At 31.6% G+C, this 71,806-nt stretch overlaps 3 protein-coding genes across 3 annotated transcripts; 2 read left to right on the top strand and 1 right to left on the bottom strand.

Annotated features, from left to right (window-relative positions):
- Positions 1-14,740: 14,740 nt before the first annotated feature.
- Positions 14,741-27,620, top strand: LOC134721462 (uncharacterized). The gene is made up of 5 exons (XM_063584508.1): positions 14,741-14,854; positions 18,530-18,876; positions 21,843-22,192; positions 22,900-23,120; positions 24,282-27,620. Exons 2-5 carry the CDS (start codon positions 18,530-18,532, stop codon positions 24,729-24,731), a joined length of 1,368 nt encoding a protein of 455 aa, XP_063440578.1. The 5' UTR covers positions 14,741-14,854; the 3' UTR covers positions 24,732-27,620.
- A 4,891-nt stretch (positions 27,621-32,511) lies between these two features.
- On the bottom strand, positions 32,512-49,258 carry LOC134721461 (palmitoyltransferase ZDHHC3-like). The gene is made up of 8 exons (XM_063584507.1): positions 49,083-49,258; positions 45,200-45,359; positions 44,114-44,223; positions 41,638-41,699; positions 40,292-40,379; positions 39,656-39,728; positions 37,745-37,853; positions 32,512-36,901 (listed from the first exon to the last, which is right to left on the bottom strand). The coding sequence occupies exons 1-8, from the start codon at positions 49,199-49,201 to the stop codon at positions 36,825-36,827; spliced, it is 798 nt and encodes a 265-aa protein (XP_063440577.1). The 5' UTR covers positions 49,202-49,258; the 3' UTR covers positions 32,512-36,824.
- A 271-nt stretch (positions 49,259-49,529) lies between these two features.
- LOC134721460 (platelet-activating factor acetylhydrolase IB subunit alpha2-like) lies at positions 49,530-58,318 on the top strand. The gene is made up of 5 exons (XM_063584505.1): positions 49,530-49,689; positions 53,398-53,487; positions 54,589-54,705; positions 55,140-55,262; positions 56,324-58,318. The coding sequence occupies exons 1-5, from the start codon at positions 49,624-49,626 to the stop codon at positions 56,642-56,644; spliced, it is 717 nt and encodes a 238-aa protein (XP_063440575.1). The 5' UTR covers positions 49,530-49,623; the 3' UTR covers positions 56,645-58,318.
- The last annotated feature ends 13,488 nt before the right edge of the window (positions 58,319-71,806 follow it).

Below are 71,806 nucleotides of genomic sequence, written 5' to 3'. Positions count from 1 at the left end.
AATTTTAGTTTATCTCAACCAAACATTATGAAACTTTAACACAATGTTGATTACCACAGAACACTGATCTCTTTTAAATTTTCATGGCATCACTATTACTGTTCTAGAGTTATATCCCATTCAGTTCACTCACTGTAATTGCCTAAAAGAAATGTTATGAAACCTTTGTGCAATGGTAATTACCAAAAAACCTAGATCAAGTTTGAATTTTGGTGGACTCAATTTGATTGTTCTACCAAGGATTTGTATAGTTCTAACTATACAAATCCTTGGTTCTACTAATATGCCCCCTATACAAATGTCAACTTTTCGTTTTTGTTGAGCCTGCCACTTCTGTTACAGAAAGCTTGGTATAGGGATAGAGATCCTACTGTGGCGCCATTAGCTTGCCTCTCTATTTCTTGACCTCATTTTCATGGTTCAGTAACTATTTGAAAAATTGAAGATTTTGAATACTCTTCGTTCTATCTTATTATGACGAATTAAATATCTAAATGTGTATGTAACTTGCAAGGTCTTCATGCCTGTCAGACAGTTTTCACTTGACTTCGATCTCATTTCATTAATGAGTGAACAAGGTTGAGGTTTTGTGGTTAAGTCCATATCCTAGATACTATAAGCAATGGTCTACTATATCTAGTACATGGAATGATTGTAAGGTGTACATGTCCACCTGGCAGGTGTCATCTGACCTTGACCTTATTTTCAGGGTTCAGTGGTGTTTTTCTAATACTACGATTTAGAATGGAAATAGGGATCGCGTCAAAGAGACAACAACATAAACAATGATCAGATAACAGACGAAGTCCACCCATTCGTCTTCAATCTAGCGAGGAAATCCCGCATCCGGAGCCGTGCTCCAGCTGGCTCCTAAACAAAAATGTGTACAAGTTCAGTAATACTGTATGCAATAGGTGTAGATAATTAGTTGTATGGAATGATTGTAAGGTGTACATATCCATCCGGCAGGTGTCATCTGAACTTGACCATATTTTCATGTTTCGGGTGTTTTAAGTTGAATCTTTTTGTGTTGTTTTAGTACTGTATGCAATAGTTCAACTATATTTGGTTTGAAAATATTGTGTGATGTATATATCAGTCTGGCATGTTTTAAAAAAGGGACGAAAGATACCAGAGGGACAGTCAAACTCGAAAATAAACTGAGAACGCCTTCGCTAAAAATGGTAAAAAACCAAACAGACAAACAATAGTACACATGACACAACATAAACACTAAAGAATAAGCAACACGAACCCCACATTAACTGACATTGACCTCATTCTACGTTTCATAACTCAATATTAGATTTTTTTTTCTCGCCTTGACGGAGTCAAAAACAGAGACAGGTATGATGTTTGCGGCGGCGTCAACAATGTATGTGTTTTTGATTAGGTCTAATTTATGGTTAACTAAAAGTGGTAGGTCAATGATATTGTGTAAGCAGTTATAAAAGCATAGACACATCTCATTTCCATGGATATTATGTGGCCCTGTCTCTCTCAGTCATGGTATATTGACGTTGAAACATTCGCTTAGTTTATATGTTTAACTTTGTGATGAGATCAGTTGAAGATGAACTGATAATGTTAGCTTAATGATATTTGGTATGGAAATTTATTGGCATTTGCAAGTCTTATTTCCTTGCAGATTGTAAAAGCCTCACCCCTCATCATTGGTCATTGACTCTGACACTTTTACATAGTTTACAAGGTCTTGTGTTATGTTTAGGTTTGTTAACAGGGAACTACTTATGATAAGTCAAAGGTATTTGGTATATGCAGTTATATTAACATTAGCACATTTCCATGGAGATTGTTCAACCATGTATCTTCAGTCAGAGTTCATCGACTTTGAATATTTGCATTAATTACATGTTTAAGTATTGCTTTTTGAATTTCAACATTTGCATTATTCAACATTACAAAAAGGAGAGACAAATCTCTATGAAAACAGTTTATTATTTTTTGGTCTGTTTTTAAACGATCGCAAAAATTCTAAAATTTGTGGTCATATATTGATCATCACGTCGTCGTCGTTTTCGTCGTCGTCAGCGCCGTCAGCGTCGTCCAAAGACAGATGGTTTCTGTATTATAACTTAGTATATGTGAATAGAAATCATTAAAATTTTAACATAAGGTTTATGACCACTAAAAGAAGGTTGGGATTATTTTTTCCCCCAACAGTATAGGAATAAGGGACCCAAAAGTGAGTCAAAATAAGTATTTTTTTTAGTTTCGAGACAATAACTTGTAACATGATCTAAGTTTGTGGATCTTTAGGAAATTGTAACTCAAGGTTCCATTTAAAGAAATGAAGGTTTAGATTGATAAGGGGGGTTATGGCCAAAACTATTTAGGAATAAGGCTCCAAAAAAGGTAAAAAAAACAATACTTTTCTAATACTTTGTCATTTCTTGACCAATTTCAAATGGGGGTTTATTCTTGAATTCTGATTTCATCAAAAATTGAATTATTGAGGTGCTTTGATATGGCGAATCTAACCCTGTATTTAGATTTTTAATTTTTGGTCCCGTTTTCAACTTGGTCTACATTATGGTCCAAGTGGTTAAAAATAAAACTTATATAGTTTGATTAATTAAAAATCGAATTATTGGGGTTCATTGATTTGCTGAATCTTAACATGCAGTTATTTTTTTTTATGGGCCAAGTTTTCAAGTTGGTCCAAATTTGGGTACAAAATTTAACTTTGGATGATTTCAACAAAAATTGAATGTATGCTAAATCTACCCATGTATTTCGATTTTTGATTTTTGGGCCCTGCTATCAAATTGGTTCACATTGAGGTCATAAGGGTCTAAAAACTTTGTTTTGTTTCATAAAAAAATGAATTCTTGGGATTCTTTGATATGCTGAATCAATCCATGGCCATGTATTTAGATTTTGGATATTGGACAATAATTGATAGATCTAAATTGTTTGAGTTCATAAGACCACATTCATTCTGTGTCAGAAACCTATGCTGTGTCAACTATTTAATCACATTCCAAATTCAGAGCTGTATCAAGCTTGAATGTTGTTTCCATACTTGCCCGAACTGTTCAGAGGTGGACCTCTGCGGTCGTATAAAGCTGCGCCATGATGAGCATCTGGTTCTTATACTATTAGCAATAGGTCAACTATATGGTGTATAGAATGATTGTAATATCATGTATATGTCTGTCTGGAAATTATCATCTGACCATGACCTTATTTTCATGTTTCATTTGTTAATCATAAGTTACCCTGTTTTAGTTTGTTTCTTAGATACTATATGGGTCCGTGTAACACTTATCAATTCAAAGTTTTAAAAAGTTTTGAAATTTTAGATTTTTGGAATTTTGATCAAAGTTTTAAAATATCAAAATTTCAAATTGTGTTAAAGTTTTGAAATTTTGATATTTTAACCAAGTTATTAAAATATCAAAATTCTTAATATCGTTTATAAATTTGATAGTTTAGAAATTTGACCAAACTTTTAAAATACTAAACCTAACGCGCAATTTTGATTATTTCACTTTTTGAAAGTTTGATTTTTTAAATGTTTGCTTAAAATATCAAATAGAAAAGGGGCAATAAGAGGGATACCTGAAAAAGCGAAACGAAATAAAAGCGGAACGAAACGAAACAATATGAATTAAAAACATACTGATACTTAAAAGTTTATGTATGAACTGAAACGGACAGTTGAAAGCGGTGAAAAATTGGATGACAAAATTAATATTTCTTAAGAGAAGATAATTCATTTAAAAGCCAGACGTACGGCTCTGATATTGACCATTTTACCTGCTGGTTTTTCTAGCACGCATATTTTAGGAGAAACAGGAGTAACAGTAAAAACTGAACAACTCGCAGTAGGTCAAATAGTATGGTTATGTTGAGCATGTATATACATTTTCTACTTAACTTTAAGCCATAAAAAGGCCCAATACACGATGCATTATCTCTTTTGATTTCATTTTTTTTCCTGTTTTGCTTTACGACTTCTTACTTTCTGCAATCATGTTGGTTAAAGAATATATCAATACATGTACAGAATGAAAGATCATCTTAAAAGTTTTTATCTGTTCTTTGTAAGTTGTTTGCCTTAAATATTTAGCTTTAAGCGTTCCGTAAGGAGGTCGACCAGGAAAAGCGCTTCATGATACTGAATGCATGGTTTAAGGTTGTGCTAGTCCACAGTATGGGAGGTTTTTAATATAACCTTTTTTACGCTGAAATTAAGACGGCAATAGGATCCAATATCAGCAAATTGGAGCCAAGATACTGTTACAAGGTATCTACACAAACTCATCATAGATGGATACCGGAATATAAATTTTGCCGGTTTTTGCGCCAGACGCGCGTTTCGTTTACAAAAGACTTATCATTGACACTCGAACAAAATTAAGTTAAAAATGCAAATAAAGTCAAATAAAATTGAAAAGGTCAATAAAGTAAACTTTTAAATCCAACGTATAGCTCTGGTTTTGTAAAAGTTGAAACCTTTCATATCATATATAAACGTATACCATAAACATTATTTTCACGAGCATTCATATTTATGTAATAATAACCGCTGTACTTCATTAAGCACCCAACTTGCATTCATGTTTATGTAATAGTTGCCGCTGTACTACATTAAGCACCCATCTATCCAGTTGTAGGTGTCGGCATTTTGAAAGTTGAAAAGTGTGTTCAAAAGTTTTCATCAGCGATAAATGGTAATTGTCTGGGGAACCAATATTTAGATAGTCCCTGTGTTTTACTTGATACTACCACCAGGGGGTTCGATAATGGTACATTAAAATATTCTGATCCCTAATTTGATGATATAATATTCTGTGCCAGAAGAGGACAAAAGAAAAATTATCCATGCCTTTTAGTGTTAATTTTTGAACCAGACTAGTCGATTAATGGCGATGAAAAACTTAATAAAATTGTTAGCGCTTCGACAAAACAACCTCACCCCACTTTTAAAGTTACATGGTTGCTACCTTAAAGACAACGTTTGGACTGGTTATCATACACGTAGATCCATTATAGGTTCTAAATCATCCACTGTTTTATTATAGTAAACAAAAGGAATCGACTTTTTTGTATTAAAGGATATAACTGTCCCGTATTTGCATTTTGTTATTTGGGTATTTATATTTGAAATTATCGTACGACAATCGACTTTTAGCAAACTAAAAGTTCACATGTACACCCAGTCAGAATGGGGCGTGCAAAGAGAAGCCACACTGTCAGTTGCATGATGGATTTTTTTCCATTTTTGGCCGTACACCAATGTCACTCTCGAAAAACCAGTACAATGTTAAACGCAGAATTTGAAGTAAAGAATTCACATACGGAACGCTGAAACTGAAATTTGAAATTCAAGCAAAATAAGAACGAAACAATTAAAGAGGTGTTTGACCAAAGTGAAGTTAAAACATATTTAAATCCATCTATAAGGGCAACTTTGTCCTCGGAAGTTGAATCCTTCGTTTCTTCGTAATTTGTATGTAAACAACCTATTTTAAATTACAGATTTTTTGTTTTGCCAGTGACAAATATTTCATGAATGGTCTGGAACAAATTAGCAATAAATGCAACAGGGAGAGAGTGTGCATAATGAGGACATATAAAACCTTTCAATTAGTTTAATTGAGGTCTGGAGCTGGCGTATGACAGTAAATGCTAGCCTTATGTATAGTAGTCCTTTGTTATTTTATTATCATTGTCATGCATGTTAATTAGTTTCTTAGTTTGTTTCCTATTCTGACATAGGACTTGTATTTCCTATTGAAGTGCGTTTTACTGTTCGTATTACTGTGTGTTTTTCATTCTTAATTGGCTAGAGGTATAGGGGAGGGTTGTGATCTCACGAAACATGTCAAACCCCGCCGCATTTGTGCGCCTGTCCCAATCCAGGAGCCTCTGTCCTTCTAAGTCTTGTATGATTTTGATTTTAGTTCATTGTTATGTTTCGGAGTTTAGTATTACGTCTATTATTGCTGAACCAGTACACTTTTTTGTCTAGGGGCCAGCTGAAATACGCCTAGCACAACTTTTATTGCGACGCTATATTCCTTCCGTATCATTTCTTGGAACTGAAATACATCATAAAAGGCAATATATTATCATCATGCAATCGATAAACAAGAAAGGAAAACGTTTTAAGTTGTATGCCAGCCCACCGAGGCGCTTTTTCTGGATCTACCTTCATCAGGAACGTCAAAAAGGCGAATAATACTATATGGTTTACTGCGAGTTGGTCATTTTGCACTGATACTTCTAAATGTTGGGCACTGGGAACACAAAAAGCTTTGAATTATTTATCTCAAATGCTAACCTTATATAAGAGATTAAAATCAACGTGGTTGATTCCGGTTTAAATAGGTTTAATTATATTTTTTTTTAATAGATGCACAATCTTAAAATTTCAGGATACTGTTATCCCATGTGATGTCTAATATGTTTCATAAAAAAAATCCGACTTCTTCTTTTCATTATTTATTTTGTTATTAAGAATGATTTGATATATTTCATGCTATTTATTTATAACTAAGAATAGTTCTTATCAGAGCCGTGTTTACATCAGTGATTACAGCTACCCCTCTTTTCGCCCCTTTATATTTTTGATATTTTAAGCAAACATTTAAAAAATCAAACTTTCAAAAAGTGAAATAATCAAAATTGCGCGTTAGGTTTAGTATTTTAAAAGTTTGGTCAAATTTCTAAACTATCAAATTTATAAACGATATTTAGAATTTTGATATTTTAATAACTTGGTTAAAATATCAAAATTTCAAAACTTTAACACAATTTGAAATTTTGATATTTTAAAACTTTGATCAAAATTCCAAAAATCTAAAATTTCAAAATTTTTTAAAACTTTGAATTGATAAGTGTTACACGGACCTATATGCCAAAGTTCAGCTATATTTAAAGCATGTAATGATTGTAAGGTATACACGTCTGTTTGGTATGGTTCATCTGACATTAGCCTCATTGCAATGGTTCATTACTCAATGTTAACTTTCATGGTTAAGTTTTTTTCTTCGATGTGCAATATGTCCACTTTATTTTAAACATATTTGGTGCATGGAATTATTGTGAGGTGTACATGTATTTCCTGTTTGGTTTATCTGACCTTGGATCATGTTATATTGATGTGATAGTTGTAGCAAAGCTGTTTGTATAAATTAAGGACTATCAACGTAACATAAATGTTTAGTAAAGAAGGCGAGACATTTCAGCCTGTGCACTTTTGTTCTCCCTTACCTGAGTTTACCTTGAATGTATGTTATGAAAGTTATGTTATGAAAGTTATACACACTGCTTTTTACCATTAAACTTCGATCAATTATACATTTGGATAGTGTCATCTTTTCCTTTCTTCTGATCCTATTTATTTGCAACGCAATGCCGATTCTATTGTTATAAAAATTGCATTAAAAAAACAGGACTTTTCTTCTTATTTAGATGGTTAACAAAAAGAATGAACAAAAAAGAGCTCGGAGAAATCGACAAAATCAAAATCAAATAAAAATTGGAAAGTCCATTGATTAATGCTTTCAGCGTAATTAGCCTGTACCAATCAGTCTATCTGTATCAATCATTTGTTATACCTATACCAAACCAATTGCGACTAAAATTTTCAATTACAAACATGTTTTTCAGGATCTCAATATTGACGGCTTTAAATCTACAGAATCACACTGATTCAAACAAAAACATCTCTGAAACTGACATTTTCAAGATACTTGATTTCTTGATTGAAAACATATTTGTTACGTTTAGAGGACGTGGTTTTCAACAGACTGTATGAATTCCAAGGCTGACTTCATCATATTCATATAGGAACTTCTTAGGATGAAAAATAAGAAGTTAGCAATATCCTTTAACTTTATTTTCCGCTGTATAGATGATGTCACCGTACTGAATAATTCATAATTATTTGGTGACAATGTTGAACATCGAACTAGTGATAAAGAATACAACAGATACAGTTAAGTCTGCATTATATCTTGACTTACATCTAGAAATTGACAATGAGGGGCGTTTGAAAACAAAACTTTACGGCAAAAGAGATGCTTTCAAATTTCTTCCCAATTGTGAACTTTCCATTTCTATGTAGCAACATTGATAGTTTGATAGTTTATTAGAGAAAACTCAGCCGGAGAAGACTGCGTAACAGGAGCATATTCATATACACAATATTAATTACAACATAGTTTATAATATAAACAGAATACATTTTTAAATTATACATCTTCAGAAATAAGTTTTTACTTATTACAGTTTTAAATTAGACAAGCATCTTTTCTACCTTTTGAATAAAAATTGACAGCTTAAACAGCACATAACTATTACTATATTTAAGCATGCCAAGTACTTTTTTTTCATTTGGATATTTTTAATAATGTAATTGGAGGTATAAACTTCCCCCTTAAATCCTTAACTTCACAGTTGGTACATTTACATATATAGTGGTATACATCTCCAAGACCAGCTTTACAGAGTGGACAAATCCTCTCATTTCGTGGTACATTTCTCCATCTTCCTGTTTCGATGGGAAACTTTGTATTACATACCCTTAATTTACATATGTTTACTCTATGACCCCGTCTTAATTTTAACAGATATGGTTCCAAGCAAAACTCTTCTTCAAAGTGTAGATAAAATTCCCCTCTTGATGAACTGTTTCTATCTGATAACCATTTTTGAATAAACTGGTCCTGAAGACGCTGCCTTACATTAATTTTAATATAATTAAAATCAACTTGCTATGGAAAATAATATAGTTCACAAAAGCCACAATCATTAAACACAGTGAATGATACATAGTGAAACCACTTAAAATTACAACCTTCATGCTCATGCATGTACCAAAGTAACTTATAAAGTTTACCCGATAGTTTTTTTTATCATTTGTTGCTAGCTTGTGCCAAAAACATACCATTTTTAACTTGATCTGCAGTTCAAGTGGAAATCTTCCAAGTTCCCCATATACCATAAAATTTGTCGTAGATGATCGCACACCCAAACTGCGCTTACAAAACTGTAGATGTAACTTTTCAGTATTATTTTTATTTTCAAACCCCCATATTTCCGAGGAATAGGTCAAAAAAGGAACCACATACGCATCAAATAATTTTAGCTGTAGATCAATCGGAAGTGAGATATTTTGTATCTTCTTGTAAAGAGCATAAAGTGCTTTTTGAGCTTGGTCTACCAATTTTTTACGAGCTTGAAAGAAGTTTCCGTTGTCATTAAACAGCAGACCAAGATAAACATATGAATCTTTAATTTCAATAATTTCATTACATAGTTTAAAAATAACATTCTTATTATACTTTCTCTTTGAAAAAAAATACAATCTTTGGTTTTGTAACATTAACAGTGAGTTTCCACTCGATCAAAACAATATTGCTCAAAACATCAAGAGCCTTTTGTAACCCTTCTGCCGACTCCGCAAAATAATTGTGTCATCGGCGTACAGAAGAATAAATAACTTGATATACAAATCAAGATTATCTGTAAATTTTCCATTAATAAATTTTAGACCATCCACAGAGTTTTCATCCAGATATTCCTCCAAGTCATTAAGGTATAAGGCAAAGAGAAAAGGTGACATTTTTTCTCCCTGTCTTACACCTACCTCACACGGGAAAAAATCTGTTTTCAGTTCTCAATTTTTAACACAAGACTTATTATCTGTATACATGCTTAATATAACTTTACATTAAACATTTTCCCACCAATATTATATTTTAATAGTTTTTGCCATAGTCCCACCATCCACACTGTGTCAAACGCTTTTCTAAAATCTACAAAAGCGCAAAATAATTTCTTTCCCGAACTCAAATATAGTGAAATTAAAGCATGCATGATAAACATACTATCTTGACAGAATACCCCTTACGAAAACTAACCTGGGCATCAATTATAATCCCGATCTCGTCTTACAGAGCATTAAGTCTTGAATTAAATATAGAGGTGAACTCTTTTCCTAAATTCGATGTAAGACAAATAGCTCGGTAATTATCCAAATTATTTGGATCCCCCTTGATTTTAAATAACGGCTTAATGATACCAATAAGCCATGAATTTGGAACGATTCCAGAATCAAACACTAAATTGAATAACTTAGCGTAAATAGGCAAAAATTGATTCACCGTGCTTTTTATATATTCGTTGACAAAATCATCTTCCCCTGGGGCTTTCCCATTACATAACTTTTTAACAGCTGACAGTATTTCGTCCTCTGTAATTTCCTGATCTATAATTTCAATAAAACCCTGATTTTTTTATAAGTAGCTATTTAATTTATATATTGACGAGAATAGCAAATATAACATCAAAACCAAATACATGAATTTGGGATAGACAAGTACCGTGACACGTCTTATCGCAATGTGAATTTACAATTAAAAATAAGAGAAAACAAACGACGCCTCGTTAAAATGTAACACACATGTTACTTAAATAAGATGTAAAAAAAGTGTCATATTTCATGTATTTGTATATATATATATGTAATAACTGAGATAACAAGGAAATGGGTTTGATATTTGAAAAGTTTGGAGCATTATATTAAAGTATGTTAATACTTTACCACGCAAATACGCTTTTTACGCTTACCCCCTTACACCGCGTATACGCTTTTTACGCTTATCCCCTTCCCCCGCAACTACGCTTTCCTACGCTTTTCATGTTTTTTGTATTGAAAACGTTTTGTTTGGCTTGTATCTTAGTTAATATATATAGGCTACCAACGTTACAGGTGAATGTGTCAAAACATTTCAAAGAGACAACAAACCGACAAGAGAGCAGAAAACAAAACAATGCCTTCAAGAACAGCTACTTTGAACAGGCGCAGAATGTGACGTGGTTAAACATGTTTTGTGAGATCTCAACTCTCCCCATTACATTTACCTCTAGCCAATGTAGGAAAAACAAACACACAATAATATGCACAGTTAAACTCGTTTAACAGGAAGTCCGAGTCCTAGGTATAACAAAAACTAAGGAAAATGACAATGATAATAAATTATCAAAAAAATACGAGCAGTTTAATACTTAGATGTCGGCTCAAACCTCAATTAAACTAATTGAAAGAGTATGTTTTCATCTTATGAAAATCAAGCACAATTCCTCCCGTAAGAGTCTTAATATATTACCATCCTAAAATATTTGAAAAGAAAATAACCCGAATCATGCTGTCACAAATAGAAACTGGGACCGTGTATCTGGTGACTGGGCCTGGAACCACATACATTGAATAATCAGTACAAGTCTGCATCGACTCTGGGACTACATTTTGTTGCTCTTGCAACAAAAGACGACTCTGGTTAGCGATGTATAATTTAGTAAGTTCAGCATTGAATACAATTGTACAGAGTTGGAACTGCTCAGTGTAATACTAAATCCAATCTGACACATCAAAATAATTACACAGTTTTTATAACAAACAAAAATTTCTAGAATAGACTTTACAAATATTTCTCTAAATGGGTTAAAAAAAAGTCAATTAAGGGGATACAGAAAAAATAGCACATAGATAAATAATTAACAATAGAACATACAGACTTTTTAAGGAATTGAAGTCTGGGCTTGTCATATGATAGATCATTTGAAGTTAAATGTTGCTAATTGAAAAACAAATTAAAAAAATAGATTAGCTTAATCTTCCAAGCTTGACTTAAACCTTGCTCAACGAAAATAACAAAATCCCTTAGTGAAATATTGCAAATATAGTAAAAACAGTGATTTTACAAAATCTTTGACAGAATGTCCAAAAAGTCTCAAAATAGATTTTAGTCCATTTTCTCATTTTTTGACAATGAATCAATATTAATAATAATACCAGAATATGCCATCTTAATGACCTGACAACAGTATCTATCTACATTTGGATAATTATTTCAGTTTCTTCTGCAAGCTCACAGCGCACAGTTACGTTACTTTGCATGTGTTCACCGAAATCACGGCCACCGTCAAAATTATCATCTTCAATTTTTCCAAAAAAAAAAAGCAAATATAAAACTTCTTTGGTACGTTTGGATATAACCGTGTTCAAAATTGAATCTGTACACCGTTTTTAACCATCTTATCATCAACTTATTCGGATCTTAAAAAAATATGGGGGTATTCAACTGCATGTCTCCTAACTGAAACTTATATTATGAATCGACTAAACGCACATTTAGTGGTAGAAGAGAGTCATATTTATACAATTGCTATGGAACTTTAAAAGAAGATTTAGCACCATTTTATCTTTTTGTCAAGATCGGTAGAGAAAAGAAACAAATCTTCAAAATAAAGTCGTTATTGATCTTCGTTAATTGGCATTTCTTGATGAACTGCAAAAAGTTAGAGAAACAAGGCAGATATATCATGTACATAGCGTAATTGATCATTAATAATAATTTATTTTATTAAAGTGTCACATACTTGTCTACAGATTTTTATACATATTATATAATATAATACATTGCACAGAATAAAATAAGACAAATACCCAGCCTAGAAAGGCTTATGAGACACCATATTATCATTAACTGTTAAAACGCTTTTATTTCCTGGGTTTAAAAGTCGAAGCAATCTAGAAAAAAAGAAGAAAATGTATATTGATATGTGCTATAAGCTGCATTATCCAGAGAACTTGTGTTCTATAAAAAGCACGAGTCCCGTCATATTAACTGTAAATAAAACGAATACGTATACGTATACATGGAATTTACTTCTTTTATGTAACAATTATAAAAATCATTGTAATAAAATACTTTGCTCTTCATGGGCTCTTTAATTGGAATAAAAACATCTTATCTTACATTATCTTATTTTATGTATGAACTGTTTAGTTTATAGATCTGTATATATATACATGTGATACAGTAGAAGCATGCCAGACTGTTTTCCTTCTTAAAGTCTATTTATTTTTAGATTATATAGTATACTGAATCATTAATTAAAGGAATTTGGCAAGCCGTTCTCGCCAAAACTATGTTTAAACCCCTTTTTCAAAAAAAATCCACACTGAGATTTTAAAACCTAAAATACCACACTGAGAAATCGAAATGACACACTGAGAATTAAAAATTACACACTGATCGAGATTTTAAAAAGACACACTGAGAAGAAATAAATTGAAAAACACGTGCACTGATAATTGTTAATTACACACTGAGATTTCAAAAATACACACTGAGATTAATATGCAAACTAATAATGAATATTCATAAGATGAATAATTCAACAGATTAATATCTTGATCTCAAGAGCTCTTATCATTATAGATCCCCCCCACATTTCAATATTTTTGATGAACACAGATGCGGCCACTTTTGTGAAACCGTCTAAAATTAAACGAAAATGCTGGAATTGTGAAGATTTCGGTAATTTAGCATGACTTAGTGGTGCTAGTACCCAATATATGTGCATTGTATTGTCAAAAACAGCCCATATTTATGTAGCAGAACCATTCTACTAACCAATATAAATAAGTAAAAGTATACATTTTAACAATTTTTTAAAACTGCTATATTTTGGGGCCAAAAAGCGGTCTTACTGGACCTACTCCTTTCAAAACTTAACAGCGCTCATATTCAAAAGTGTGTTGCCTTTATAATTCAGATCATTACCAGTGTATCGGTATTTTTTTTAAATATTTTTTTTACTTTTCCACTGTTACCTGATTTCGCAAGATAAAATAAGATAATCTTTTATATTTTTGTTACGTTTATATAGCATAATTAAAATAATATAAAAGATTATCTTGCGAAATCAGGGTAACAGTGGAAAAGTTTTTGGTCTCTTGTGGATAGTAAATTAAGTTGTCTAATTAACAATCATACCACATCTTCTTTTATATACTTGAGTAAAAAAAAATTTTTTTGCAGATTGTTCCAATGTTTTCTTATAATTCTTTTAATTTCTTTTAATAAAGTTTTTCACCATCTAGTTATATTTTGAAATAAGCCTCGGAGTGAGTGAGTATTTTTCTTGTTCTTGCATTTCTAAAGGTTTTTTTTATGAATAATTTGGAACTGCAAAATTGAAGGACTAACGAGTGCTGTCCCCTAGTTGTTTTAAGCTTGTAGTGTAATTTTGAATTCTCAATGTGTAATTTCAAATTCTCAGTGCGTGTTTTCAGTTTATTTATTCTCAATGTGTCTTTTTGAAATCTCAGTGTGTAATTTTCAATTCCCAGTGTGTAATTTTCAATTCTCAGTGTGTGTTTTTCATTTTTGTAATCTCAGTGCGTCTTTATGAAATCTCAGTGACTGTGCAATTCTTAATACTCAGTGTGTGATTCTTAACTGAGATTCTTAATTATCAGTGTGTAATTTTTAATTCTCAGTGTGTAATTTCTAATTCTCAGTGTGTGTTTTGAAGTTTTTAAATCTCACTGTGTGTTTTGAAGTTTTTAAATCTCACTGTGCTTTGTTATAATTGTTATAATTCTTAATGTGTAAATTTTTCGAAAAATGGTTTAAACATAGTTTTGACGAGAACGGCTTTCCATAGAAACTTTTTAAATGTGTGACAAAAATAAAATTTTATAACTCCTCATTACAGAAATTATAGATTCCAGTGAGAGCGTGTTTCATAATTGAAAGTGTAAAAAAAATTAGAAGAAGACTATAACATGTATTATTCGCCGGGTTTCATGTCAGTGGGGCGAATTTATTGGGACAAAAGTAGGAAAACAAGTTGTATTGGGCCGAGACTAGATGCTCTCGAGTGTCCAATCAGAAATTGCCCTGTATTTGTTGACTGTGAAAACGAAAGTAAATACCGGAGAGCTGTCATCGAATTTTTTGTTTGGGAGTCATTTTCATTTAGAAAAAGGGAAAACAATAGGCTTAAAAGTTTGCTGTGAATAGTAAGTTTTATGGTTTACCTCTAAAAAGAGTTGTCAATTTTATGACATCCTCGAACTTCTTGAGTTGGTTATAAGGGGGCTCGCATTTTTTTTAATAAAGGATTTCTCTATTTTTTACTATAAATTAAATAAACTTTATTCTATACTTAATGGAAAAATAAAAATAAAAAAATGGGGTCACCGTTCAATTAAACTCACAATCTGCATTTAAAAATGACAGAAGCATGCATTTTTTTAAGGTTGTACCTTTTTTCTGTCGAATTAATAAATAGGAGAAAAAAGTAATAATCTTTATTTAGATCTAAGTAACAGAAATCCCTTAAATTCCTTATGTTTTAAAAACAGTGTTATCACAATTCACATCAGGCACTTTTCTATTCTATCATTTAAAGGTCTATACTTTCCATAAACTATGTAATGTTTTGTTTCTAAACAAAAATATATTGTACGCATGAACCCCAATTTGAGCAAACATATATAATCACTGGTATTATAGAGATAATAGTAACTGCAATTACGATTATCCAAATATGGCGACGGCAGATATAGGTAAAATCTTTACAATCAATTTACTTAAATGACAATAGCATGTTTTTGTCACTTGTTACTCAGCTGCAAGGTTTTTCTATACCATTACATCAAAATTGAATCGTAACGGTGCACTGGAATTGTCTAAGCGCTTTAAAAATTGCCGTTGAAAAATTCGGGATGATAATCGTAACTCTATGGAATTTTTCTTGTTTGATAATCGTAATTTCTTTATCGAATAATAGTAACTGAAAAATTAAATGTGTCTTTCAGCATTTCAATGGTATTGTGTGTATTAAAATGCAAATGTACAGTTAATGGATGACATTAATGGAAAATAAAAAAAAATGAAGAAACTTACAGGTTAATATTTAAGGCAAATTTACTTATATAATATCTCTCGATTTATTTGCGTTTTTTTTTACAAAACCGTGATTTTTTTGTCCCAGCCACTTTAAAAAAAATGTTTTTGATCTTTACAAGTAATTTTTTGTGCAGTCATTACATGGAATTAGATTTAACATTTTTTAAGCAAAGAAACATAATATAATTAGATGGACTAATAAGCTATGGATTCCTGGCATTTCCCTAGACGCCCTATTCAACATTCATGCTCAATGTTTACAAGAGATATAAACATAAGGGTCTTACAATAGAAATGATTTTTTAATAACGGCACTTTAATTGTTGACAAACATGAGCACATCACATAGACCAGAGTGATACCGTATGTTTGTTAATGTCCACTTCGAAACGGTTCAAATCTCCTTCAGTATCTGGGCTTAAAATTATGAAACAAAATCAGTGTACAGATTAATACGCGTTTTGATGAATTTAATCTTTCTTGTTACTAATAATTGCATTATAAACACTTATAAACATATAATTTGTACCTATTCTTTAAAAACACAGATCAGAAGTTTCACCTGGTAATCGATCTTAATCTGTATTGTATTATAAACCAATAAAAATTCGTACTATTCCAATCAACATGTAAATGTATTTTCCATAATTTAAGCTTGCAAAGAGACATTAAAAACACACAAAGGTGTCAATATTTACACACCCATCGATAAGTTGTCATAAATCACGCATGTGGACGCTGGCATTAATTAACGGCCAGTTTAAGAAGTCAAATCAAGCTGTGATTCATTTCCGCTCTAGATAAGAAGATTCAGTAGCAATAAAATTATGTTAGAAATTATTTTTTGGTGACCTGAACTGGGGGGGCACGTGCCCCCTGTGCCCCCCCCCCCCCCTTGGTCTTCTTCGTTTGAATACAGTTTTGTGTTTAAATGTATTTTTTCAGTTCCATTACATTAAACAAAATTTGAGGAAAAGTGTATTTTCAAGAAGAGTATGGTCTAACTCTTGATCTTTTTATGAACATGTTTTTTATGCACACTTTTAATGTTCTAGCTTTTTTCAGACATAGTTTATAATTTCTTTTTTAAAATTCAAATGAAAATTATTCTTTATATATAGAGAATAATGATGTTTAACATTGATTTTATGCAGCTGGTTAATCATGTTATTCTCTTATCTTAGACTGTCTGGAAAGAGGCGGAGCTTTGTCTATATTTAATTACTACATTATAGATGTTGGTCAAATCTGTGACGTCAAATTCCCGCCAAATGCCAAGTAAGGGTTGGACAGTTCACATGTCAATGCATGTAATGCAAAATTTACAGCATTACAGCATCAAAGACACAAAGTAGTTGGTTCTATTGATATATTTATTAATGGTATCAGAACACTCCTGGGGTGTTCCCAGTGGAATTCTTGTATTTATACTGACTTTATAGAGGTTCTAAGGAGGAAATTCAGTTTTAAGGTCATTTCTCAGAACAATTTTTCATGAGAAATGTAATGAAAAAATGAAAATAGAAACTTTATGTGTACCCCCTTTGGCTTCACATGATTAAAGGGTGTGTTTTCTACAATACCGTGTCCCAGTTTTTGGATAATATGCTTCTAAATGAATTTATAGGTCTCAATAGATGAAAGGTGAAATGAGGTTTGGAACCCAGCAGTTAAATCAATATATCTTCTTACTTGAGACATATATCAAAAATCTAAGACACGGTTTTGTTGATTTCATATGGTTGATTAAAGGGATGAAAACAAATTTTTACTACCATTTGACATGAATTTGCCATTTTGATCCAAGTTGGAAGACCACTTTTTTTGGCAATTAATGAGCTATATCTTGAGATCAATCAAACCAAAAATATTTTTTTTGATAGATTAAGATAGAGTTATATTTCAGCTTTAAAATTAGTTAAAGATTTTAAAAATCCATGGAGTAGTTTTAGAGAAATTATTCTTTAAAGACTGTTGATTGGAGTCAGAAAATTCTGACTGTAGTGCTACCTTAAAGTAAAACATTTTTGTTTTGTTTAATAAATATTTTTTAGAAGGTACATGTCTCCAGTCCGTCATGTAGGTTCATCTTCCTCTAAGCATATTATTGAGGTAAAGAAAATCAATTAATCTATACTCATAACCATTTCAGTAATGAATTTTCATACACTGATTTACACCAAATGGAACTAAACTGTAGGATATGTAGGTTATATGCCAATAGCTAAATAGGACAGCAATCAAAAGACAAAACCAAACTACAGACATCTAGATTACAACATATAATATAATACTTATAGTTTCAACCAGACAATATGGCATTGTCTTAATTGTTACAAATTGAAAATTAATTAGGCTTCCTTAATTTACATCACAATTCTCCAAATAATGTAACAGTTTCAGTATATTTCATTTAATATGCACAACTCAGGATGACCCTTTAACCTTAACTCCTACGTCGTTTGGGTTAATGAGTGTAAACTTGCTTGGTCAATAACTATATAACTTATTGGGAAAAAAATGAGTAGAACTAAGAAGTATGAGTTGGAAAAAGTAAAAATTACACATACTACTTTTAGGGCTCTTTTAAAGTTGACTACTAGTATATAACTTCATAAAATGATTAATTTTTAAGTAGCAGTATTTACATTTGCAGCACATACAAGCATTTCAAGCAGCAGGTATGAATATTAAATATAGAGCACAAGATAGTGACATTCAACATATAAATTTAAGGAACATTTAAAAGATTATCTGATTTTTTCGATTATGTATATTTATAGATGGCTGCACTCAGTAGGGATACGTATGAAGGTTCAAGAGGGCCAGTTTCAAAGACAGAAGATTCAGACAGTGATATAGATATAGGTAGCCTCCTTGAGATAGATAATACAAAGAAAAAAGGTTGGGATGACAAACAGAAGCTGATAAAAATTTGTCAAAAAGAGGTTGGTACGATATCCAGTGGAAAACATCCATTGAATATTGCAATTATTGGTTCACATGGATGTGGAAAATCATCTCTTCTTAATACTATATTTGCCAGCTTTAGTGACGAAAAATGGAATGAACTAGCAGCACATGGAAGCCATGGTGGATTGGGGAAACAGATTTCACAAAATTTGATCAGGTATACTAGTTACACGATGCAGTACAATGCAGTTTATAAATATAAACCCTCGCTGTTCAGAACAGATGGTCAACATGGGTTAAGGGTAAAACTTGATACCCCATCCACTACAACGAGGGTTTATATTTATAACTTCATACATACTTCAAAAAAATGGTTTTGCTTCTCTATCCTTAATTAGCCAAATGTAATGAAACTTATACACAATACTTATTACCACAAAGCACAGATCGAGTTTGAATTTTGGTGGCCTCACTTTTACTGTTCTAGAGTTATGCCTCTTGACAAATGGAAAATTTCTGAATTTTCGGTTTCTGTTCTTTTTCTTTGTTTGCCTCAAATAAATATTGTGAAACTTATTCAGAAGGTTAATTAAATTGTACCACAAATCACAGGTCATGTATGAATTTTGGTGGTATCTTTTTAGCTCACCTGGCCCGAAGGGCCAAGTGAGCTTTTCTCATCACTTGGCGTCCGGCGTCCGGCGTCCGGCGTCGTCCGTAGTCCTGCGTCCGTCGTCGTTAACTTTTACAAAAATCTTCTCCTCTGAAACTGCTGGGCCAAATTAATCCAAACTTGGCCATAATCATCATTGGGGTATCTAGTTTAATAATTGTGTGGCGTGACCCCGTCAACCAACCAAGATGGCCGCCACAGCTAAAAATAGAACATAGGGGTAAAATGCAGTTTTTGGCTTATAACTCAAAAACCAAAGCATTTAGAGCAAATCTGACATGGGGTAAAAATGTTCATCAGGTCAAGATCTATCTGCCCTGAAATTTTCAGATGAATCAGACAACCTGTTATTGGGTTGCTGCCCCTGAATTGGTAATTTTAGGGAAAATTTGCTGTTTTTGGTTATTATCTTGAATATTATTATAGATAGAGATAAAGTGTTACAACAATAATGTTCAGCAAAGTAAGATCTACAAATAAGTCAACATAATCAAAGTGGTCAGTTGACCCCTTTAGGAGTTATTGCCCTTTATAGTCAATTTTTAACCATTTTAGTAATCTTTTACAAAAATCTTCTTCTCTGAAACTACCAGGCCAAATTTAAACAAACTTGGCCGCAATCATCATTGGGGTATCTAGTTTTAAAAATGTGTGGCGTGACCTGGCCAACCAACCAAGATGGCCGCCATGGCTAAAAATAGAACATAGGGGTAAAATGCAGTTTTTGGCTTATAACTCAAAAACCAAAGCATTTAGAGCAAATCTAACAGGGAGTAAAATTGTTTATCAGGTCAAGATCTATCTGCCATGAAATTTTCAGATGGATCGGACAAACCGCTGTTTGGTTGATGCCCCTGAATTAGTCATTTTAAGGAAATTTCGCCGTTTTTTGTTATTATCTTGAATATTATTATAGATAGAGATAAACTGTAGAGAGCAACAATGTACAGCAAAGTAAGACTTAAAAATAAGTCAACATGACCTAAATGGTCAATTGACCCCATAAGGAGTTATTGCCCTTTAAAGTCAATTTTTAACAATTTTCATAAAATTTGTAAATTTTAATCAACATTTTCGACTGAAACTCTTAGGCCAAGTTCAATATAGATAGAATGTTTGTAAGCAGCAAGAATGTTCAGTAAAGTAAGATGTACAAACACATCACCATCACCAATACACAATTTTGTCATGAATTCAAATGCGTCCTTTGTTTAATATTCACATAGACCAAGGTGAGCGACACAGGCTCCAAACTCTAGTTTGCTTCTCTAGAAGTTAATTGCCCTTTTCAAAATGGAAATTTGCTGAATTATTATTTCTGTTCTTCAAACTCAATTTTCCTCAATCAAATGTCATGAACCTGATGCAAAATGCTAATAAGCAGAAACACAGATCAAGTTTCGAAATTTTAGTATTGTCACTTTTACAGTACTTGAGACGTCTCTTTTAACACAAGTTACAGTGGGTATCATCTTTGTTTCATGGACAAATTCCCTATTTATTTTATTTGAACATTGAAATTTTGCTGAATTTTTTGCTTCCAATGCCTCAATTTAGAAAATGTGGAGCAGGATCTGCTTACCCTTCCAGGGCAAATGAGATCAGCCCTAGTTTTTTGTGGGGTTCCTGTTGTTTATTCTTTAGTTTTCTATTTTGTGTCATGTGTACTATTGTTTGTCTGTTTGCATGTGTCCTTTTCATTTTTAGCCATGGCGTTGTCAGTTTATTTTCGATTTATGAGTGTGGCTGTCCCTCTGGAATCTTACGTCCCTCTTTTATATATGTTATGAAACAACTACTCAATGCTTAGTACCACAAAACTCGGATCAAGTACACTTTTAAGTGGCATCACACTTACAATTTTTGAGTTATGTCCCTTATATGGGCATCATCAGGCAAATTTCCTGTTTATTTCGTTTGAAATTGAAGTCAAGACTGCATCATTTAAAGATAATTTGAGATATAGTATTTATAATATTTGCAATGCATTTTATGTCCAACTAAATCAGTAGAGGGGCATTATGTTTTCTAGTCTAATATCATGTTCATGATGTTTGTGTGTTCTCTTGTCACAACCTGTACAAAATTATAAGGCATATTACGCGTAAACCAGGGTTAAAGTGGTAGTTACGTGTCTAGATCCAGGCATAAGGGAGCAGGAAAGGTAAATTTGTAGTACTTTTTAAAAAAAAACCATGTGTAGCAGCTCTAACATATATCAGCTGTGTCAGATAGAAATAAACCTTATACAAGTACACATACATAAGTTTTTGATTGTCTTTGATTATTCAAATACGAAGTAAGCGATGAATTTTGGTCTGTTTTGTAGGGTTCTAAATATATCAACTCAATTTTCAATCAGATAGAATTCACAGTCACAGTAGATATTTTATTCAACCTGAAATAAGTTAATAGAAGTTTTTTGATATTCATTTGCACAAGATAGATTTCTGCCTGATACAGCTCATAATGTTGAATCACTTAATGTTTGTATTATAATTTTGTTTCAGTTTTAAAAAAAAGAAATACTACTTCAGGGAGGGACCAAACAATCAAGAGGATGATGATGTCTTAATGCCAACATTTATTGATATGAAAGGCTTTGAAGACCAGAATGATGAGTTTACAAGAGAGCTACTCAAGATTATTTTTTATGGAAGGATGAAAGAATTTGAAAAATTATCTGATGTTTTAACCCATTACCAAAATTATGGCTTAAATGGTTTAAAGACAAGATTTAGTCAGGGCAAAGAATATTTAGTGATAGACCGAATTATATTTGTGTGTTCAGGAGATCCTTTGACTACCCTTCCAACACAGTTAATGGCATGTGTAAGTGATGTAGCACATGATTTAAGAGGTACGTATTATTGCTGATCTATAAGGTCAGCCCAATATATAATTAGTCAAACCTGCCTTAATGGTCAGCTCAGGTTTGAGCAATCACCTGACTCTAACAGCTTCTTTCAGACCAAAATATAAACGCCTTGATCATAATGAAATTTGTATATATATGTATTATGTTTGATAACAAGTTCAAATGAGAATTGAAATCTGTTTGCATTGAATCAAGAACCATAACTCATCCAATTGAAAATTCTGAAACAATTTGCAATGTCTGATCAGATTAAACCTAATTTAAAGTGTCACCTTTCTTGAATGGTCACTTTTGTTAATGCTCATGAGTGACTGCTTTATTCAAATTTAACTGTAGATATTCATTAAAATGTATAACATATTCGTTAAGTGCATTTAACATGTAATATATTAATAAAATATTTGTTTTCGAAGCTATACTTAGTGTCGCCAGTGGTGTCAACATTTAAGTTCTTTTGTTGATAACTGGGACTTAGATTTTTTTATGCATTTTGAATATTGAGATGCAAACTGAGTTTAATTTTTTTATACATCATATATTTCTGTCAAACCTATATCATGTTCATATAATAAAATTGAGAATGGAAATGTGGAATGTGTCATAGAACGTACAACAACAGAAGTACACTAATAGGTCTGCAATGCAGTGAGAAATTATTAACTACATTATAAAATTGCATATATATTCAGGTATTCCAATATTTGGTGTTATGACAAAATCTGACAAGTTCAATGGAAGAAACAATGTAGAAGTGGAGAAAAGAGAAACAGAATTCAGAAAACATCTTGGAATACCAAATAATCGCTTTGCAAGGATTAAGAATTATTGTGAAGATATAGATAAAGAGATGTCTTATATGTTTTCTGTCATACCACAGATTGATGTTCGTGTTCTTAAACTGATGACACAGGTCAGTGGCCCAAAAGGGCGTTACAAAGCTAGATATTCAGTCAAACTGTAGACCCAAAAAAAAGCAAGAGGAGGTCTGGGGGCCATTATAGACCCCAGCAGCTTCGCCCCCTGATGGAAAAAGGTTTTTAGCATTTAATATCTAAATTTTGCGTACAAACTATAAAATTTACTAGTTGATTTATCTACATTAAGTAATTTTTAGTTTAAAGAATTATGAACAATTTCAAAATTTCATCTGACCGGTAAAATAAATCAGACATTACAATCAGAAATATAAAAAAATATATGTGCAATATGCATTGCCCAATGTAGGTTAGCATTAAGCCCTTTAATCAAGCAATGCATTCTGTTTGTTTTTTTCCTATAGATCTTTTCTTTTCTGATTGGGGATAGTTAAAATATATGTTAATTGATAGTACTCATATTGATGATCATTCATTTAATAAAATAAGCACGTAAACATGATCCCTATATAATAATACTATCAATTTGGCTAGATTTCAAACATCAATAATGATGCATAATACAGAAGTTCTGTTCTATTCCTACTTTTATCGCCAAATTCAAGAATTTCTTTTTTTTATCATAATATTATCATTGACTGTAATAAGAGGCCTCGATGGCTGAGTGGATCTAAGAAGTTACTACTGTAATCCCTTACCAGTCAACACTGGGGTTAGAGTTTGAACTTCACTCATACGGGTGTACTGGACCCCAATCTTGACTAGGATTGTCAGCTTTCCTATCAAAAGCCAGTGGTTTTTTCCTGACACTCTGTCTTCCTTGACCCAAAAAAACTAAATGCGGTGCTTAAAAGTGATGGTAAAACACTAAAAAATTAAAACTTATTAAATAAAGTTGACTGTAAAATTCCTACCTGCTTAGAATTTGAATAATTTTGGCAGTTGCAAATGCATGCAGATTTGAGAGTACTTGAAATCACTGGAAGCTGTAAGTAATTAATTGATTGGTTGCTCAACATCCATTTGCAATATTTATGTATGTTCAGGACAGAAAATATTACAATAAACTGAACAGGTAATTTTTATTAAGGATTTAGAGATTAAAATGAAGAACTATACTAAATGCAGGAATTTCATAAAATGAAAAAGAAGTACTAGTATATGAATTATACATCAGCAATCATTTCATTTTATAGGTTTTCAGTAATGCATTAGAAGTAACAAACGCTGAAGCTCGTCCAGATTATCTCTCTCCAGAAACAGAAATACAAGGTGAAACTAAAGAAGGGGCAAAGCCAGTTCCACCACGAATAGGACCGCCATCAGGAAATGGACAACCAGCATCATCAGGACTTGGCTTTGCAAGCTTATTGCTTCTGATCACCATCCAAGTGCTGTTTATGGCCGTACTTCTGCATTTTTGCATGAAGCCAGTTATATCAGAAGAAAAACTCAACACGATCTGTGCAAACTACGACTTCATTAAGTCGAAACATGATGCTACCATTGATGGCCTTAATGAGTTATGTGACAATAAAGTGGACATTTTGAAACCTCCAATTTATCTATTGGGTGGGGGAATAGTGTTTGTTATAGTTGTTCTTCCAGTTATGCTTTATTCTTTGTTAGTAAAATCTAGAAATTAGTGAACTTTTATGATATTTTGAATATCTTCACATTGACTGTCTTTCTGGGACTTCTTAAATAGCTTATATCATGTATTCTTAAAACTAAAATTGAACTTTTATTTTTTTCAACAATGCCTTGAACATGTTGAACTGATCAGTAAATAAGTCCAGTGGCCCTGTATTGACTTCCTCCAACAACAAAAACATGAACACAAATGGAACACTATGACTAGTAGGAAATAGCTCAATAGTGTTAGAAGTGGCATTAAGCACCAACCAATCAATCAATGTATAAGTGTTGATGAACTAGACAAAATCAAAAGGAAATAAATATGTATTTTAAAAATAGGGTAGAGGTTAAATTGTGATATTAATTTTTTAATTTTCTAATTCCTTTATCTATATTTAATATATATGTGTTATTCAATTTTTATATATTTAATGATTTCATTTAAACAATTTGCTCTTATAGCCTAGAGTTTTCTTCCATTAAAATGCAGTTATCAAACTAAATTCGCTAGTAAAAGATAAATTCAGGGGTCACCAGGAGAAGTGAGTGACTATATTTACCTATAAAACTCAATACTTCACTCTAGAGAAGCTTCATGGAGAAGTTGAATTTATATTCAAAACCTAAATAGGTTAACAGATGTATTGATGTTGATTTGCATGAGGTCGATTTCTATCCGACGCAGCTCAAATGTCATGTTTGACTAGGCTAAAAGTCATAAGTCAATTTTTTCTGTCATGTATTTATAAATATAATGTAGCCATTCTTTATTATTTTTAAGCAGAATTTGATAACCAATTCCTCATTGTATATATCTTTGTTTTTGCATTGATTTTCAAAGTGAATTTGCTGTTTCCATGTTTGTGTGTATTTAACATTTTTATAAAGAAGTGAAAGAGGAATTTTAAATTACTGGTCAGCACAGATTCAGAATAAAATGTCAAGGTGCATTAACATTGTATTCCTGTGGATTCAGATACCATCAGCTGTTTACCATGGAAATTAACATATTTCAAGCTTGCTCAATATATCAATAAAGAAACTAGCAGGATTAATAATCATATGAAATGAATATATATTTCCTTCCTGAATATGCACTTAATTTGCAACTGGACATTAACCTGACAGTTATTTATTAGTTCATCAAGTTTTAATTTTTCATAATCTGAATTAATCATTTTAGTTAGTGATTTATTGTTGTTTACCTTACATAACAAAATAGATATTGCTTATCTTATCTTATAAAGTTATGTCTGTTTTAATAGGTTGTATTCAAGATACTGTGTTTAAATTTAAGTTTTCTCTCTCTCTGTTTAGAAAAAAATCATTGGTGTCACTTTTCTTGTGAAAAGTATTTGTTTTGAGTCTTTTTATCATTGTGAGTTTTTTTTGTAAATAACACAAAAACTTCTTAACATAGTAACCAACTTTTTACATAAAAGATCCCTTATTGTTTGTTAATTCTGTAAAGAAAATTGTTTTGTGCAAATCCCCAATTCTGCTAATGATACATGTGTACAAATGTGTAGAAACATTATTTGTTCAATCAAGTAATATCTCAGAGTTGGTAAAATTGTAGTCGCATTTAGATATTTTGATACAGCTGAAGAAGAAATCTCACAATTTAACCTGAAAGAAAGTAAAACAATTACTTTTATTGTTTTTTTAGGAAGTGAATTTGGTGTTGTTTATTATAATTCGAATGAGTTACTTGATGATAGTCAAATAATATGATATGAATTTACTTAAGGTGGTACCTAACACTACAGGGAGATAACTCTAGATCTGTAACGTCAGCTAAATGTTTTAATTACGTTGTGTTGTAACGGGAATATTAAACTCCTCAATGATCAAAATTGGTGTTTGTCAGACTGCTATATAACCAGTGTAATTTTTCTAACAAAATGGTTGGTTCAAAATTTTTGAAATATTTATATTTTTGTTAAAGGGTCAAAGTAAATACATAGTCAAAAGTTTTATGAAAATTAAACAAGCCAAATTAATTTTAGTGAAAGTGTTGGGTACCACCTTAAGTAATTAATTAAAAGATAAGATGTATGTGCCTTACAAATAAGGGAAATGTTGTGGTATATGCTTGTCAATAATCAAAATGCCAGGGCTTAGAATGTATAAAGGTCATTATTTGCTCCCTGAGATTTTAAAATTAGTTAAGCACTGAATGTCAGGAAAATTTATGATTGTTTTATTGCCTATTGAAGAAGATGATACATTATGTTGAGAATAGTCATCTCAATTTTATACACATGTCAAAATAGTCAGATTAAGGCAAAAATAGGAACTACAGCCTATAATACCAAAACAAGATATGTTGTTTTGCTGAGATAATTAAGTTGAGTAATGGTAGTAAAAGTAACATAAGTCAGTTAGCTGTTTTTTTTTAAAGAGTTTTTTGGAAGGTAAATAAAAAGTATCTTGTATTTCTAATCAGTGCAATAAGAAATTATGATGGTCTCCTTTTGAGCAAAATTTTCTTCAAGGCATTAAAAATCCATATTTTTGTGTGGATACTTTCATGATTAATAAAATATTTTGATTAACCATGTTGATCTCTTTAAAATCTTCACTGATCATTTTTACAACTTATATATAATAGACAGTCAACATTTAAGTTGAATAAAATTAAACATTGACATACCTGAGTAAGAAGGATGCCATGAAGAAAATTCTTTTGAAATGATGCTTTATGTATTAAAAAAAGGTTTAACTATTTTGTGTGTTTAAACAATTGTTTTGTAATTAAGTTTAATAATTTATTAAGATTTATTTCTATATTTACTCTGTCACAATATTCCTGTTGAGATATTTTGTATAATTTTATTAATGTTTTGTTTTTCTTAATTCTAACAGCATTAACTTAATAAATTTTATTGTTTGTATTTTTCCTCCTTTATTAGAAAATGGCTAGAATTAAAAGAAAGTCAAATTGTCCTTTGAAAGCTGTTCCTCCTTAAAGTAGTTGAATCTTTGCGAGAAAAAAATCCACTTCAAGGGGAAGTGTGCTACCTTCTATGTAAAAAAGCGACACCACAGTATCTCCATATACTTTTCTCTGTTGTTTTTTATCGGACCACAGATGAATTATTATGTTGTGATTGGTTAAACTCCGTCACGTGGTCACAATGAGACCGTATGGGGTTAGTAAGTTTCATATGGGGTTCATGACGTGTTAATGACAACGTCATCTATAACTGTTGTTGTGTTTCACTATTTATTTTTCAACAAAACGCTGCAAAAAAACTCCAGCATCTGATAAATTCGTTATACGGTTAACTACTGACCCCCTACGGAACCATAGAGGGTGAATTAAATTCATAGGGGACTCAGCCTCCGGCCTCACCCCCTATGGATTTTACTAACCCTCTATGGATCCCTACGGGGTCAGTAGCTAACCATATGACTTATAATAGGTAGATTCACTGAGCACTTTCTATTGACATATTTATGTACAAAAATTGGAACAAAAAACAAATATGTATATATAAACAAATGACAAACAATGAATTACAGGCTCCTGACTTAAGACATGCACATACATACAGAAAGTGGCAGGGTAAAACATGTTAGCGGGATTCCAATCCTCTCCCTAATATAGGACAGTGGTATAATAGTATGACATAAGAACAAGAATAATCATTGATATTATGTTGATAGTCTTAAGTATAAAGCTTTATTACAACTTTCACATAAACTTAACATCAACCAAGATAACTAAACAAATACCAATCAACCATGAAAATGAGGTCAAGGTCAAATGAACCATGCCACGCAGACATGTAAAGCTAACAGTGCTTCCACACAACAAATAAAGTTGACCTATCACTTATAGTTTAAGAAAAATAGACCAAAAAACAAAAACTTAACACTGAGCAATGAACCGTGAAAATGAGTTCAAGGTCAAATAAAATCTGTGCCACTGTCATATAGATCATAAAATATTTCCATACACCAAATATAGTTGACCTATGGCATATAGCATTAGATAAACAGACCAAAAGACAAAAACTTATAAACTATGACCACTGAACCATGAAAATGAGGTCAACATCAGATGACACCTGCCAGTTGGACATGTACACCTTACAGTCCTTCCACTAGCTCTATTGCTTATAGTATCTGAGATATGGACTTGACCACCAAAAGTTAACCTTGTTCACCGATCCATGAAATGAGGTTGAGGTCAAGTGAAAATTGTCTGACAATCATGAGGACCTTGCAAGGTACGCACATACCAAATATATAGTTATCCTATTACTTATAATAAGAGAGAATTCAACATTACAAAGAATCTGAACTTTTTTTTCAAGTGGTCACTGAACCATATAAATGAGGTCAAGGACATTGGACATGTGACTGACCGAAACTTTGTAACATGAGGCATCTATATACAAAGTTTGAAGCATCCAGGTCTTCCGCCTTCTAAAATATAAAGATTCTAATAAGTTAGCTAACGCCGCCGCCGGATCACTATCCCTATGTCGAGCTTTCTGCAACAAAAGTTGCCGGCTTGACAAAAATGCTAACTTGATCTGTAACTTGTAATGGTGTAAACTATAAACAAATTAAATATCAAGCATTATCGCTATTTTGTGCATTTTTCCTTTGATCTTTTTCATATCATGCTTCTCGCTTGAGATGGAAAAATTATTGCTAGAAACTAAGGAGGCCATGTGGCGTTGCTAACGAAATTGACATTGAAATTGACGACGTCGTCATAGGTAAAATAGCGATAAACAGATTATCATTGGTCATCTCAACTCGATTGCTATTCTCACTTTCGCTGTACCAGCTCAAGCGAGAAAATCAATCTCGTTGAGATAATCAAGGATAATCTATAAATATCTTCAAGCTTGACAAAAAAAATGTTGAAAAAGTGTTAAAAACTGATTATTTAAGTAAATTTTCTATGTCCAAGGACCATAACTACTATGGGATGCCTGATCGCATGAGAGTTTTTTTATTATAACAAAAATTATCCAACCATTACAGAATTCAAACTTGATCTTTAACTTGTCATGATAAAATTGTTTACCAATTTTTAAATCAATATCTTCAAACATAAAAAAAAGATGCTCCGCAGGGCGCAGCTTTATACCACTGCAGAGGTTGAACCCTGAACGGTTGGGGCAAGTATGGACACAGCATTCAAGCTGGATTCAGCTCTAAATTTGGATTGTGATTAAATAGTTGACACAGCATAGGTTTCTGACACAGAATGAATGTGGTCTAATGAACTTAAAAAAAAAATTTTGCCTTTGAGCAATTCACTATGCTGTTGAATATTAATCCTCTCAAAAAAATGTTTGAAGAAATTTTCTTTTTATTTATGAAATCTGATTTTTTTTTTTCACATCCCCCTTTCCCTTATTTCAAAACTGATCTCAATTCAAATTTCTAATGAAGTTTGCAACAATAACTACTCATTTAAATACATCATAAAATATTAAAATGTAAAAAAAAGTGCTTGTTATCACTGACAATGACTGAATGGTAAAGATTGTTTTAATCTATCAGTTTGTAGTAAAAGTGAATATACATTGTATATTGTATAAAACAATGATTTAAGTTGATTCAACTACTATTCTGGACAAAGAAAGATAACTTCAATTGAAATCCAATTGGAATTTCTTGCTATTGCACAATATTGTGCAATTAGATATTTCTTGCTATTGTGCAATACTGTGCAATTGAAAATATTTGCTATTGCACAATACTGTGCAATTGAAGATTTCTTGCTATTGCCCAATACTGTGCAATTGAAGATTTATTGCTATTGCTGAATTTATAACTGTGCAATTGAAAATTTCTTGCTATTGCACAATACTTAAAATAATAATTTTAGATCCTGATTTGGACCGACTTGAAAACTGGGCCCATAATCAAAAATCTAAGTACATGTTTAGATTCAGCATATCAAAGAGGCCCAAGAATTCAATTTTTGTTAAAACAAACTTAGTTTAATTTTTGGACCCTTTGGACTTTAATGTAAACCAATTTGAAAACAGGACCAAAAATTAAGAATCTATATACATAGTTAGATTCAGCATATCAAAGAACCCTAATTATTCATTTTTTGATGCAATCAAACAAAGTTTAATTTTGGACCCTTTATTCCTAAACTGTTGGGACCAAAACTCCCAAAATCAATACCAACCTTCCTTTTAAGGTCATAAACCTTATGTTTAAATTTCATAGATTTCAATTTATAAATACTGAAGTTATGGTGCGAAAACCAAGAAAAATGCTTATTTGGCCCCTAATTCCTAAACTGTTGGGACCTACACTCCCAAAATCAATACCAACCTTCCTTTTGTGGTTATAAACATTGTGTTTAAATTTCATTGATTTCTATTTACTTAAACTAAAGTTATTGTGCAAAAACCAAGAATAATGCTTATTTTGGCCTTTTTTTGGCCCCTAATTCCTAAACTGTTTGAACCAAAACTCCCAAAATCAATCCCAACCTTTCTTTTGTGGTCATAAACCTTGTGTCAACATTTCATAGATTTCTATTCACTTAAACTAAAGTTATAGTGCAAAAACCAAGAAAATGCTTATTTGGGCCCTTTTTGGCCCCTTTATCCTAAAATGTTGGGACCAAAACTCCCAAAATCAAACCCAACCTTCCTTTTGAGGTCATAAACCTTGTGTTAAAATTTCATAGATTTCTATTCACTTTTACTTAAGTTAGAGTGCGAAAACTAAAAGTATTCGGATGAAGACAACGACGCCAACAGGATAGCAATATACGACGAATTTTTTTTCAAATTTTGCGGTCGTATAAAAAAGAAGTGTGGAAAACTGATTATCTTTATAGTGAAATTATAGATCAAAGGACCATAACTCTGCACAAAATCATTAGACTGGAACATAATTTGAACTTGATCTGTAACTTGTCATGATAAACTGATTGCACCAAAAATCAAATCAATATCTTCAAGCATGAAGAAAAATGTGTAGAAAACCAATTTGCCAGACTGATGGCATCTTCGCTAGCCAAGGGTTACGATCCACTCCTGCTCTCTTCACCCTTGGCAGATTGAGATAACATTTCGGAGACACAAGGTAAGGATTTTTATTGGTTGCAGTCAAAACTCACTGCATCCAATCAAAATGCGCCTATAACATGATCATGTGTAAATGTAGAAAGTGTTTGTAAACAATTGCCACGTGTTTTTTGTGCAACAAGCCTTTACATCCTTAAACATACGACTATTGAAACTTGAATGTTTTTAATCAACAAATAGAAGTTCCTGTGTATGTTTCATGCACAAATGCATGAATGTTGACGTATGCTTCTATTTCCAACTTTACCAAGTGTGTAGAATCTAGACGCTACCGTGTTTTTACATCCAAATTGAAGAGTTCAAGTGCTACCATTGGTCAAGACTAATGTATTCAGAATTGTCATGATTTTTATCTTCCGATAGATGGCGCAACATTGTTATCACAAACGTTGGCTCAATCCACCAAGGGTGAAGAGAGCGGGAGTGGATCGTAATCCTTGGCTAGCGAAGATGGACTGATGGTTGGACAGACAGACAAATGAATTGCAAACCTAGTGTCCCCTTTGACTTTCTGAAGAATGGCTAAATTGCAAGATTTTTAATTATTGCCATTTAAGGAAAATCTACATACAGTTATATGTATCAGATTTCAGACTGTGGGTTTTTATAATTATTAGTGTAATTGTGGTTCGATCGTATTACCTGCATTACTAATAACCTTGCAATAACTTCTAGATTTACAGTACAAAAGAAACATTTCAAATGAAGCTAAAAAATTTATTAAACATATAAAATGAAAACATTTTCAAGATGATCATGAAACCAATAAAAATACTGATCATGTACAAAACAAATCAAACAAATAACTACACTATGTGTTTAATAACAATAAAATCTGAATTTCTAACAAGTATTTGAAGTTTTTTTTTCATAATTATCAAAATTTGTGGACTGAGAAAACCTTGCGTTTATATTGATTATCAAATATAAAAATTAGAAGATGTGATATTATTGCCAATGAGACAACACTTCGCAAGATACCAATTGTCACAGAAATGAACAAATCACCAAAGGGCCTTCATCAATAAGCAAAGCCCAAATTTTTGTTTTTGACAATTTCTCAATATGAGCCTAGATAGTAAATTCATTTGGCAATGGATAACGGTACTCAAATTTGTGGTTCATCCATTGTTTATATTTGAAAACTAAATGCTTTAGTTGATTAAATCTTCTGACCTATATATAAACCACAGTTCTGATGCAATACCATACATCATGTACAACTTTACAAAGTCAATGTACAAATTTAAATGTAGTACTTTGAATAGATTAATTAAGCTACAAACTAAAATTCTTTGCATTAGCATTAATTCTACTGTACTGAAGAAGCAAAATATAAAAATATTGATCACAAAAATTATTGTAAAAAATCATAGTGGAAAAATACTTTCACAATAAATACATAAGTCCATATATACACATTATTATTGGCACCAATTATTGCATTTACATAAAATATAAATTCTATTTTAAAACAATTTTACAAGGTGCACACGATGCTTATTTACAGATATTAGTATTGATAAATATTTTGAACCTATGTACATCTAGTTTCAATTATAATGGATTTCAAAATCAAACCATGTGTTTTCAACCTCTTATGAAATGTAAATTTTCCACCTATTAGTTATTCACAAAGTATTATGAAACTACAAACTGAATCCTCATAAATCAATGATACTTCCACTATTGTGCTATATAAAGTATAAAAACACAAAATAAGAAAATAAACCAATGATATATATAATTAAAAAAATCAATAGAATAAATAAAGTCATGAAAAATGATATAATTAAAACTATTCAATAGACTGAAAAAAAAAGCATTATGAAAATCCTTAAAAAATTGTTAAGGATTCTATTAAACAATGCTTCTCACTCACAATCGCTGATGTCAGTGAACAAGTGTAATATTGATAACAAAAATTAAGTCCATTTATCAGGGATACTTTTGTATACCGTAAAAAATACCCACAAAAGCTTTTTCCCATCAGATAATATTACTATTCCTTGAACTTTTAGAAGCTTATTTTCAAGTTTCAAAATATTCCATGGAAGTTGACAATGTCTAAATAGTTAATCATTGACTGTAAGCTTCTCTAACTGCTAAACAAACTTAATCCTTTAATTTGTAAAATGCAAAAAAAATGAAAAAAAAATATTCAAAACTTGGATAATTTTTTTTACTAAAGTTCCAAGACACTTAGCAGTTAAATATTGAAAAATGTCAAAACAAAATTCTAAATTTGTATTTTTACAAAAAAGCTTCTGTCATGTTTGTTCATTTTTTTAAATCCATGTGACACAGTAATTGATGTATGAAACACTTTAAGGTTGAACTGTCATGACTGTATCTTAACCCTTTCAACGCTATACACGGCATATGCCGTGATGATGTACGCCGTTCGCCACTGCTATTCGCGGCATATTCCGCGATGAAAAAGGATTTTTCATTAGGACTCTAAAACCATTCGGTTTTCATTCTGGTTCTCTCTAATTTTTCCTCGTTTGAATCTAGGATATGCAAGGTCTCATTTGCGCTTGAAATCCCGACAATTTTTATAGTAAAATCATGCAGTAGAAGGAAAATAGAAGGAAAATAAAAACAAATATTTTGACAAATGTAAATGGTGGAAATCGGAAACGAAGCTGTAAATATGGAAAAATTTTAGCATTTCCTTGGCGAAACTAACAACGAGGATTAGTTAAAAGGTTTCTTGTTATCTCAATGTATTTATTACATTAAATTCGTGTGGGATATATGATTTCATCTATCATTACGAGACGTAGAAAAAGGGGGGAAAACGTAAGTTGACTGAAATTTTTTAGGACGGAGCTATTTATTTGTGCCACGATTACATAAAACGTTATGTATGGTACAATACGCTACGGAATCGGACAACTGGTGTCTTCTTTACAACATGGCAGATAAAACAACAAAATAAATGAAGACTAAAAGTAGTTTTTATTCAAAATTCAACACAAGTGTAATAAATTACACCTTTTACCTGTTAATTACCTGAAAACGCAGGTAACCTGATAAAAATTTCAGAAAAATAATTGCCTAACATTACAGTTCATGCTCTCCTGAGCATTTTTCATGCAATAACTTTCTCTGTATCTCATATAATAAAAAAGATACAGCAGTCTGAAAAGGAAAATACTGTTCTAGTGAATGAACTAAAAAAAAAATGCAGCAGCAGCAGCCATTTTTCTATTTTTTTGTGTAGCGTTGAAAGGGTTAATGCTTACTGCTAATTTACAACAAACTCAAAATTACTCAAGATATAAAAATTCTTACCAAGAAAGAAGCACTTATATGCAAGTTATACACACATATTCAAACTCTCTTACAGGAAGAAATAACATGAGTTATAATTTTTAATATATTTTCCTCTTTAATCTAAGACTATAGAGAGCTAACCTCTTGTAATAAAAGTAGATTCTTACATTGATACCAGTGGATTATCGGATTTATCCAATCGAGATAGTTAAATTATCAATTTTAAAGTCCGAGCTGCCTCGGCGAGGACTTTAAAATTTATAATTTAACTATCAAGATTGGATAAATCCGATAATCCATGAGTAACAATGTAAGAATCTGTTTCTCTTATGATTAAAAAGACATTTTCCTTTTTTTGTTAACCGAAAATCCCCTTCGAGTGCCTTTCACATTGCACGAAGTTGTCAATTTCATTAACACCTGTTATCAAATTTTGATTCATCCAATTAGCTAAAAAGGTCATGACCCTTAAAATCATCCAATGATCTTTTGAGATCACCAGCAACCACACGTTGATTAAATTTTTTTATACAATGGGTTCAGAAAGGGATAAATCACCATAGAATTAGAGAAAAGTATTTACAGACTTACAACTTTGTTGCTGTTTTTATTACATTACATTTTTTTATGATTCAGTAGTTCTGAGGCTCTAATTTCACATAAGAAATCTTGTCACAAAAAAAGCTTAAGAAAAAAATGTTGTATTGAAATGTTAATTACAGATTTTTTTTCGTGAAATGAGTCCCTGAATATATAAACCAAAAAATCTATATAACATAAAATACCACAAGATCTAAATTAAAAACATGATTTAATACATATTGAGAAAATGCAAATTACAAACAAGAGGCTTAAGAGACAGGATAATTATGCATATTATCAAAAGACATATTTTTTTGTACTAATTGAAAATAATCACGGGTATGGGATTTTGCATACTAGACACTCAAAAGTAGGCCTAAATGAAAAGCAGATAAAAAAATAAATACCAATCATAAACATTTCTAATTAAGGAAAAAAAATTGTTCCACATTGTTACAATAAAAAAAATCTATTTGCAATGACTTTTACGTTGCAGAAAAGCCCATCTTCTTTTTAGCTGTTGAAATTAACTTCCAAATCTATCTACCAAAATTCAAATTTGATAAAAGAAAATAAAAGAAAATAATATATCTAGTTTAACAATAGCACACAACTGCTTAAAGAAAGAAGTAAAGAGATACCACTGAATATTCAACATATAGATTTAAATTACTAATGCACTTATGGAATGATTTTTATCTACAAATATCATGTCTATCATGTTCCCCAGATATCACAGACAATCATAACATTCGTAAAATACATACATACAATTCTCGTATAAGACCTGGATGCCCCTGTAACATTAATTTGAGTAGGGAACACTGAACCAGACAGATGTAAAAAGTCTACTGATATTTCTGTTAGTAGCTAACATTTCATCTTATTTTTCAAACCTCCATGGTAAATCTGTATATAATTTCTCAATTTGATAAAATATGCAGTATATGGTTTTAAGACTCCAAATAAAACTGAAGTCTGCGTCCTTCAGAGTAACTACCAGTAATGGCCATAGACTTAAAGAATCCATTTATTGACAACTCATGAGCCATGTTGAAGCTCTATCTTCTGTGGGCTTATATTGCAGGACATTGGAAATACAGTAGATGATTCAATTTGATCGATATGCTGTCTTTTATCAACTGATATGTTTTATACAATATACTGTTTTGATGGCCGTTCTTTTGATGCTTCAGTGAACAGCGGACATAACCAACCTAATGGATGACCTGCAAAGAAAAAAAGGCAATGAATATAAAAATAAGGAGAAGTGCTATGATTGCAAATAAAACAACTAATCACCAAAGTTCTAATGATTGGACGTATGCAAGTATAATCAACTATATTGCCTTCAACAATGAGAACACATACTTTATACATGGTATAGTTAAGCTATAAAATGTGATGTAGTAGTGACATACTCTATTTGTAAAAACAGAAAACAGAGAGTATAGTTTTCTGAAAGATCTAAAACGTACACAATTAAGCCTGTTACAACTCATCATTGCCAATCTGTTTTAAACCTTCTATTAAGTAGTATTGGAGAAAAGTGTGTTTTGTCATCTTGAATATATTATACTCCTATTCAGCAATTAGTAAAATATTTTTTCAGCTATACTACATGTAGGTACCCGGACAAGGTTAGCAATCTGAGACTTCAATGATCAAAGGGACATAACTCAAGAAAAAAATGCAATATGATGTTTCTGCTGTAAAGTTTAATATCAATTTTAAATTAAATGTGTTAAGTTAGACATTGAAATTTGTCCATTAATTTGGATAATAAAAAAAATTTTGTTATTCTTTATATACTTAATGCTGTTATTTAAGTTTGTATTATACAAATAAATTCAGAACAATGGAAACTTCTTTGTGTCCATTTTACACCCAAAAGGAATTAAAGCATTTTGATAAAAAGATTTTAAAATATTCTGGATCAGATTGACACTAAATGCTCAAAATTTCCTAGACAATGAGATTAGCTATAAGTGTGACGATCGGTTGTCAATTGTCAAGTGCCTTTCCCTCGGATCATTTGTGCTTGTAAGGAAAATCACATTTAACTCAATTACCTCTACCAAAGACCTCTTGAAGCAAAGAATACATTGACTTTTTCTCTCTTCTTATTCCTTCTTTTTTCACTTGTTCTACTTGAGTTTCATCTCCTAATATGGAAGATATCTGAAAAAATAATAAATAATGCCACAATGAATGCAAACCAAGAAAATCAAAATTTGACAATACAATATCAAAACTTATAACTCATCGATTTCAAACTGCCGACCAAAATTAAGTCTGAATTCTGTTCAGATGTATCAAAATAAAATGTAACAAAAGATTTGTTGGATGAAAAGATTTACAGACAAGGTGATTACAGTTTTTGATCAGTATAGCCCCATTCTTATAGTGGGGGGTACAATAAGCTTTATAAAATTCCTATAAAACATTACATCTGGAAATATTTTTCTTCAGATTGATTGATTGATAGATTATGGGTTGCTTAGATTTGAATCAGTCCAAAATAGTTTTTAGATTAAGATAACTTATGCAGTCTCAGAGAAAAATAACAAAAATTGTTTAAGGAGAATGCGGGTATAAGATTTTCAGAAAAAAATTAAACTTCTTTTTTCCATTACAAATTATATTAATTACCTTCAGTAGTTGTTAGTTTATCATATGGTACAAAAATTATTCCAAAAAATCAATTCGTTTTGACCCCAGGTCACTTTTAAAATGTCGATATCATTGAAAAAGCTCTATAAAATTATTTCCCTTTGGTTCAAAAATGCCATTTTTGGCATTAAAATTGAAATATCTTTTTTAACTCATCGGTGACCTATATTTTTAATTGTTGTTTTCGAAAAAGCTGTACATAAACTAAATAATTGTAAAATTTAAGCAATTTCTGTAATTTAGTTCTTTTTAATTTCGATATTACCGCTATTTCTCCTATTAGTTCAACAGAAAAAAAGGACATTAACAAAAATGTATGCTTCTTTCGACGGCATATTGTGAGCGTAAATGAACGGTGATCCAATTTTTTTATTCCATTTTTCTATTAAGGATAAGATAAAGTTCATTTATAGAAAAATATAGAGAAATCTTATATTAAATGTAAAATTTCATTTAGACCTGCGAGCCCCCTTAAGTGCCGATCTTAAAATTATTGAAAGTGATAAAACTAGTTTTTATTGTGCAAGTTATAATGCATAAGAAAAAGTTTTTTTGGAATAATCTATAGTTTCTTTATTTTTTTGTGGAATACCAATTTTCATGGATTTGATAAGTATACCTGAACCACGAAAAGTTCAAGGAAGTACAAAGGACTAGGTCTGGTAAGGACAGATTTGGGCCTCAAATATCATGTTCATCTGAGGAAGGATTTTGACCACTTTTTGACCACTTAAGTTTCTATTTCATTTGAATCAATTAGATTATGTGAAAGATTTTTCGCTGAAAAAATCTACTAAATATGCAGAAGAATGTCACTTTTCAGATGTTTTTTGTCCAAAATGAAAGTGGCTGCATCCGTGTTAATCCTCAACCTTTAAATATGTTACGTATTATCATCAAATACAACTTACATTGCAATATAAACGATGAATACGAATGCGGCCACTTGCGTTTTACACGAAAACCGTCTAAAATTGAACTAAAATGCTGGAATTGTGAAGATTTCAGTAATTTAGCATGACTTAATGGTGCTATTTCCCGATATATGTGCAGTGTATTGTCAAAAACGGCCCACATTTATGTAGCAGAAACATTCTACTATCTAATAAATGACTAAAAGTTAACATTTTGACAATTTTGTAAAACTGCTATATTTTGGTGACCTACTCCTTTTCTATAGGTCTATATGCAGACCTTGATTACCGGTATACCATAAAAATCAATATCCATGATACTACAGTTTTTCTAAATCCACAAAAATTGGTACCCACAAAAATAATAAATCAACAGTTTTATGGATACAGTCATACCTGATCACAACCAATAGCTATAACAAACATTCCAAATAAAACACACTCCACTATCAGGATCACAGAATGTATGCTGAAGAAAATAAAACATGTCTTAATAATATACTCTACAAAATAAAACACACTCCACTATCAGGATCACAGAATGTATGCTGAGGAAAATAAGACATGTCTCAATTATATACTCTACAAAATAAAACACACTCCACTATCAGGATCACAGAATGTATGCTGAAGAAAATAAAACATGTCTCAATTATATATTCTACAAAATAAAACACACTCCACTATCAGGATCACAGAATGTATGCTGAAGAAAATAAAACATGTCTCAATTATATACTCTACAAAATAAAACACACTCCACTATCAGGATCACAGAATGTATGCTGAAGAAAATGTAATGTAAACATGGTTAATGAAACAGCATTAGTTTAATTAAAATTGCATATTTTGAGCACATGTGTTTATAATTATGTTCTTTCATCAAATATATCCTCTCATATTCAATTATGTTATAATACTACGGTAGATGAATTTTTGTGTTTTTTCCTTATGTTTACAAGTTTTAAATAAAAAAAGTTTAAAGATGCATATAGATATAATTTTACTCAAAAGTTTATCCAATTTACTTACAGTTTTGTGTGCTTATATGTGCTGGTAACATTGGGATCCATTACCCAGGATGTGATCACCATTGTAGTTGCATAGCAACTAGCCATACCTACAAATAAAGAGGTTAAGTTGATGTTTTCTATGTCATGAAAATCAAACTTTTTCTGTTATAATAGTTGTTTTAGATACATGTATCTAATTTAGATAGATGGATATAAAATGGTAATCCTTCCAGCTTGTAATGATTAAATCAGCAATAAACTTTATAGACAGATATGCACACATATAGTTCTAACTCATGTTCATAGAGAGTATAAGATTTTCCCTTGCTACATGTTTGCATAAAAAAGTTAACATCTTATGCACTGTTTAGTTCACAAATGTTGGTTTATATGAACATATGTAGATTTCTTTTCGAAAATGAAAATTTAAAACAATTTATTTATGTGAAGATTTCTCAATATTATCTCAGTCTCTAAAATATTTGTTATTGTGAATATTTTTTTAATTTGCAGGATTTGTGTAATGATTCAATCACTTTTTTGTGCTGCAATAACTAACACATTTGATAATTCCTGTGGATCCATATTTTTCAATTCACAATTTGGCAATTCTAAGTAAGTGTCGGATCCAGGGGGGAGGGGTTGTTTTGGGGGTTGGAACCCGTCCTTTTTTTGGACGATCAATGCATTTGAATGGAGGCATATGGTTGGAAACCCCCCTTTACTCTGGGTTTGGAACCCCCTTTTTAAAATGGCTGGATCCACCCCTGTATATTTTCACTAATTTGACAAATTCTTGAAGATATACATGTAGAGTCTTTAAAGATAATGTATATTTTTAAACATTGATTCCTTATTATGACCAACAAGCTTACAGCTAAATAAACTTTAACTGATTGAATACTGTTGTCAGATAGAAAATGCCTTGTGTTTAATGTGTTAGGTTGTGCCAATTATGCAATCATCTAACACAAATACTGTGGATTCATCATTATTCCAGAGATACCAATTTTTACGAACATGATGAATTTAAACATTCAAAGTATACATTGTATTATATATCATAAAGCCTGTAACTATGCAAACTTTGGCAAAATAATGAATTGCGAAATCAAATATCCACGAAAATACAAATTTACCTCAACCCATGAAAAAACTGAACTATAACACAATTTTATTTAGGGGCCAGCTGAGGACCAACTCCAGGTGCAGGATTTTCTCGCTGCATTGAAGACCCATTGGTGGCCTTTAGCTTGGTGGGGTTGTTGTCTCTTGGACATTTTCCCCATTTCCATTCTCAATTTTATGAATTCACACTGCATGATAATGAAAATAATTTTAATATACAATAACTTTTAAACTTACCAACATAAAACAAAAACTGTATAAAATATTTTTGATTCAACTCTCCAACACAGTTATTTATCCTGAAAAAGTAAAATAAAATGAAAATACCATATGCTGCCAAAAGTAAGTTCTGTATATATATAATAATACATGATAATACATAATATATATCAGGAATCAAAATACACAGATACACCATGTAAGTATATTTGAGATTTTTTTTTTACATACATGACATATATACTGAAAATTCTTAGTACATCAAAAGTCACTTTAAATTGTTGCTGTTTCTAAGCTAAACATGCAGTATATATTTAGAAATAAGAGCAATGACTGGTTGAATCAGAGTAATTAGTGGTGGCCTTTTGCTGTCATCTGCTATTTGGTTGGCCTTTAGTTGTTGTCTCTTTCACATATCCTACATAATTACCAATCTCAATTTTAATGTGAAATATCATGTAAAAAATCTGACCCAGCTTGTCTTACAGTATATTACAAACAGGGTTGACATTAATCATGTTAACTTTCACAAACTAAACTCTCAAGGGGATAACTATTATAAAAAACTATGTGGAGACCTGGCAGTAGAGAAAGCTCATTTATGCTTTTGTAAATTCATACTTGGAGTAAGTAAAAAAGCAACAAATATTGCAGTTATGGGTGAACTGGGCAGATATCCTCTATTTTTGGAGGTTTTGTTAAATACGTTTAAATATAATATACGTTTAAAAAAATCTGATGACTTATTATTAAAAGAGGCTTTCAACCTTTCAAAATCTCTACATGATGAGCAGAAAAAGAGCTGGTATACCAGTATTCAAACTTTATTTAAATACTTTAGCATCAATGAAAATTATGCACTGAATTTAAAGACGAAGTTAAAAAGTAATTTATGCAAAAAGATGCAATCAAAATATGATTTAATATGGCAAACTGAGCTTAATAATGATTTCATAGGCAATAAACTATATGGTAACAAGCTCAGAACTTATAGACTTTTTAAAAGCAGATTTTGCTTAGAAAATTACCTTTTGCAGGAAAATTTTAGATATAGTCATTATTTAACAAAATTCTGTATCAGTGCTCACGATTTAGAAATTGAGAGGGAAGGTACAAAAATCTGACAGTGTCAGAACGTATCTGTAAATTGTGTGGTACTGAGGTTGAGGATGAAATTCATTTTCTTCTTCAGTGCCAAAAACTTTCAAATATTTGTTTCAACTTTTTAAATGAAATAAAACAACGGTTTAAAAATTTTAGTGGTTTAGATATTAAATCACAATTTATTTGGCTAATGTCCTCTGAAGATACTTTCATACTCCAGAAACTCAGAGAATTATTGGAAAATTTATCCTCATATAGGAAAGTTTCCTTAAATAATATATAGATATAGAAACACCCAGTGACCCCCCCCCCCCCCTAATATTATTAAACACTGTGCTTGTTGTATTCTTGTACTTGTCTTAATATATTTTTTTTTATTATTTTTTTTTTATAACATTGTGTCTTAATCATATTGAATCACTTTTAATCATTTGTATGTAATTAATGTTGATTGTTCTGCTCCTTGTGGGTGCTTTGATTTGCAATAAAATATATAAAATATATTTGAATTTGTTAACATTACATAATATTCTTGTCCTTATATGAATGTAATTATTGTCAATGGATGTTCAAACCCAATTTATCATGATGTCTTGTGTATATTTTGCTTTGATTGGCCTTTCATACATATTCAATGACATTTAATGACATTAAAAAAAAACAGTTAGGTAGAGTAAGATCTTTCAGAAATTTGACTGACACACTGTGATCTGTTTCATCTGGAAAAATATTATTATTGGCATTGATTAATAATTCTTATTTAAAAGTTCACATATAAGACATATATAATATAAATGAAATATACAACTCATCTAACTATCAACCAAACAATGTTAGATCTGTAAACTTGCTTTCGCAATTTTTTTGTTTATCCCACGCCGGGATTCGAACCCATACTACTGAGATAATGTGACACCAAATCACCTGCACGGTAGGCATCCCCCTAGATCACAAGACAACATGGGTTTCATATGAATGAAATAAATATATATAACTAAGAATAGTAAATAAAAACAATGTTGTTCATTGTTGTTTGTCACTGTTTGCATGTCTAGTCTTTTAAAGGAGTAGCTAGAGTCTTAGTGGTGCATTCAGTCATGTTTGTTGTACTGTTCAATACATGTGGCGCTTTCTATTGTCCCTTTTTATGTTTTACAAAAAAAAAACTTTTTTTTTTTATTTCTATTAGTTAAGAAATAATCCCAGCTATTGCCAGCCTCATTTTTATTGAGCTGTTTGGACCAACTTCTTACCATGTGCAATGATTGTCCCTTTTTATGTTTTACAAAAAAACACATTTTTTTTGGTATTTCTATTAGAAATAAGAAAAAATCCCAGCTACTGCCAAACTCATTTTTATTGAGCTGTTTGGACTTTACCAACTTCTTACCATGGACAATGATGGTCCATTTTCCTGATACATCTTCTACATATCCTACAATGATGGGCTCTAGGTGGTCTGTAGGTCTCACATTTATTACATACACTCCAGCCATCCTTCTGTAAAATAGTTTAAATAAATTTAAATCACATTATAAAATGTTTATATGGCTAACTCAACTATTTAATTTTCACTTAAGAATCAAAGGATATATTTCAGTTCACCATTGTTCAAAACATGTATCATATTTCATATGAGTTAATGAGAGTTTGATCTAATTAAGATTTAACAACTACTGTGATCATAGCAATAGCACTGATGGCATTACAGGTAGGGTCCGAATTTTATACATATTTCTATGAATGAGAAAGTAATAATTATTCCTTGATGTGTTCTCATTGTAGTAGAACAACAGTTATTTAAACTTATTTTCTAATTTCCTGATAAAGTGAAATATATGTTACAATATACATGATATATATATATATATACAACTCGTCTAAACATCAACCCAACAATGTTAGGTCTGTAAATTTGCTTTCGCAAATTTTTGGTTCTTCCCTCGCCGGGATTCAAACCCATGCTACTGTGATATCGTGACACCAAATCGCCTGTATATACATACATGTATATGAAAAGTAGCAACAATATTGATGTAACAGACAAATAATGGATATCCCTGCAAAATTTTATCCCATGTGTGATAAATCAATGCAATAAAAAAATTAAAATAACCAGCAAAAATATTTTTCACAGTTCACATTGATATTCAATGTAGTTACTGTCATGACTGTAGATTCATTATTTTTTGTTAATCTATACCAATTTTTGTGGATTTTGTGGGTATAGACTAACCATAAAATTAAATCTTCAATGAATCACAAATTTTCTAAAGGCTTGCATAAAGATTTCAGCAAAACCATGAAATTAAATGTCCATGGACATGCAAGCTTTCCTTCATCCATGAAAAAAGGTGCCCACGAAAATAAATGAGTTCACAGTAATTAAATTAAATATATACGACACCATGTAATTGGCACAATCAAAACCAGTATAAATATAACTACATCTAACTTTACCATTGATTTAACTTACTGTGTTAGGTATTGTTCTTCCAGCATGAAGATCTGAGAAGTCCAGTCCATTTTTTGGCAATGGAACTATCCCTGGGTCAGACAGCACTGCCCTCATGTGTGACACTGTCATTAGAAATACAATCAGATTGAAGAGGATCACACAAAAGGTTCCCCATAATCTGAAATACAGATAAACAAAAATAAATGCTGTCATGCAGTTTAATTACATGAACACTTCTGGGGGTTTCTTATTACATTGTATTAAGTGTCTTTCTACTTTTTTTTCTGACTGAGTAGAGTGGTTAAAAAGTAAACTAATACTGCATTCACATGTTCATGTCTAGTCCGAGATTACGCTGACGCCCCATAGGCCCAACTTGTCTGGCAAAACACCCCTTAGACGTCAGAGTAAACAATGGTAATCTAGGACTAGTCCATGTCCAAAGTAAATTTCAGTTCATGATCAGTGCCTTTCCTGTACTTATTTTTTTGTGATTTTCAGAACCTTTCAGTTGTTCTCCATAGATCAACATACATGTATGGGAGATTATTATACATGTTTTATAACATTGTATAATGTGATATAAAACAAAAGGCTCCTAAAAGCCTAAATTTTTAAGGCCACCTGTCAAAAAATAAAGATCATTGGGATCAATACACCTTTAACATGTTTAAAAACAGTAAAAATTCTTAATTTAAGCTTAGGGCAATAACATTCATTAGGATTCAATTTCATCCTATTCTGCTTCTGCTAGATATTAATGGTCCAATCAACAAACTGATTATACTGCCATGGTTTGGTGCATACCTGCCAACTGTCAGTGTCACTATTTACGAGGGTTTTCCCCCATGGAGGCTCCCAAATGGAACTTTTGATTGAGCAATTTTGTCACAATTTTAAACAAAATGATAAATTTTGCAATGGCTAGCTATAGAGGTTTGTAAAAGTATGGAGAAGCCAAAAAACAACATTAGAATATATTTGAAGGCCCCCTTGAAGGTTTTGTAAGACTATAAGAGCCATCTTGCACATACAGACCCCCATGAGCATTTTGAAAAGTTGGCAAGTATGTTGGTGTGCATATTGGACCACCCCTTCCTGTGGTTTTGGTCATGAGGTCATTTTTCATGTTTGTGTAAGTCTTGTATTAGCTTAAAATTCGCCAAATATAGTCATGATAGTTGATACTTAAAACATTTTAGTTGATCTATTGCATTTGTTCATCACGTTCATACAAATGTTATACATTGTTAAAGTATCAAAGAAAATTACTTGTTACATGTAAAATGTATAACCATGATAACCATCGATATCATGACCATGCAGCAAAACTAAACATCAGGCCCCAAAAAAATATATACATATATGTCTGTTTAAGGTTACATCATCATAATAAATATGGTAGGTAGGTCAGTATTTCCATTTTATTTTTTGCGCCATGATTTTGAGTTGTACGGTCTGTTTTGCCGTGCTCCAAGTTGTCCATGGGCTGAGTTTACACACATATTTTTATTGGTTATTGGTGGGAAGAAAATGGCAGCAAAGATTTTACTTCAATATTTGAGTTGCAAGTTTCCTTAAAACAGCTGTCATCATGGTCATATTCACAATTGTGAACATTGAAATGTTTAAGTGTTACATATTTTCGTTCATTTTTGTACATAAATAAGGCCGTTAATTTTCTCGTTTGAATTGTTTTTTCATCATGTTCATTGTCTTATCTGGGCCTGGTATATCAGACTATGCGGTATGGGCTTTGCTCATTGTTGAAGGCCGTACAGTGACCTATAGTTGATAATGTTTGTGTCATTTTGGTCTTTTGTTGATAGTTGCCTAATTGGCAATCATACCACATCTTCTTTTTTATATTGGGATGTATCAGGCAATTGATTAAATCTATTGGTAACCCTTACCTGCTTACATCCTTACTTTGCTTTTGACACAAGTTCTATTAATTTTTCAATTTACAACAAAAATAAAATGGCTGAGGGTCCGCACTCAAATAAGGGTCAGTCGGGTAACTGTAAACAGACACATAATTTTGTTTGGACTCATGAGCATCATAATGATTAGTCTGAGATTACTCTGATGTCCAAAGGCTGTTTTGCCGTCTGAAAAGCTGGGGCCGTGGGACATCAGAGCGCGTCCCATATAAAAAAAGTTGATATTTGCCCACCCAAAATAGATGCACTGCTTTGTCTCTTCTGGTGCCATCTGACGGCCTTGGAATTATTTAAATCGGGCATCAATCTGTTCATTTTTCATTAATCTTTTCATTTTTGTAAGTTTCACCTACATTTGTACCTGCCAACCTTTATTTTTCCATATATTAACAGTTTTCGCAGAGACCCATTGAATTCTGCATTTTGACTTTCACTTTCAAATGGACGTCAAGCTTTGTGGCCTCGAGACTCAAATATGCAAATATTTATATTTTTTCATCTCCTTTGTACAGTCAGAGATATAACTCTATATATAGGGTTATTACAGAAAATAACTTACGTGTGTTATTACAGACACTTTTCTTTAAATTTTCTAAATCTGTAATAACATATGTTTGTTATTTGTAAAATTATTTAATCTATAGTGGACTCTATGGAACTCTTGAGACTTTGCGCAGAAACAAAATGCATAGCCTTGATAATTAATATTTAAATTGAATTAATACATTTTTGATTAACCATGGTTAATCAATGAGACAAGGCTATTAAGGAATTAACTTAGCTGTGATAACAAGGCTTAGTTATTAAAGGAATGTAACTTATTATATAAGACACTTGGGAATTACTGAGAAACTTGCGCAGAACCTCATTACATGCTTTGGTCATTATTTCTTACAATAAATTTAAATACATTGTAATTAAGCATGATTTATGTCTGAGCAAATGCTTTGAAGTGATATCGAGAAGCCGTGATAACACCCTTTAGTTATTACAGGCATATTTTTTCTGTAATAACATATAGGCGTACTATTCAAAATTGGAATACTATGAACTGTTATATCTTTCAATAGTTAAGTACATGAAGTATACTTAAAGACAATAGTAATATCAATAGAACTTGTATACATTTTAACTAAACTAATGATGTATATTGTCCCTTTGAAACATGTAACATACATATCTTATCACAGTTCTTTGATTTTTTAGTCCACAATAACAAATGTATGTTATTTTCTGTAATAACCCTATAGAGTTATGTCCCTGACTGCTGTCATGGTTGTAGGAGATCGATGTTTAACATTTAGTAGCCAACCACGATTTATCACCTCCTTTACAGGAGATAGGTATTAAGCATTTAGTTCCGACCACCAGAACAATCGGAAGCTCTCGGACATTTAGATAACTTGCATCGTAAATGCACAAAGTGTTACATTATGGTTATTTGCATAAATCATCACTGTTTTCCCGTGGTCACATGATAATCTTTGAAAATAAAAGGCAAAATGCAGAAATCGATGAGTCTCTGTGAAAACTGTTAAAATATGGAAAAATAAAGGTTGGCAGGTAGATGAAACTTACATAAATATAAAGATAAATGAAAAATGAAAAGATAGATGCCCGATTTATATAATTCCAAGGCCTTCAGTCATTGTCAGTCGGCACCAGAAGCGATGAAGCAGCGCATCTATTTTGGGTCGGCAAATATTATATTGGATGCGCTCTGACGTCCCACGGCCACAGCTTGTCTGGCAAAACAGATGTTGGACCTCAGAGTAATCTCGGACTACATAATGATTACCCTGAATTTACATGCAAACATTATATTAACAAATTAACAATGAGTGACGAATTAACCAGGTGCAGTTATGATTAGGTACAAACTTGACTAAACTTGGTGACGAAGTGACTGTAAATTGTGCTAATTTTCATAGAAACCGGCTAATATTTTGGCAACTTACGTGTTTGACATCGCAGGAATAACAAGATGCCATATTACGACGTAATCTGCATAAAATACTGCTGAGTATGTTATTATAATGCAGATTATACCACAAGGATCAGATCTGAAAACAGCCATAGCCAGATATCTTCATATTATGGCCTCAAATCGACATTTTCAATGTTTCGAAATGGGAAAATTAGCAACCGGAAAAGAAATGCAGAAGGGAGGTAATTTATGTTTGGATATGGAAATGTACTTGTCAGAAAGAAAAAATAATGTACCGCAACGGTCTTAAATCTTTAATTTATAGTTGTTGATCATTTAGTCTTTTTATCAAATTATGTTAAGTCCAACTGAATACTTATATATAATACTTGATTTCCGTTTGTTGCCGTTGGAGAGTGTATAATACAAGAATCGGAAAATAATAGAATATGTTCATCAAACCGTCATTATTTCTTTTATTACAAGTTCTACATTACTTCCGTTTAGCCACCAACCTGACAAGACGGTCGATTATATTTAATTTTAATAAATTAACAAACTTAAAGACACAGATGAGTTCTGCAACTGAGCCAAAGCAACTAGAAGATGTGCAAGGCGATGGTCGATGGATGAGTCAGGTAGAATAGATATCTAATACTTCTCCAGTCGTTCAGCATCATGAGCATGTTCAGCTGTTTAACATGTCGCCAGTTCTTTGATCACAGGTCTAGTCATTTCATTTCGGTACCTGGTTTAAATGACACCCGTTATAGTCAACTCGGCACCTATAAGTCAAATTTGCACCTGGTGAAATTTTTCCGCCGTCCCAGAAAAAAAATAAGATAGCCTTTTAAAACTTTCCAGTTAAGGGTAAAAGTCCATACTCCACCATGAAGGACATAAAAATCAGTACCAACGGAGTCCACAAATTATTAAAAAACCTGAAACCGCATAAAGCTACTGGTCCCGATTCAATACCAGCCTTTATACTGAAAGCAGCAGCAGAACAATTTGCTCCTTTACTCACAGACCAGGGATGGGCACGATTACTGACAAATGTAATCGATTATATGAAGGATTTTTGTGCAATCGATTAATAATCGATAACTCAAATTTTAGTATGTAATTGATTACAATCGAATACTTTATCTATTCTAAGCTTTAATTTCAACTCTGATTGAAAATGAAGTTTTCAGGAAATTTAATACAAATACATGTAAGCTAATTTCTTTTAAAAATGTAGAACAGACCTTAATGAAAGATAGACACATTTCTTATTTAAGATCTATTGTAATATTTCAAATCTATTTTCTTTATTATATTAAAGCTCTTGAATTATTGAAAAGCACATACATGTACATCCATTTGTTTTAAAAACTAGATATAAAGTAAATATAGGTAGGGGATATGTTTACTCATAATGCAGCTTGAGACAATAGACAATGATAGATAGAAATAAGGCAGTTGCTTAACTCTCAAGTATTGATGATGCATAATATTTTATTTGTACTACAAAGTGATAACACATACATATTCTCCTCTGAAATAGGTTATTTTTCATCAAACTATTTTACTAAAGTAATCGAAATGTAATCGAAAAATAATCGATGATTACATCAAAATTTTTGCTGTAATCGATTAAATTACGATTACAAGTAATCGAAAATGTCTTCGATTACAGATAACTGTCGATTACTTGAAAAAATGTAATCAATTACAATCGATTACGATTACAGATTACAATTACCCCATCCCTGTCACAGACCAATATCAAACATCATTGAACACTGGTGAAGTCCCACAAGATTGGAGAGATGCCAATGTAGTTCCACTTTTTAAAAAAAACGAAAGGCACCTAGCATCTAACTACAGACCAGTATCTCTAACTTCCATCACATGTAAGGTCTTAGAACATATTGTACAAAGCAACATCATGGACCACTTTGACAAAAATAAAATACTAACTGATGTACAACACGGATTCCGCAAAAGATGATCATGCGAATCCCAACTAATCGTAACCATCAACGACATTGCATCGAAATTAAAAAGTAGCGGCCAAGTAGACATCATCCTGCTTGACTTTGCAAAAGCATTTGACAAGGTACCACATCACTGCCTCCTACACAAGTTGGAATACTACAGCGTCAACCCCAAAACCAATAAATGGATGCGCTCCTTCCTACATAACAGAAAGCAGAGCGTGATATTAGAGGGTGCCGTCTCTTCACAAGTACCAGTTCTCTCTGGTGTACCTCTAGGCACAGTCCTTGGTCCATTACTGTTCCTGGCCTACATTAATGACATGCCAGAAACAGCATCTACATCAGAGACCAAATTTTTTGCGGATGACAGCCTTCTCTTTCGTACCATCACCAACCAAGCTGACAGTGAACTTCTTCAAAAGGACTTAACAAATGGCAGATGAGTTTTAATGCCAAAAAATGCCTTGTCATTAGAATATCCCCCAAAAATAGACCAGTGATACAAACATCGTACCATCTTCACGGTCATACTCTAGACACAGAGGAAGCAAGTAAATATCTTGGAGTAACCATCAGCAACAACCTAACATGGGATAAACACATAGACAATACAGTAGGCAAAGGAAACAGAACGTGGGGGTTTATACGTAGAAACCTCAAAGGCTGTACAAAACCTGTAAAGGCAGCTGCTTATGTGTCCATGGTAAGACCTGCAGTGGAATATGCAAGCACAGTATGGGACCCAACTGCCCAAAATAAAATCAAGGCAATTGAACAGGTGCAGAAAAGAGCAGCACGATTTGTGAATAACAACTACACAGACCGAACACCTGGCTGTGTCACAAATATGGTTAAAAATCTAAAGTGGGAAAGCCTCGAAGAACGGAGGAAAACAAATAGATTGTGCATGCTATTCAAGATCCAGCATGAACTTATAGATATAGACCGTCACCAATATTTGACCCCGAATGATAACCGGACCAGAGGTAAAAACCGCTTTTTCCAAGAAAGAACAAGTACAGACACCTACGGCCAATCTTTCTTCCCGAGGACAATCAGGGACTGGAACAACCTACCAACAACAGTTACAGCGACCAACACCGTTGAGGGATTCAGAGCTGCCCTGAAGGCATGCTCTGAAAGGAAGTAGGAAAACCAGTTGTAAATAATTTTAATTGTATATTTTTTTGCGAACGTTTTAAATGTAATTTGTAAATAGCCAAGAGAAATCTATCTGTGTTGCCCGACACTGCGTAAAGTTTTCGCGCGGAACCATTAACATTCAGCAATGAATCCGGTTCCTTACCTGGAAGAAGAAGAAGAAGAAGCCTTGCCAGACGTCATATAATTATTTGGACTATTGACATGATTGAGGACTCTGTTTTTCATGATTCTTTTTTAATATTTACTCTTGAGTTGTCTTTTTATATTTGTTGTTCGTAACAGAAATTCCTATGGCAAATTTGTACAATGGGGCTATAAACAATTCATGTAATATCTGTCAGAACTTATGATAACAAGACACATTACTAATACTAACATGACTAGATTAAACATGGGCTACCATGACAAGATTGGTCTACATCTATACTATTGATCTGCAGTGGAAATCCATAACGCAGATACTGTTGTGCAAACTCACACTCACCCGCTCAAAGGATGAAGAACTATTTTTGTCATGTTTGTACTTTGTAAATAAGGTGTTTTGTCAGTGTGTGGTTATTTATCATGTTTATAATGTACCAATTCTATGGTCAAATGATGAATGATGGTGGTGTGTATCAATGCTTTAACTTTTCTAAAATTATCTTATATCCCTCTTGATTGAGAATTTTTGTACTTATTATTCATACATGATACAACATGTGCAAACACCAAAATAAATATTATAAATGTTTGTACAAGTTATAAAAAAGAAGATGTGGTATGATTGCCAATGAGACAACTGTCCACAAGAGACAAAAATGACACAGAAATTAACAATTATAGGTCACCGCACGGCCTTCAACAATGAGCAAAGCTCATACATGTACCGCATAGTCAGCTATAAAAGGCCCAGATAAGACAATGTAAAACAATTCAAACGAGAAAACTAGCAGCCTTATTTATATAAGAAAATGAACAAAAAACCAATATGTAACACATGAACTAACGACAACCACTGAATTACTCGCTCTGATGTTATCATGTTTATAATTGACTTTTCATCAAATATTAAAATGATAACTTTTTCACAACATAAACATGAAATACAGTGAGAAAAAAATAAAAATTATATTTGATTGAAGAATTGCACCTAATACTACATGAACTAATGATTTTAAATTCAGTTTGGTATATAATGTATATATTTTATTACAGCATAAAAGATTTATGTATGAAGCCAAAGAGAGAGAGCCTGAAGTTGTATTCATAGGTGACTCACTCATACAACAGCTGCAGTTCTCTGAGGTAGGTGACTCACTGTGACTTGTATAACACATGCAATTTAATATCTAATGTAATTGGCTCACTCATATAACACATGCAGTTCTCTGGGTAGGTGGCTCACTCATACAACACATGCAGTTCTCTTGGGTAGGTGGCTCACTCATACAACACATGCAGTTCTCTGGGGTAGGTGGCTCACTCATACAAAACATGCAGTTCTCTGGGGTAGGTGGCTCACTCATACAACACATGCAGTTCTCTGGGGAAGATGGCTCACTAATACAACACATGCAGTTCTTTGGGGTAGGTGGCTGACTCATACAACACATGCAGTTCTCTGGGGTAGGTGACTCACTCATACACCATGTGCAGTTCTCTGGGGTAGGTGACTCACTCATACAATACATGCAGTTCTCTGGGGTAGGTGACTCACTCATACAACACATGCAGTTGTCTGAGGTAGGTGACTATCTCATACAACACATGCAGTTTGCTGGGAAGGTGACTCACTCATACAACACATGCAGTTCTCTGGGGAAGGTGATTCACTCATACAACACATGTGCAGTTGTCTGAGGTAGGTGACTCACTCATAGAACACATGCAATTCTCTGAGGTATGTGATCCCCTCATACAGCACATGCAGTTCTCTTGGGAAGGTGACTTACCCATACAACACATGCAGTTGTCTGAGGTATGTGACTCACTCATATAACCATAACTATAACACACCATTTCTCTGAGGAAGGTGATTCATTCATATATAACACATGCAATGCAGAATCAATTTCAAGTGAATAAATGTTTCTAAATTTGTAATCTACATTTGTCATGTTTGTAGGCTGTTGACTCCCAAATTTCCACAAAAGTAATTCAGACTTTTATTACGTTTGTGAGCTAAGAAATTGTGAGATAAATGTCAGTATGAATGCAACAGAATAACACAATTTAATTAAACCATTATATGCATACTTATAGCTTATACAGATTTAATTAAAAAAAATAAAGAATGTTGCTTCTAGTTAACTGATTGATCATCAAATTTTAAACTTTCAGTCCACTAACAAAAATTTACCACCCATATATCAATAGATATAACTGCTGAACTTTTGTTTTTTTCAGATATGGGTGAAGATGTTCCAGCCTTTACACAGTTTAAACTTTGGTATTGGTGGTGACCAGACACAGCATGTTTTATGGCGGGTGGAAAACGGCGAAATGGATGATGTCCAGCCAAAGGTTTATAATTTCAGCATTTTATATGTCCTGAAACTTTGCCCTCCAATTATGTTTTGCAGTTTTAAACAGATAATAGATAACTAGTTCATTTTGAATTTTTAGTTTTTAATATAATCTTTTAGGTTAAAAAAACCAAGTTTGGTTCTTTGACAACTCCAAATATTCAATGCTTCTATTTGCATTTGCTTAAAAAACAAAGAGTGGGATTTGGCTAGTTTTTGGACCTTAAAATCAATATTATCTATGTTTACTTCAATACTTCCTATCGAAAGAGATGAAATTGTTAGTTTAAACATATTTATTTATAGTGGATGGGGAAACAAGTTTTGCAAATTATATGCATCCCTTTCCACTTTGCTGGTGCAAGTGCTGCCTTGTTTTCACTAGCAATTATTTAACACATTAGCATGTTCATGTATACAATTATTTTACAGGTTGTTGTTCTTTTGGTTGGGACAAATAATTATGACCATACAGATAAAGAAGTGACCGAGGGTATTCTTGCCATTGTAAAAGCCATACAGGAGAGACAGAGCCAAGCTCAAATAATTGTCTTGGTAAATCTATAATTATAGTTTAGCATTAGTTGTTATAAGTTTTATTTATAGGATTAGAATAATCTGAAACTAATTTTAATCAATAAAATAAGACAGCTATAAAATTTGATTATCTCCCAAAAGCAGACATATCGATAAATTGTATTCACGAATGCTAGATTTTCAGCAGAAAATCTGATTGTGTGTTCAAATTCATGACATCAGTAAATTAACATGCCATTTGAATATCTGGCTTAAGATAATCATCAAAAATACCAGGTTTATAACTTAGTAAACCAGACACATAATTTAACATTGGCATTCAAATGAAAATATTTGGACATGTTGGAGGGCAAAGTAAATAAAGTTGAGAATTAAATGCATAAAATATTCTCATCTTCACTATGTTCATCTGATAACATGATGCATGGTCAATAGAAAAAAATGTAAAATAACAATAATATCACCTCTGACAACAATGTCTTAGGGTCTTAGGAAAAATAAAAATGTAAAATCTGTAATCAAATGGCAAAATCTTAAGCTCAAGCACATCAAACACAAAACGAATGGTTAACAAATACATAAAATTGAAGAAGATGTGGATATTTTTCATCAATGCCACAGTGAACAAACAAAACCAAAAGACATATAGATTCTGTATTTAACAAGAGTCAGGTGCCTTACATCGTGGACATTATATATCAAGTATAAACTCTAAAACATTTTTTTGACGTAGTTTTTTAGTAATAGAAATGAAGTTCTACCATCTACACCAAATTATCTAAATAACAAACAAACAAAAACATTCAGATTTGTCATTAGACACTCACTGACAGGATCTCATTTCTGATGTGTAATTTGCTACTGCATCTATTATAAAATTATTGCATTTATAACATTTAAAACACTATTTTTGCTACTTTTATTCTCTCTATGTATGGCAGTTACATTTTTGGCCTTTAATTATATTTAATAGCATTAAAAAAACATTTTCAAGATTAAAAAGATAAACTTCAAATATATTACCCACAGTATTGTATTCTCTTGGATATAACATTTTCATTTAATTTTACATTTTTCAGGGAATTCCTCCAAGAGGTGAAAAACCTAATCCACTCAGAGAAAAGATTTCCAAGATAAATGAGGGCTTATGTTCAAAATTAAGTGGAACCCCAAATATCTCATTCCTGAATGCTGAATTTTCCTCCTTCATCAATTCAGAAGGACTGATAGATTCAAAAGATATGTACGATTACCTACACTTTACGAATGAAGGATACAGAAAGTTTTGTGAGCCACTGGTAGAAGAAGTACAGAGCTTGCTTCAAACATTTTTGAAGGTTGAAAACACTTCCATGCATTCGTCCTCCACAGCCGATTTGCTATGTAACGATACAACGTAATATGAACATCCTACAGATCGTCCAGATCTTCATGGCAGGGCTAGGGTCACATTATTTTTGTTCTTTGTATGCATTTGTTGTATAAAGCAGCCAGCATGCCTTATCCCTAGCAACTTGAAATATTAAATGCTTTTTTCAGGGAAATCCATTAAAAATGTGGTGTAGCATAGTGCTTTAAAAGTTTTAATGTCAATACAAGTTATTCAAATTTTCCTGCCATTTATTCATTGAAATATATGATTTTTGTCCTCATTAAACGTAATGGACTTTTAAGCTTAAGAAGGAATATGCACAATTTGATGCTGTTATTGAGGGATATTGTTTTTGTTAATACATTTAAATCATGTTAAAACAGTGACATAATCTTCAGAAAATGAAATCTGAAAAAAATGTACTTACACCATGTCTGAAAATTGCGTTGAAAGTATTTGCTCAAAAACAAGCTTATCAGATTGTACTTTAATATGAGAGGTTCATACGTTAACATTGAATGAATGACTCTTGTCATTAAAAGTTAAGCCTGTATTCCATTTGAGTATAGAGCTCAATAGACATATTTTACAGGGTTGAGTTAAAAAAAATAATTAGGTTCTTGAAAAATCTGTTATAGTTTACTAGCTTTAGGCCTGTCATTAAAGGTTCAAAGGGACATGTTTTAAAAAAGTTAAGGTGTTTTCTGATAAATTTCCATAATTTTTAGATAAAATTATTTTAAAGAAAAATCATCCCTGATAATTTTCAGATGTTGACATGTTTTTCAATAATAATTGGTATACACATTTAAAAAAATAGTCATTGGGAAAACCAAACAGTTAAGTGCTGTAATATAAAAGAAATGAAATGTATCTACAATACCTTTAAAAGATTATCATCATGGTGATTGCAACCATTTTTCCGGGATTGATTGCCTAAATGCATTTATGATAAAAATAAATTTTATGAAAATTGTTTTTTACATGTTATGGATGACCTTTATTATAATTTGTTATTACTTATTGTAGAGTAAAGGCACAAAGTCACATATTCTATTTTATGTTTTGATTATGAAAAAAACACAGTATTTCATAAAATATCAGAAACTCTGATAGAGGTTTCAAATATTAATGAAAACAAATTATTCTGAAGGTAATGGTGTAAAAACTGTAAAATTGTATAATTATTACAATAAAGAAACAGCAACAACAAAAAATACTTGTATAAATAATCATGACAGGGCTAATTGTATTTGATATCATAATTTTTTATTGGTAATAGTTTATAATTAGAAAATGGGGATGTGGCGATGAGACAAACTTCTGAAAAATATACTGAGAAATAAAGTTTTACAGTCACAAATTCATGTCATAACTTTTTTGAGGGTTAAAAGAAAATGAACTGTTTGTGAACCAACAAAAAAATACATTAATGGTTATGTTTTGTGTTGTTCAATTAGACTTTTTCTATACATCATGAAAATGGCAAATTACTAACATGTACTAATTTGGATTATGTAAACAAAAAGTATGATTTATCATGTGAAAATAATATGTTTAATAAGTCATTTTTTATCTCTTATTTAAGTTAATTACTGATAGCATATTTTTCCTATAGTACATATTTGGGGAAAGATTTGTCTGTTTCAAGTCCTGGATAATACAGGATTATAAAAACTGGTTTTGTTGTCTGTTTGTTAATTTGGTGGGGAAAAAAAATTCGGTTTGTTTTGTGAACTGGATGTATAAAACCAGAACTTTTGTGAAATCTTATTCTAACATAAACTGAAGTATTACATGAAGTAGGTGGTAGCAGGCCAATGCAAAGGGCCACTTCAATCTTATGGTATTGAATAGTAATGACTGGAAAGGCTAATTACAAGTTCACAAATGTTTGAATATATTTTATAATTGGTTAATTATGTATGTTTGAATTTTATATTGATTATGAATGAATGAATATATTTTATTGCAGAAGCAAACATAATGCTATAGCAAAATAGCATAATATACAATTATAATAATGACAGTAAACAAACAGAGAACAACACAATATGGTCATAATAAGCACATAATTACAACTGTTATGCAATAATTATTTGTGATCTTAACTTCCATGCCGCATTAAGAAATTTACACAATTGTTTAGTTATTTAGTTAGACTCTTTGAGCTAGCCTGTAAAAGCTTTCTATTAGTTGGCCATGAACAATAATATTTTGGTAAAAACTGTAGTCTCAATGATCTAAAGGCAGTACATACTAGAACAAAATGGTACTCGTTTTCAATACAATTCATATGACAGCATATACATATACGATTTTCTCTAACAATATTGTCAAAACGACCAACTTCAATATTTAGTTTTAATGTTCCACTACGCAGTCTGGTCAGTATATTACTATTAAAATCATATTATAAGTAATTTTCTAAACAAAACTCATTTTTCAATTTTCTATATAAACACAATTTTTCACAACCGTTCAAAGTAGTACACCAGTTCTGGTAATATTGATCATTTATACGACATTTTATATATTCAAATGCAACATTAGTGTTCTCTTGGTCATTCCATACATAATTCATACCTAGACTAAATAATAAATCACGAACATGTGAAACCCAGTTTTTCTTGCCTTTTGAGGCATCAATACGCAGGAGGTTATAAATATCATATACCATATTAGGTTTATCATATATTATATGCAACCAAAACTTTATAATTCTATGTTTTCTTAAAATGAACATAGGTAAATGACCAAGTTCACCACACAAAAAGGCGATTGGCACAGTTTTACCAAGCTTTAATATAAAACGACAAAAACGATTATGAACGAGTTCAATTTCATTGGCTCGATGAAATCCCCAAATTTCAGACGCATAGTTAAGTATAGAGGACACCATACTGTTAAACAAGAAACAAGCTTTACTATGTTCTATATAAACTCGCTTGAGAGTGTCGAATAAGGAAGAAAGTGCCCTAGCTCCTTGCTGAGAAATCCTCTTCTGTGATTGCAAGAACTTTCCATTGAAATGAAGTAACATGCCTAAGTATACATAAGAGTTTACAATTTCCAGCTCCTGATTGTCAAAGAAAAAGCGTTCATTAACAGGTTGCCAACCATTTCTAAAAACGACTACTTTTGTCTTGTCGGTATTAACAGTTATATTCCACTTTTTACAATAAAATGAAAGTTTTTCTAGTAAGACTTGTAATGTTTCGGCGGATTTTCCAAACAGAACGGTATCGTCAGCAAACAAAATTAAATATAAGAGATATCCATTGATAGTAAAGACATCGTTATCATTGTCCATAGGAATATCTTGAATAATGTCATTCACGAAGAATAGAAATAACAGAGGTGATTATGAAATTATAATACCATGGACTTTTTTGGTGATATTTGATTTCATGGTTTTTGCTAAATGACATTTTTTGTGATATTTGATTTCATGGTTTTTGCTAAATTGTTCAAATAAGCCCATAGAAAATGAAAAACGATTGTTGAATATTTAAATTTATAATTCAATTGTACTCATGAAATCTACAAAAATTGGTTTATAATAAATCCACAGTATTTGTGATTATGATTTTTTTTATATAATTTGTTTTTTTGAGGTTATTGGACATGTTGATGCATATTTTTAACAATTTTTTTTTTAAAGTTGTTGATAGTCTGAGATTAATCTGATGGTCTATTTTGGGGGAACCAGCTGACAGCAATTTTATTATGTTCTATATATATGAACTAACAAGTCCCTTAATCAAGATGTCACTTATCAAAGCAATCTCCCCTCAAGTTGTTGAAAGTGTTCAAAACATTTTTCTTTCGGTTTTGACACATTTGTATATAAAATAAGAATGATAAGTGTAATAGTTACAAAACATAACAAAATTAGTTAATTTGTCCTAGTGGAAGGATTTGTTACATTCTACATTGTATATACATCAAAACTACTTGCAATGTGAACAATGGGAGATAACCCTTTTTTGAAATTTATGTAATTTATTTTTATTTTATTTAATGAATGGCTATCATTTATTTTGAATTTATTGAACCATAAAACTAATTTTTGACTCTCCACATTGAATAATCTGCAAAGCGGATTATGTAAAATGTGAGGAGTCAAAAATTAGTTTTATGGTTCAATAAAATCAAAATAAATTGTTGCCATTCATTATAAATAAATTTCTATCAAAAATAAGGCTCAAAGAACTTTTTATATAATTTATCTTGACAATAACAACGTACGCACATGTTGGCGTATGAATACACAACGTCAGAGTGGGCGTGTCGCCATTAAAATTGGCAACATTGAAAATAAAACTAATAATTTTAACCAATCAGAAGACACTACATACACAAAATTTATTTATTTCAAAGACAAAGTTACACTGTTATCTATGATGTAAGCAATTTGTGTAAAGATTATGTTCTAAACTTCCAATATAGCAATACTGTTTTCAATTTATCTTTATAGTAATGTATACCTTTATTGCTTAGAGATAACTTTATTATGTCTTTGTCAACTAAGTTGATTTGAAGGTGTCAACTTTTTAAACCTTCAAAACATGTAGATCACATAATGTGAAAGATTTATAAGAGAAAATTGGCTTTAGAACCATTTTTTACTTAAGCTTGAGCATTCTGAAATATTGTTAAAAAAAAGCCAATATCTTGACATTAACTTTGAGTTGAAAAAAAAACACTGCCTATTATACATAAAAAAAATCTGGCAAGTTTCAATGTAGACAGTTTACATGATCTATTAAGAATATTGATAACTGGTGAACTAGTAATTGCTTTTGCAAAACTATAGAAAACATTAGATTTAAGTTAATTTTAAAATATTTTTAAGTCTAGCAAAATAGTTTTTGAAAGATTAGATGGTAATGACGGTACTTACTTAATATTTTTATCAGGTCACGATTCCAAATGAATTTAATAGTTTCATTTTGGAAACCATGTTATATAAAATTTCTGACTTCAAAGTTAGTTTTATTTAGCTTCCCATTTGCAATATGCATTTATAAAATTACTTGAAAAATTACATGAAATAGAAAGACTTATAGACCTAACTCCAAAGTATTTTAAACATGCTGATATTTAGTCATATGAGCCCATTTAACCTTGTATCTTACAAGACAGTACTTAGTCCTTGATGTCATTATTAATTTTGAAATTGACGATAAAAATGTACAACAATCTTGGCATAAGCAAAATAATTACAATGTATAAACAACAAGGGGATTTGTTGTAATTATGTGTGTCAATAAAATACAAAACGTTCATAGTAAAAGTCAGGAAAGACATTCTGTCTTTTCTTTTAAATAATTCAAATTTACTTTTTGGTTACCTAATGAAAAGCTTAAAAAAATCTGTGATATACTATGAAGGGTAATTTCCGGTGTATTTTACCTTCTTTGATATTTTTAAAGGTTTACACAACTACCTGCTTTACCACAAACTGTAGCTTGGCTAAACTTTGTCTTTTTTACCGGTCCACTTGTTGACAGCGGTCTCAAAATTTTCAACAAATTAAACAAAAATTCTGAATAGAAAATCAAATCTGAAAGCTATAATTGTTAATAAATTTTAATAACAAGTAGAATACACAAAGAGACAAGAATGACAAATTCAGCCTTAGCTATAGTTGCCAGACTTAAAAACATTCCAATAGTTAAAATAAGTCATAATTAGATATGATGATTTGTTGATTAGAATATTGTTAATTGTTTAATTTTTTGATTGATGTTTTTTTTTCGAACCTTCAGTTATAGTTCATATTTATTTTCCTGTTTTGACAGAAAAAGATTGATGTTAACTGATCTTCTGCAAAGACTAGTTATCTTTTATTATTTTCCTATTCAAATGTGTATGTATAGGACTTTTACACAAAGCCAAAATCAAAAGCAATATTGGGTTCTGCTTTGTTGTTGCTATATATCACAAAAAAACATCAACGTACAGATCTATTTATTTTTCACTCTTTTTAAAATAGATTGCAAAATGATACATAAAATTGGCTGAATCATAAATTTATTGAATTCATTTGGGCAAATCACAGAATCATTGATGTCTTTATGAATTAATTTAAGATTTTGATGTATTTGAAGTATAAGATCAGGAGGTTGAAGGCAGTTATATTTGTATTTGTATGAAATTATATATTCATGAATATAATACATTGTATAAATATTAAAAAAAAGAAGACTATATATACCTTTTGAAAAAAAACAACAAGAGATGAGTGTAAATGCTGTGTTATAGTTGAAAATTAACTAATTACCTTAAATTGATTGTGGTGGTGACTTTTATTATATATACAGATTGAGTTGTCAAGTTTTATTTATAGATAAACTTGAAAACACTCGAGTAATAATTTGAAAGTATCAGACCTGCCAACTATCCCGATTTTCGCGGTATCATCCCGATTTTTATCCTTCAACCCGAATCCCGATATCGGGATCGTAAAACTAGTCAAAATCCCGATTTTCACCAAATATACCCGAAAAAAATATTGTTTACCGATTTTGAAGTTTTTCTGATCAATTTTAAAAAATCTATAATTTTACCTGGGGAGAAATTATGACAAGTTATAACGACCCTACGCTAATCAACAGTCACAACAGGTGTCATAATTAGTGGTTGTATGTAATCAGATTACCTAATGGGTCGTAACGGTCCTCAAAATTAATTTGTATACACAAATTTGGTCGAACAGCCTTTCAATTTTAATCAATTTATCATACAAGCACAATTTGCAACATTTGCCGTAGTTCCACAACAAAATCATAATTAATAGAAAGATGAGAATTGTAATGAACTCATCAAGAAAACATCGTTTATCTTGAAATCCGTTTAATTTTTGAAACCAGACGTCGTGTGTCTGTTGATTTAAAATCGACGCCATTTTGTATTCACTTCTACTGTGTTACTGTGTAAGCCTCCGCCGGTAAGAGCACCTCTGAATACAAAGAAAGATAACTCAAATTTTATCTATTTTCTCATTGATACTGATAAGACCATAAGTAAGACTAAATCAACCTTCTAACTTTAGGACATGTAGATTTAGGTCTTTTGAGTCAAGGTTCATAGATAAGAAGGTCTTTGGAGGGGGAAAAGGGGGGGGGTCTCTACTTTGAATCCTTTATTTTTATTGCCATTTTTCTCTATTCTTCAGTTATTTTGTCAATTTTTTAATTTAATAATACAAGAATCATGCAAATAAAATAAATCAAGGCCTACAAGCTCATCATTAGAATACTAAAAGAAAAAAGAAGAGAACTTAGACTATTTTAGAAGTAAAAAACAATGCACACAGAAAAGTCGCTAAAATTATAACCCTAAAAAATCTGGTCGCGCGCTAAATCCCCCATGGAGATTTTCAAAAGTTGGCAGGTCTGAAGTATTGATTTGAAAGTATTAACTCGAATACAATATGAAATTATAAAGTTTGAATTTGAATTTGGTGTTTTTTGGTTTACAATAACCTTTTGTTCATATATATTTAAGTTTTCTATGAATTATATAATTTTTCAGATAAAAGATAAATATGTATATATTACTTTTTAATTGATTTTAATTCTAGTGAAGCATATATACTAATTTGTGCCAGTGCGGGTATTAATTGAGGACTAGATAAATATGAATAAATGCAGAATACTGCAACATCATCTTTATGAAGGTGCTATCAAGGTTTAGAAAGTTATAAGACTTATAGTATATTTAAAACAACCATGAGAAATCAATAAACTTTTCCATATTTTCTAAAGTAATGGAATTGCCAGTCATTTTTATACCTTACAGTTCATAAGAATAGTGCTGGTATTTTTTTCTCAATAAACTGTACAGTAGATTCAAAACGGTTGAGTTAAAATATCACTTTTGCTAAATGAGATTGATTTTCTGTTAAACAGGGTGATTGCCTATTGATTGAGACTCTATTGATTTCTACCATGTCAATCATTATCTATGGAAAATACAGATTATTTACTGAAAAAAAAAACCAATTGCAACCAAGATAGATTTTCCAAAAAATCACGTTTTGTTAGCTTACTGTATGAAGTATATTTCTTCTTAATATTTTTCTGCGGTTGTTATGGAATAGTTTTCAAGTTTTATTAGGAAAATTGTAAAATTCCCAAAAATTAATATGGATTAGGATTTTTGACCCACTTATAAAATTAAAATAGAAATAGAAATAACTTTCTGCATTCAAATGGACAAACACATAAATAATTTCCAACATAAATTCGCATTTTCTTAATACTCATTTAGATTTCATAACCTTAGATGTTGAGTAACAGGGACTTTATACACTTATTTTTCCAAAGTTTACACTTGTAATATCATTTATATGTTTTATGAAGCAGTGCTTCAACACTATGTTGACAATATTTGGTGCATTTATTTTTCACAGCAAAAACAGATCTCACATGTGCAATATAAGTTTGTGTATAATTGTTACATTGTTTGCATGTATATTTCTTTTATGAACAATATAATATGTGTAGCTAATACAAATATCATCTAAAGTAAAGAAGTTTGTTTTCTTATTATTTCTTGTCATGATTGACATCTTTATAATTAATGTTCAACATGTGCACTTATATATCATTAATTTCTCTCCTCTATCAAACTTCTTCTGGAAGCTGTACATCTAAAACTACCATTGTGCCACCTGTTTTTCGTCCACCTGTAACACATGTTGTGTGCACTAAGTCTTCATCAAACATGCCCAAGCATATGTCATTATAATCATCTTACATGCCACTATGTACTTTTAATGCCAGTTGTCAAATGCCAAAGGGATAACTTGAATTAGGAGATTATATCATGTTTTACTGCATCATTTACAATATGTTATGCATGATAAATGTACAGGACCAGATTATGTTAAACTACCTATCATTACACTTTACATTCATATTCAAATGTTTAAAATATTTGATAAAAACACCATTTGATCAGAGATGGGTCCGATTACTTTCAATGTAATTGATTTAATTACAATTACTTTGTCATTTGAACGATTAAATTAAATTAATGATTACATCATTTCTGAAAGTGGCTGATTAAATTAATGATTACATTGGCAAAGTAATCATGATTACATCTGATTACAATGAATTAAAAAAAAACATTTTGCATGATGTGAATGAATAAACATTTAATATATAACTATATCATTTTTTAGAAAGTATTGTGTTTGCTATATTATAAAATGAAAATTTCAAACTTCATCTATTTTAATAAGGTGGTACCTTACACTTTAACTAAAATTAATTTGTCTCGTTTAATTTTCATAAAATTTTGACAAAGTATTTACTTTGACCCTTTAACAAAAATATAAAAATTTCACTGGTTATACATCAATTTTGATCATTGAGAAGCTTAACATTCCCTTTACAACACAACGTAATTAAAACGTTTAGCTGACTTTACAGAGTTATCTCCCTGTGGTGTTAGGTACCACTTTAATAAACCTCAAAAGTTCACTTCATACATACATGAACATTGTGTCACTGGTTACGACCCATTGCACTTTATCATCATTAATCTCTGAATTATTTTGACTTCAATTGAATATAGCTTTATAAAAAGCATTTGCTGTTTGTCTTCTGACATATTCTAGACTTTAATTTATATTTTTTTCAAGGTGCAGTTTATGGGAGTTGAATTATGGATGAAATTGTACCAGTTTAATCAAATTGTAAACAAAATACAAGTGCTAAAAATCATTGCATTTTACATGTCCAGTCCAAATACATACACAAATTTGCTTATTTTATACAAAATATTTGTCCAACTTTTAATTAGTTTTGTGCTAATTAAATAAATTATCACATGTCTGATTTATCTTTTACCATATATATAGTCCTACAGCTATACTCAGTTGGTAATTGCAATAAAAACAAACCTTAATTGGTTTCCTACCTGTCAATTCAAAGATGACAAAAATCATAACATTAACAAAAGATTATATAAATTAAGGGTTAAAGAAAAGTATTACTTGAATATAACAGTTATTATCAAATATTGTACATCTTAAATTGTGAATATATGTACAATATCTTTTACTCAGGCCAGAAACATATAAATTACTGTATTATATGTCTCTTCTTAGGCTATTGATGACTTTTTAATACTGTAACAGTTTATTTTTACTGAAGTATACAAACCAAAATGTTTTATATAAAAAAAAGTAAACCAAACTATCTCATTAAACATGTTCAATAAAAATTGAGTAAGAATAACAAAAAGTTTCCTTTATTGACCATAAACACAATTTAAGATTTTTTTTCATTGTAATCAGAATGTAATCATAAAGTAATCAGGATTACAGGGTATTTTGAAAAGTAATTGATTAAATAAAATTACATGTAATCAGATTTTTGGCTGATTAATGATTACAATGATTACTTCAAAAATTGTAATCAATTACAGCTGATTAACGATTACAATTACAATTACCCCAACTTTGCATTTGATATGTCATAAAAAATAATTCATTTAGACAATCGTGAGAATATATTGCGGAAAATTTGGTAATGTCCAGAAAATTCAGTTAATATCAGTTCATTTTAATCTAGTGTTTCTTAGTTGTTCGCAATCAATAGCACATCTGTACTGAAAGCAGCATTCCCAGATTTAAAACATGACACATTTGCAGGTAGCAATATCGCGAATTTCTGTTGATTTACTCAACCAGAAAAACCTAGTAACGTCCTGGTCCTCAATGTCCAGTCCAACATTTAGAAACGCCTTTTCGATGTCTGTAGATACTGCATACTTATTCAAACGGAATCTGAGTAGTATGGCGGTGACTTCGTTTAATTTAGGCGGCACATTCAGTAAGCAGTCATATTCAAGCTAGCACTATCCGGTGTCTGTTTGCAACTTCAATCATATGCAATCCTGATCGGCGTCGTGACTGAATCCTTCTTTACTAGGTGATGTGGTATGTAATGCCGCTTCATAATTGGTTTGATTTCTTCGTAATCAACTCTCTCAATGAACCCTTTCTTTTCCTGCTCGTCAATTATTTCTCCGTATTATAAAAGTAATTTTGATTCCTTTTGTAAACGTTTAGATACACTCTCAGTCCTTCTGAAAGCAACAGCTTTGATGGTTTGTAGCGATGGGTGTTCTGCTTTCCACAGAAGTTTGGCTACATACCTGTTGTTATTGTAAGATATTGCTGTTTCTCCGTACATTTTCTGAAATTTGTTGTTTTCAGTATTTTCGGTCTTATTTCAACTCCAAGCGATTCAATCTCCCATAAATTCTCTAGGTTTTACTCCTCTGTCTTGTGTGATTCGACAACATTAAGAATAGAGCTCCGACGAATTTGTGGTACATGTACTTGCAATTGTGGGTCCTAATAGGAGGTATTCATGACTGGATCCAACGGCGGTTGGTCCTTCACCTCTAATTATATCATCTCCAACTATACTCCAATAATAATCTGCTTCGATTAGTATTTCAATTTCGAACATGCCATCATCCAATACAGGATGTGCGAATTATAGTCCTCGTAAGTGTCTCATGTTAGTAACGGATTTCACGTGAATTTGTAGTGTTATTGCAATTTCAGGAATAATTAGTACATTTAGTGGTATATTTTCGCCTTCATCTGTTTGAATATAAACTGCTGTCGATTTCATGTGTCTTACTTGTCTATTTTGTTCTCCGAAACCGGAAAGGTGCACTACTTCGTTTCCGCTTGAAACTAAATCCAACTTCTCTGCAAGTGTCTCCGTTATGAAGGACCTCTGTGCAGCTTCATCTAATAAAATACTGGTTTCTGCGCTTTGTTTTCCAGAACTAACAGTAGTGACGGCTGTCTGACAGTACATTTGTAGTTCTTTGTGTTAGGGAATAATATAATACCGTATTTCGGTTTCTTTGGCTGGCGGTTTGCTCGATTCCTCAGATTTTTCATCTTTACATATGCTAGTGTGATGAAGCTTGTTACATTTTGGGCAATTACTTTTTGATTTACAATCAGCTAGTTTGTGATGACCGAGGCAGATGCAACACAGTCGTTCGCTCTTGACTTAATTCATCCGCGCGGTTTAGTGGTTGTGACTTTAGTGCAGTTGACGGATGTCTCCGATTTCGTGACAAAATGCGGATTACTTTGTGTTTATCTTTTTATCCGAATAAGACCTTTCGATCTGGTTGAAAGGGTTTTTTTTCGTGATTTTGTGTTGGTCAAGAATGTAGTGGTAGAGAGTTGGCTTTCTACCTTTTCCAGTAACTTTCCGGCTTCCATAATATTTAGTTCTTCGAGAAGCGCTTTGCGTAAATCATGTAGTGTCCAGTTTGTGGATTTGTGTTCTCGTGCTTAATGATTACGTATCTCTGCAGGTAATTTATTTAGAATTAAAGGAACTAGAAGTGATCCATACGTATCGTCTGTCTGTCCGAGTAACTCGAGACCTCTTACATAAGTTTTTGTCTTATCATATTAGTTACGGAGACTAGTAATTGTATGAATTGGAGCCTGTAAATTAAATATGGCCTGCATGTAGGTTTTGACGATTTTATGAGTTTGCCAGTATCTTTCCTGGAGTAATGAAATTGCTTTGTCGAAAATTTTGTTCGTCATGGAAAACTCTGCTATAGTTTGTAACGCATCGCTTTGTAGTAGAAGGGACTTTAAGTAGTTGGATTTTTGTGCATCACTCAGTGTAGGATTTGTGTGGATCGCGGTTTCGTTGGAGTCCCATGATTGAGAGTCTAGTATATCTCCGGTAAATATAGGTAAGTTTAACTTTCAGTGAAATTGATACATTTGCGGTAAACTCTGATTTTGAACTGACTTTGCTCATTTTGTAATTTTCCGTAATTTATATTCTTAATTTAACACGTACTCATCTGAGTACTGTATTTCCACTGCAACATTTTCATCCGAAGTTTGCTCCAAAACCTTTTCTTTGATGTTCTTTGAAGTTCTTTTCTTCTGAGTGACAACTTCTTATAATGTTGAAATTTCCTCGTAATCCGAACTTTTTCACATTTCTTCAGGAGTTTCGTTACCGCACCTTTGTGTCCTGCTTGGACGGCTTTTTATCTTCGTATCCATTTTCCCTTTTGGTTACGGCATCACAATATCATAAAGTGGATGATAGAAATTAAAGTGGTCTTGACTATTTGATAGATGTATTAGAAAAACCATAGAGTATAGTCACACGTCAAGGTGAAGTGACGTAACATAAAGCGCGGTACAAAGTAAACGTAAAGTGTGCGGTATTTACAATACATATCATATGGAACATGTGTGCTAAGTTTCAAGTTGATTGGACTTAAACTTCATTAAAAACTATCTCGACCAAAAATCTTAACCGAAAGCGGGACAGACAGACGGACGGACGCACACACCAGGAAACATATTGCCCATAAATGGGCAATAATAAAAAAAATCATTGGATTTGTTTTAGCATAAGGTATTGCCTAGAAACGACATAACGGACCGTTTCTTATATATCAAGGACAATAACTCCCAAACAAAACGAGTAAAATTCGTCACTATAGAACTTGATCTCAATTTGGCCAATAGTAACAACTTATCAGCATTTGACGGGCATTAGTTAAATGTTTTACCGTGTTTCATTTTTGATAATTTGATGTTTCCATTGAAAAGTATGTTAAAAACTGCATTAAGGAAACGCATAAACATCAAAAGACACGAAACTTGGTACATCGATAACTGAAGCGTTCACTGCTTTGTAAGCATCATTAACCTTACAAAATTTCTTTCATTCAACACTTCACACAATATAACAGATAAGACCACTAGTTTAGAGTGTCAAAAGATATAGCACTGCAAAACACTTGCCGATAGTGTGTTGAATCAGTGATCGAATCGGTCAACACATATTATTTTGACCTTAAAACTTAGAATATTTCAGTCGAAAAAAAATATGCAATTATATTTAAGACTCAATTAATCTACAAGAAATTAAAAGCTTTTCTTCAAATTTCAAACTTGCTAAAAATAAAAAGCGCGTCTGGAGCAAATACAAATTTCGATTCTGGTATCTATAATGAGTTTATTTATTTACAGAACGATGATCGCCAGGAACGTCCAATTGCAATACACTTATTTACATAACATTAAAACAAATGTTATTTCTTATATCCTATCCAATCTGTCTTTTTATGTTTCTTAAGATAAAATCGCACAATGAATTTATCACGAAAAGCAATATCTATAATACTAAAATTACGAGGTCCAATTTGTCAGCCGTCATCACGTAAAAACGACGAATCACAGAATTCAACTTTATATATAACTTATATAGTACAAAGGTGTAGATTAAAAATTACACCACTCCAGGCCCTTTTGTTTTCCACGTAATTAATAGTGCCAATTATTAGAAGTTCCGGGTCGAGTCCGATACCGATACCAATAGTATATTCACCTGTTACCTATTACCTTATCTATACGCATCTGACCGGCGCACCACCAAACGGTTTATTCAGGATTAATATCCTATATACACGGGTCATAATCACAGGGTTGACACTACTAAATTGCCAAATTGTTACCTATTGTAGTATTTTAATCAGTAAGACTTTCTAAGATAACAGTCCGACTACTAAAAATCTGGACTAAAAATAAGGCGTATAGGTACAGTTTTCAATTTGTTAGCGGGCATAACTAATATAGGACAATGCTATTGATTAAAAAATACTCCATTCCAGGACCTTTTGTTTTCCAAATAATTAATATTACCAATAATTGATAAGTTCCAGTTCGACGGGTTCAAATAGAAAGATTTGAAAGCGGAGAAAACTGTGTATCTTATAATCGGCATGACTTTAACAGATGACAATATACTAATACTAAAATAAGGCTTGCGCACAGTTATATACTTTAATTCAGTCACGGACCCACGATATCACGGGTGTGTTCTAGTATAATATATAAAGTCAAAAACCATTCTTATGATATACAAAAAATATCGTACCAGGGCAAGCAAAAATCAAAAGAAAGGTTGAATGGTATTAATAGACGACATCCTTAATTGGTTAAATTGATTTAAATGTTTAATGATTTAATCGTAGTAATTTAAATCACTGCTCAACAAATAAATATAGCGCAATCTATTAATATGAACTAAAGGAGAGACAATTGAAGTAATGCAGTCATATTAAATGTTTAAAACGGTGTGTTTCA

This window comes from Mytilus trossulus, chromosome 6, assembly GCF_036588685.1.
Source record: "Mytilus trossulus isolate FHL-02 chromosome 6, PNRI_Mtr1.1.1.hap1, whole genome shotgun sequence".
In the NCBI taxonomy this organism is placed as follows: Eukaryota; Metazoa; Mollusca; class Bivalvia; order Mytilida; family Mytilidae; genus Mytilus; species Mytilus trossulus.
This window is presented reverse-complemented; position numbering and strand designations above follow the sequence as displayed.

Excerpts from the sequence above, each read along its gene's own strand:
- LOC134721461 (XM_063584507.1), bottom strand. The coding sequence starts at position 49,201 with ATGGCTGTTTTCAGATCTGATCCTTGTGGTATAATCTGCATTATAATA. Across the intron at positions 45,360-49,082 it reads ATTCCTGCGATGTCAAACAC|ATTATGGGGAACCTTTTGTG; the intron begins GTAAGTTGCCAA and ends TCTGTATTTCAG. Across the intron at positions 37,854-39,655 it reads TAGCTATTGGTTGTGATCAG|ATATCTTCCATATTAGGAGA; the intron begins GTATGACTGTAT and ends TTATTTTTTCAG.
- LOC134721462 (XM_063584508.1), top strand. The coding sequence starts at position 18,530 with ATGGCTGCACTCAGTAGGGATACGTATGAAGGTTCAAGAGGGCCAGTT. Across the intron at positions 22,193-22,899 it reads TGTAGCACATGATTTAAGAG|GTATTCCAATATTTGGTGTT; the intron begins GTACGTATTATT and ends ATATATATTCAG. Across the intron at positions 23,121-24,281 it reads TTCTTAAACTGATGACACAG|GTTTTCAGTAATGCATTAGA; the intron begins GTCAGTGGCCCA and ends TTCATTTTATAG.
- LOC134721460 (XM_063584505.1), top strand. The coding sequence starts at position 49,624 with ATGAGTTCTGCAACTGAGCCAAAGCAACTAGAAGATGTGCAAGGCGAT. Across the intron at positions 49,690-53,397 it reads ATGGTCGATGGATGAGTCAG|CATAAAAGATTTATGTATGA; the intron begins GTAGAATAGATA and ends ATTTTATTACAG. Across the intron at positions 54,706-55,139 it reads TGGATGATGTCCAGCCAAAG|GTTGTTGTTCTTTTGGTTGG; the intron begins GTTTATAATTTC and ends ATTATTTTACAG.